The following is a 66,973-nucleotide window of genomic DNA, read 5'->3' as shown; positions in this document are numbered from 1 at the left end:
TTAACTCCAGTCCTGGCACTCTATCTACTGTGCCACCTAGCGGCCCATGTATCATATTGATAAAATGTGTAATTTGGGGGTCTTTGGAGACACTGTCTCTAACAAGGTACTTTGGGGATAGATTTTGAAATCATTGGGGAGGATGTGTGTTTACATTATGGCTGTCAAGTTAACTTCTCTTTCTTTACTGACCCTGATTTGAATTCAACTGGCAATCTTACAATTAGTCGCACACCACTAATGCTGTTTGGAGTCTTTTACTTTATCTGCTACTACACTAATATGTCATGTGATATGGACTGAATGAAGTTGTTCTTGTGTGCACCATTAGGATGGAACAGAAGAGGAGGTGATGGCTTTCAATGGGATATTGTAAGAATGTGATAAGCAGCTTTCATGGACTTGAATTCTCTGTGCAATCCATAGATCCAATATCATCTATTTTTATGGAGATGCTTTCTTTGTCAAAGGAGAGGAGACACTCAGGGTAGGCCTTTTTTCCCTAGCATCTTTAACTTTCATGAAGAATCATCTTTGGTGCTGGTTCCTATAGGGATCTTTGCTCAATGTCCATGACTAGTCTCCTTGTCCTTCAAATGACTTTGTGTTTATCTGCAGTAAATTAGATGGTCTCTGGAAAGAGGGGCTGCTTTTCTGTTGTGTATCTCCTTTACCTAGAGCAGTGCCTTGTATACAACAGTCACTTAGATATTTGCTGACTTGAATTGATATACAATGGGGGTGTTTCTGTCAGAAGAGAGGTTGGCTGAGACATCAAGAATCATACACCAATTATAGGGGTGTATTTCCATGAATGGACTTCAGGAGCCATAATACATAGAGGTTGCTCTCTCAGCCCCAAACACAATGGGAACCTGAGGAAATCCTGACCTACACAAGAACGAGATGGATCCCAGGCAGCATCTAATTATTTTTCTTTCTGCCCTTTTATTCTGTTTCCACAGACTTGATACTTCAGTATCAAGTGACTTCAAAATACTTGGTAACTGGACCAACTTTCCATCTGTGAGTGGGTGTGTAAGTCTAACTAGCTCAAAGTTCAGTGAGAGACTCTGCTACACACTAATTCCTCAACCACCGAATCCTTGTTTACTTGTTCATTTGGATACAGAAGAGGGCAGATCATGGAGATTAAGGTTGAGGACACAAGTGTATGCGAGGATAAAGGGTCAGTCATGTCTACACGACCAGGTCCATCATAATCTACCTATCTACTCACTGATTTGTAGAGGAGTCCTGAACGTGTCAGGGAGTCTGTGGTCATTGAAAGCAGGAAGTGAGAGATAGCAGATGGGACAGAGATTTGGAAAAGAAGTCCCAATGTGCAGGACAGAGTGAAGGCTGAGTTAGGATTCCTCAAGGATAATTAGCCTTTAGTTGAGACTCCAGAGCAAGTATACACAGGAAAGGGCAGGAGACATTAAAGGTAAGCTGAAGAAACAGACAAAACAAGAACAAGATCATAGGGTCACAGAAAGATTTGGAAGGGACTTCAGAGACCATCTAGATGAGTGACACCCCCCCCTTTCATAGATGAGGAAAACTGAGACTCAAGGACTTAAATGACTATCCAGTAACTCTTTTGATTAGAAGTAATAAATAGAAGAAGGGACAGGGCACAAAATGGGAAGGAGCACTGGGGGTTCTTTTTAAGGGGTGAAGACTGATCCAAGTCAGAGAAAAGGGGGTATATGTGTGAAGATAGGAGGGGAATAGCAAACTACTCTCTTTCCTTGATATAACCACCCCAGCTTTCCAGCCTCCTATGAGTAGGCTCACCCTACATATTTCAGGACACTTGGGGCTGAATCCCTCAAGAGAACATGGATGTGCACTTTCTAATACTCTTCACAAGACAGGAAACCAATTACTAGTATGATTTCATCTTGGAGTGGACCCCCTCCCACACACACATTCTTTTGTTCCTAGCAGTAGTAGTTGTCCCAGCTAAAATTTGGTAAGAAACATGGAAACAGTTTGCTTTCTTACTCAGGGACATTATTCTTTCTTTAGTGAAAGTGAAATCTTTGTTCATAAATTAGTGAAATTAAGAAAGCCATTGGACCCACTAACCAGGCACAAATGATGAACATTTTATCCCAGAGGGACTTGGCCTATGGAACAGGACCTATAATCACAGAATATAGCTTAATGGTGGCCAGAATGTCTCTTCTCAGAGTCCATGTCCTGCTCTTGTTGGGAAGAGTGTAACATCAGTAGGCAACTATCCAAGGTCCTGATGCTTGTAGACTCTCTCTCTCTCTCTCTCTCTCTCTCTCTCTCTCTCTCTCTCTCTCTCTCTCTCTCTCTCTCTCTCTCTCTCTCTCTCTCTCTTTCTCTCTCTTTCTCTCTCTCACTTTTCTGTCTTTTCTGTCTTTTCTGTCTTTTTCTGTCTTTCTGACTTTCTTTCTTTCTTTTTCTTTCTTGTCTTTCCCAAAACCTTAAACCCAGTGCACTCTGAAGTCCATAGATTGGACAACAAAAAGTCCCTGCCCACTTAATGGCTGTTTTCTGGACTCTCCTGGCTCCAGGGTGATTATCAGTAGTAACTGTTGATCTTTCCTTCCCATTTTGATTTACTTATATATTTTTCTTTTGCTCATCAAAGGGGCTATTCCCTGATTACTTCTTAAAGAGGCCTATTCACTGAATGGACATCACCTCACTCTAAGTGAGCACTCTAAGTGAGACCTTAGCCAAAAAAAGGCAAGGTCTCCCATTGCATCCTGGGCCATCTCTCATCCTGATGAATATCTGGTCACTGAATCCAGATGGTTCTGGAGAAGAAAGTGAGGTTGGGGACTTTGCACAGCCTTCCCTCACTCAAAACAAAGTCAAGTGCAAGTCATGTCATCATTTCTCTAATGTCATGGTCTTCTTCGAAAATGAAGGACAAACACAAGACTAAATCATCTTATAGCATGCACTAATTAGCCAAAAACCTATTTGATAGTATTTTGTTTAAATTTTTGAGTCAATGTTCATTAATTATATTAATTTGTAGTTTTCCTTTTATGTTTCATCTTTCCCTGGCTTAGGTATTAGGACTTCATATCATAATGAGACTTTATTTCTCAATCTTTTAAGAATAATTTGTGATATATTGCAATTAATTGTCTTTTAAAAGTTTGATGTAATTCTCCTGTGAATCCATAAAAGAGCAAAAGCTTTTTTTTCTTTTGGCAGTTCCTTTATAGTTATATCTATTTCCATATGTGAGATTGGGTTATTTAAGAATACTATTGGGTCTCTGATAGATTGGATATTTCTACATTTTTAAGGTATTCTTCTATTTCTTTGATATTATTGGTTTTGTTAGCATATAGTTCTTCACACATTTCTGGTTATTACTTTTATTTGTTATGGCTTTGCCGTGATTTTATCTTGGTCATTTGCTATTTTGTGGATTTGATTTCTGCTTTTTTCTTTTTGATTAAATTAGGCAAGAGTTTATCAGTTTTCTCAGTCTTTTCAAAGAACCAGCTTTTAGTTTTTATTTATAACTTCCACCTTTTGTTTCAAATTTATTCATTTCCTCTCTAAATTTCAGTATCTGTTTTATGCTTATTTTACATTCATTTAATTGTTTTTCAAATTTAAAAAATACATATTCAGTTCATTAATTTCTTCTCTGTTTTGTTAATGTATGTTTGTAAGGACATAATTTTCCCTCTGAGGACTGTTTTATAGCTTCATCCCACAAATTTTGGCATATTCTTTCATCATTACTTTTTACATAGTTATTCATTGTTTCTATGATTTTTGACCCACTGTTATTTAAGGTATTTTATTGTTAAGTCTCCATTTGGGTTTTTGTCTTTTGTTTTTGTTTCTAATTTTATTGCCTTGTATTCTATAGAGAAAAAAATTAGCTCTTTTTGTCCATTTACATTTGTTTTTATGTCTTTGCTCTAGTACATGGTCAGGTAAAAGTTTCACATGGTGTTCAGGAATATGTATGTTCTTTCATTCTCCCTTTTAGAAGATATCATAAGTGTTTTAACACTAGTTTCTACATCAATTTTTTTAGTTCCATATTTTCTCTCTTGTTTGTCTTTCTGTAAAATTTGTGGAAAACTGAGAGGGACTTTGAAGTTCCTCACTGGTTTTGTATCATTGTATGTCTTGTAACTCAGTTAATTTTTCTTTATACATTGAGTTACTAAGGACATTTGGAGAATATAAGTTTAATATTGCTATTGGTTTATTGACTTCGGTTCCTTTCAGCATAATATAGTTTTCCTTGTTTATCTCTATTTTGAGGGGGTTTTTTGCTTATTTTTTCTGGTTGTATAATTGCAATTCATTCATTTGTTATTCTGTTCTAGTCCCTTTTATAAATTGCTATGATTTTGCTTTTTTACTTTTACTTGTGTTTCACACAGGCAACAATTTGTGGGGTATTCAATATGCCCCACAATCTAATAGAAGAATATTGGATATTTATATCCAATATGCCCACCTACTTATCTAGTAGGAAAACTTTGTTTTAATAGCTTGTTTATTCCATTAATAGTAATGTAATAAAATTATGGCTATATGTTCCTCTGTTTGTCTCTAATATTGTTTATGTTTAAAGATTATTGTTTATCTTCATTCTAACATTACTGTGCTTATTTTGCTTAATCGCTTTTATTAAGATTTAATTTAGCTTAATTGTTTAATCTACTTTAACAGAGGCTATTTGGTATTCATTTCTCTAGTTTTGGAGTTTCGCTTAATTTATTAAATGTCTCTTCTTTCTTACATTTATTTATTTAATCAGTCACTCAACAAGTATTTATTAAGTACCTACTCTGTTCCAGGCACTGTGCTAAGCACTAGGGATACCTAGAAAAACAAAATTCAATCTCTTCCTTTAAGGAACTCACAGTCTAATGGGACAGACAACATAGAAACAACTATATATTATATCCATCTATACATGTAAGCTTGTGACTCTAACCCTAACCCTCTGACTACACACACATACACACACACACACACACACACGTATAAAACTTTACTTTTCCCCAATTACATATTAAAACAATTTTTAAACATTTAAAAAAACTTTTGAGTTCCAAATTCTCTCCCTCCCTCCCCACTTCCCTCCCTGAGATGGTAAGCAATCAGATATAGTTTATACATGTGCAATCATGTAAAACATTTCTGTATTAGTCATTTTGTATGTACAAGATAAATTGGAGATAATCAACAAAGGGATGTCATTAGAATGAAGATACAGAAGAGGAGATTTTTACTGTGACTTGAAGGAATCCAGGCCATAGATATGAGGAGGGAAAGGCATGTGGAACAACCAATGAAAATGCCCAGAGTTTTGAGATAAACTGTCTTGTTTGAGAAATATCAAGAAAGGAGGCCAGAGTCACTGGATTGAAGAGTTTGTGTAAAGTGAAAGAAGACTGGAAAGATGGAGAGACAGGTGGTTATGAAGGGCTTTGAATGACAGGCAGGGGATTCTAAATTTGATACTGTAGGTGATAGGGGACTGCTGAAGTTTATTGAGTAGGGGGATGAAATGGTCTGGCATGACCATCAGGAAATTCACTTTAGCAGCTGAAAGGAAGAGGGATTAGAGTGGGGAGAGTCTTGTGGCAGATAGAACAATCATGAGTCTATTGTAATAGCTTAAGTTTGAAGAAATCCTACACCATGGTGAAGACATTATAAGAGGACATATTCAAGAGATGTGACAAAGGTGAAATCAAAAGACTTTGGCAATAGATTGGATATGGAGGTTGTTGAGAGAGAGTAAGGCATTGAGGATGACACCCAGACTGTGGACTTGGGGGATTGAGAAGATTGTGGTGACCTCAACAGTAATAGGGAAATTGAGAAAGGAAGAAACAGATAATAAGTTCCATTTCAGACATCTTGAATTTAAGACATTTACAGGACATCCAGTTTGAGATGTCTAATAGGCAGTTGGAGATAGAAGACTAGAGGTACCTAGAGAGGTAGACTAGATAATAATCAGCTTAGTGATGATGATTGAATCTATGGGAGCTGATGAGATAGCCAAGTAAAATGAGGGAGTACAGGGAGAAGAGAAAAGGGTTCAGGACAGAATCCTGTGGGATATCCATGGTTAGTGGGTATGATGAAGATCCAGTAAAGGAGAAGGAATGGTTAGATAGGAGGAGGAGAACGTAGTGTCCCAAAAACCTAGATAGAATAGATTATTAAGAAGAGGCCTATCAACAGCATCAGAGGCTTTAGAGAGGTAAAGAACAATGAGGACTGAAAAAATACCATCAGATTTGGCAATTAGGAGATCCTTGGTATCTTTGGAGAGAGCAGTTTTGGTTGAATGAGTTGGTGAGAAGGCAGACTGTAGAGCATTAAGAAGACAGGGACAAAAAAGGAAGTGGATACACCTATTATAGACTGCCTTCTCAAGGAATTTAGCAACAAAAGGCAGGAGAGATATAGGATGATAGTGGGGATGGAAGAATCAAGTTTATTTTTGAGGATGGGGGAGACATGGATAAATTTGTAGGCAGTAGGGAAGTAGCCAGTAGATAGGGAGAGATTAAAGATGAGTGAGAATGTGAGGGTGCTGGAGGTGGCAGTTGTCTGGAGGAATTGGGATGGAATGAGATCACTTGCACAAATTGAAATTCTTTGGTGAGGAGAAAGGACACCACTTCATGAGACATGGTAAAGAAGATAGTAACAGAAGACATCTGAGTAATTAGAGATGAGGAAGAGGGGAGTAAGTGGAACTTTTGGTGAATGACTTCAATTTTTTCCAGCAAATATGAAGCAAGGTTCTTAGTTGAGAGAGTTAGGTTTGGGGGGGGGGGGGGGGATGGACATGAAAGTTTAGAGGAGGAATGAGCAGATTTAGAATAGCTGCTATGGTAAGTGGTATTGTGAATTAAACAGAGAGATGAAAAAGAATTGCCTGGCAGCAGTGAGAGCATAGTCGATGTTATATTACATAAATTTGTACTGGACATAGTCCAGAAGATTGCATGATTTTATCAATCTTCATTTACCATTATATATGTAAAATCAAAGGAAGCATGTGGTGGGAGTGATTCAAGGATGAAGTTTAGCAAGGCACAATTGGAGATGATATGCAATTAAGGGACTCAAAAGAAGACAAGGTAGTGTTTAACTGGCTCAATAATATGTCATTATGGGGAAAGAAAGAGAGTGAGCATACTTATGCAAAGATGATGGTCCAGAGTTGAGGGATTAGAGGTCATCATGTAAATGAAGAATAGGGTTGGATATTGGAAGACAGAGAGGTGGAAATCCAATAGAATGTGATCAAATAAAGACATTTTGGAGTTGAGGAACATGGAAGTGGTGCATTTGCAGGTGCTAGCAAAATCAAAAATCTGACCATCTTTGTGGTGGCTGAAGACAAGAGTTGAAAAGAAAATTTGACTTTCAAACACAAGAATGAAGAGAAGCATGAAAAGGTAAACAGCAAAAAGAAGTCATAAGGGACTTTACTAAAGTTGAACTGTTTACATTCCTACGTGGAAAGACAATATTTGTAACTCTTGAAACTTTTCAGTATCTGGGTAGTTGGTGGGATTACATACACACACACACATACACAGAGCACAGAGTGAATTGAATAGGATTGGATCATATCTTAAAAAATGAAATTAAGTGGTGAGAGAGAAATATATTGGGAGGAGAAAGGGAGAAATGGAATGGGGCAAATTTTCTCTCATAAAAGAGGCAAGCAAAAGACTTTTTAGTGGAGGGAAAAAGAGGGGAGGTAAAAGAAAAACATGAAATTTATTCTCATTACATTCAACACTCATTTTGGTATGAAAACCTATCTTACAATACAGGAAAGTCGGGGAGAAGGAGATAAGCAGGGTGGGGGGGATGATGGAAGGGAAGGCAATGGGAGGAGGGAGCAATTCAACACTCTTGGGGAGGGACAGGATCAAAAGAGAGAACAGAAGCAATGGGGGCAGGATAGGATGGAGGGAAATATAGTTAGTCTTACACAACACGACTATTATGGAAGTCATTTGCAAAACTACACAGATATGGCCTATATTGAATTGCTTGCCTTCCCAAAGGGAATGGGTGGGAGGGAAGGATGAAGAGAAGTTGGAACTCAAAGTTTTAGGAACAACTGCCAAGTACTGTTCTTGCTACTAGGAAATAAGAAATACAGGTAATGAGGTATAGAAAGTTATCTGGCTTTACAGGACAAAAGAGAAGATGGGGACAAGGGAAGGGAGGGATGATAGAAGAGAGGGCACATTGGTGATGGGAGCAATTAGAATGCTTGGTGTTTTGGGGTGGGGGGAGGGAACAAATGGGGAGAAAATTTGGAACCCAAAGTTTTGTGAAAATGGATGTTAAAAGTTAAATAAATAAATTTTTAAAAAAAAGAAAAAAATAATTTCTCTCTCTGAACCAATACAGTCGTGCATTTTGCAGTCCGTTTATTTTCGGGGGAAGGGTCTCTCATTCCCAGTAAGGATGACTGTGTATTTCATGCGTAGCTATTATCATATTCTTTGTCAGTCTCTTTAAGTCTCTCTGTCTGTCACTCTGTCTCCTTGTTGGTCTCCTCCCCACCTTCCCCCTTCTCTCTCTTGCAAAGCCTGTTGTGCTCAGGACCACTGCCTGTTCCCAAGAGAACTTCCCACTTTCTCACAAGTCCGCTGTCTCCCTACTGCCGTCGCCGTCCCACCTTTGTCCCCCGCATCCCTTCCCCTTCTCCTGAGGTCCATTTTTCTCTACTTCAAACACACTCTGCTAGGTTCAAGTGTTTCCTGCCCTCCGCTGGCCCGCTTGATCCCAACGCCGTTCAGCCCCTTGGCATTCTCCGTCTTGTTGTCCCCATTACCATCATAGGCAAGAGCGCTGCCCCCTCCCCACCCCTCACGGCACCACCCAAGTATTCTTCAGGCAAAAATCGCCCTTTTGGACAAAAAAAATACTGGCCACGTCGCAGGGTCGAAATGGGAAATGGCTCGGAGTTCAGGGTACTAGCATGACCCCAACAAGGTGAAGGGGAAGACCGTGTGCCACAAATCAAGCGCGATGGGACAGACAGGCAAGGATTGCCTCAAGAAGCACCCCCCGCCCCGAGAAAGGGCAAAGGGCAGGGACGCCTACAAGGTGGCGCCATCACTTGGATTAATTTCTTGAGTATATCATCTGTGGATGAGGGGGGGCGGGGGAAGGGTTGGGGAGGGTTGGGGGGGAAGCAGCGGATATCAAAGAATCCTGTGATCATGGGTACATGTACCCAGACTATCGTTTTCTTCAGACAGTCCTACCTGGGCTTCTTCCACTCCCGGGCATCACTGCTCACTGCTCCCACCCTCCCACCTCCCAGAGCTCTATCCTGACCTAGAACAAGTCCCGCTGTGACTAGCGCAAGCAAATTCTTGGACACCAGCTCCACGATTCATTCTTTCAAAGCCTCTCTGTCTCTCACAGTCTCTATCTCTCCCTTTCTGTCTATCTGTCTCTGTGTGTTTCCCTCTGTCTTTTCGTCTGTCTCCCTCCCCTCCCCACCCCCCCGCCCCTTTCCCCCCTTACTCCTCTCTTCTAAAGTCTATTTTGCTTATGACCATCGTCGGTCCTCAAGAGACCTTCACTCTTTTTCTTACTTTCCGACTACCAGTAGCTAACGGGAAGACAGAGAGTCACCATTTGAAACTCTAGGAGAAAGCCAAGGACTGCCCCAGGAAGCCCCCTCTGACAGAGGGCAACTCGCTGGGTGCCCCACAAGGTGAAGTTGCTGGGTCATTTTGGGGAAGTCTTCGGGAGACTAAATCCGAAGTTTCTCCTCTCCTGACAAAAGCCAAAGTCTTCCCGTTCCTAGCTACAGGTAATACCCCAAGCAGACTCCGCGAGCCTGCAAATTCACTCTAACCCAACGAACACAGATTTGCCCCTGGATGCTGACTGCTCTGGCTTCCTACATTCCTTCCCCTCCCCAAAATCTGTCGGATCCCCATTGCCCACCTCACCCCCCATTCCATTGTTCCATTTCTTGATGATTGCGTTTAGGGTAATTGGGACAGGCAGGCGAAGAGGATTGAGAAAGAATCCTCTTGCTTTGCATACATGGCCTTCTCCAAGCCCGAACCCTGGACCCCCTAACTCAGGCTAGACAGGAAGGCATACTAGCCACACAGAGTCTCCGTGGGGTTTGTTCCTTCGTGTTCCTTGCGCACCATGACATTGGCGAGATGAGGACATGAATTGGATTTGAGAGAGGGAGGGCGGAGCAAGATCATCAGACTCACTTTGTTCCCCAGAGCCACCTGGGTCGAGAGGCCATATGTCCATCAGGAGGATTTAAGATGGCCCAGGATACCGTGGGAGACCTGGGCCTTTGGGAAGCTAAAGCATTTCCAAGTTATCCCTTAGAATCAGGCAACGCCCACGCAGTGAAGGGCGCTCTTTAAGAAGTGTGTCCAGGAACTGCCCCTTTAATTCAAAAAAAATCAAAGTGGGAGAGAAAGATACTCAGAGCAACTGACCCAAAGATAAATAGTTACTATTAACATTCACTGTCCGCCAGGAGGGGTGATTTAAAGTTCCTCTAAGTCCAAGAAAGGAGTTTAGCAAAAGGCACCTCCGAGATCTAGGAACCAGGAAAGTACTGACTACGGAACAAGAGAAGGAGAGGATCACGGGAGTGAAAAAGAGATCATTCTGATCCCATGAAGTTGAAGAGGTTTTGCACTTCCCATATGCAATATAATCCTCATGACAAGAGGAGCAAGTAATCTTTTGTCTTTGTCGTTCTGGTCACCCACTTCCACCCTCCCTCCCTTCACCCCGATAACAAGCCAAAAGTGGACTTCTTTTTATCTCCTTTTCCCCTATATATTGTGTGTCTTATTTCTTTTCTGCCTTCTGAATGGGGGGGGGGGGGGGGGGGGGAAGGGGAGGAGGGCAAGGATTTAGAACCAAAACGTAAAGTAGAAAGAACAAGTCACTTTTTCTTTTCCGTATCGCGGGTGGAGACTCACAGGGAATTCCCACAGTATCTTAAGAAGCTATAGGAGGACTGGGTTGTGACTTTTGCCCCTCCCCCTTTTTTTCTTTTTAAAGAGTTGGATTTATTTGAAACTTTAATATAAAATTAGAAAAGGAAAAAATAATTGCCATGTACGGAGCAGAACCTAAAGGGTTCTGATTTAGGGTTCACCCTAAATCAATAAATTTCCAGTTCAGGAAAACCTACATATTCAGCAGTACACATTATGTTTAAAGCTGCCCGACTTTTCTTTCCTAACTTGTAGATTTTCCTTTTCCGTTGCTGTGTGCTTTATAGTTTATTTCTCCCCAACCCCAAACCGAGATGCAGCCTCATATTGAGCATGCAGGCAGACATCCAAAGGCACCCATTGCTATCTCTAAAGCTACACATATACACACAGATACACAGAAAACACATCTCTGTAAGACTGCTCTCCCCATTGCAACTTGTCTTCCCTTTCTCTCAAGATAGACAACAGCTTATTTCATTTGTGTGTTTCCACATTTTTCTAAATGAACCAGCTCATCCTTTGCTTCACCACAACAGTATTCCAACCCATTGACAGTCTGTCTGAGAGATTGTCCAGGAAAGATGTTTTGTTTTGTTTTGTTTTGTTTTACCCCCAAGACTCTTGCTCATTTTCAGGGAAAGGCGGCCCTCCACCATGGCCAGACTACTTCTTTTGTGACTCTTGCCCAAACTGTCTGTTCAAGCCCCCCAATCCAACTCAGTGGCATCTGGGCAGTAGGCTGGTGGGGTGTGGGGATTCAGGGCAGCTGTGTCTCTATAGCCGCACCTCTGCTCCTTTTTTAATTGACCTCAATTTCCCAGCAATTGGAAGGTTTACTGACTCAGCTGCTAGCTGCTCTGTCCCAGGAAGGAAGGTGAACTGATGTCCTAAGAAGAAAAAAGAAGAGAGGTGTAGCAAGAGGTTCTGGGGGAAGTTTCCTGAGACTGGGTGCAGGGGGTGTGATGACAGAGGCGCTCCGGAGACTCTGATTTTTCTTCTCCCATCCTGGCCACCACATCTGGAGTCCTGAAGGGATCCTTTATTTTGGAGGTGGTTGACCTTCCCTTTCTCCAGCAGCTGACAACCAAATTCCGACTCCTTTCCTCTGATTTACCTGAGTCCTGTAGAGTTCTGCTCTCCACTTCTGTGGACTCCTCAAAGTTCCACGCCCAGGCCTGCCACAGAAGACCTCTAGGACAGGTTAGGTGTCAGGACATTATGAGAGGCAGAGGCCTATGGAAGTACAAGCTCTGCCAGCTCTGAGCTGGTGCCACACCCCAAGGAACAGGGACCTTGGAACCCACTCCCCTCATCCCTTAGGAGCCATTCCCCAAAAAGCTGACCCAGCCTTGGCAGTCCCAGGTCCTCAGCTCTAACGCCCACTGAGCTAAGTGAGGTGAGACCATCTTAGTGCATTCTAACTGTTTCTAAGCCGAGGGACTGGAAAAGAAGAGGGCCTCGACTGCCCTCCTGTCCTATAACACTCCACCCTCTAGCTTTGGGGCACAGGCACTCAGATTGGAACCATTTCACTGGGAGCTGTTACAGAACAAGGAAGACCCCTATAGGGCGGTAAAGGTGGCAGGTACCTTGAAATGGGTAAGAGCTATCAGGCAAGCACAACACACACAAACCCCTGCCATCCCTTCCTAACAATTTTCTCCTTGCCAGGGTTGGGAGGAGCGCCAAGGCCTCTTCCTCCCCTCCCCTGCCCCTTCTCTGTCCTCCAGCTGAGACCTGGTGGGGGCGGATTGCAGGCAGTATGTGTCTGCATCCCCGAAGCAAATGCTGAGCTGTGTCTTGGTTAGTGGTAGGACAGAAACAAGAAAAGGTAAGGGGTGGGTGGGGGCCGTGAAAGTATCCCATGGGAGAGCCACGGAGGTGCGGGTGTGGATGCACAGCTTTTTTTCTTCTCTCCTATCTTCTTGAAAAAATCCTTCTCAGCAAACAGCCACCCCCTGAAAATGTTTTTAATGCTGATTTGGTTAGACATTTTCCAGCTGTGCTTCCCTTTCTTGCAGAGCCAGACTGTCTCCCAACAAGAAAAGTCCCGATGATTCTCGGAATTTTGAGAACATTTGGTTGATTTTCTCATTCCATTTTGAGTTAGCCCTGGTCTTCCTCCCTCCAAACCTCTCATTGGTTTCCAATATTGTAAATAGAAAGAGACCTATGTGCTGGTATGTGCCTGTATATATATACATAGAATCACATATGTGCATGTATGGGGGAGAGGGAGAGCTCCAAATAGTAAATAAATCCATAGGAGAGGGCTTAATCTGGAGGTGAATGATCTTTTAAATTCCTAAGTCTTTGGCAATCACCCTGAATTTTCCTATTACTCTGAATAGCTTTGTTATTCCCAGGTAGTCTTCCAATGCTATTGCTGTCCTTGTATACTGGGTGAGAGGGATGATTCATTGAAGACCCCTACTGCAACTCTAATCTGTAAGAGTCCGTTCCTAATGATTTTAGAAGGGGTATTGATTGTTAATCATTCTTTGAATCCAGTTCTTGAATGATACATATCTAGTGCTTCCCCTGCTAATCAGCATAAGAGGAAGCAACGTGTTAATCCATCCATTGTCTAGGACCCATAGGAATATAGGTTCTCATCATAACATCTTGTGACCACCTAGTTTTGGCTATTTTCTTTGCTTCACCTGATGACCCTGCTGACATCTCATTTTTGCTTCTTTGAGCTGATGGGCCATAGGCCAACGTATGGAATTATGTATTTTATACAGTTCCCTAGAATATCTAAGCACTGAATCTTCAGATTGTCAAATCAGATGTCCCAGGATCCACCAATAGGACCCTGGGAGGGCAGGGTGCATCTTGAACGAGATTTATCGGGACCGTTCACCCCGAGCCGACAGGTTTACCTGACCAGCAGGGCCTGTTGACCCTGAAGGAGCTCCCTGTGAGTAACGGATGAGGCGGGAGGCAAAGATGTAAGGCAACTCCGTTTATTCAAACTAGCTCAGGCACTTATATAGTATCATGTACGCCTTAGATATGTAAGCAGCACAAGCAAGATTAAACTAGTTTAAGCAAGTTTTGCTACTGCTTTCCAGCCACATTTCAGGAAGTATCTGGTGGTGAACAGGGGCGGAACCCTTCCTCCCAGCGCCATCTTGTTCATGCCTTACCAATCTCCCCTCAGATTACCTGAGCCGTGATTGGTGTACGCCATCCAAGAGAGCTGAGGGTTGGCAATTCCCTTACAATTCCCCCTTTTTGTTTTGATACATCCGATCTTTAAGGATAAGAACACTTTGCTTACTGGAAAGTAGAGCATTATACAAACTATGCAATGCAAACTTAATACACATGGGTATAACAGTGCATCCTAAAAACAATACTATGAAGCCTATAATACTTGGTGCAAACCAATTTTTGACAGATCCCTATGAAACAATATGCTTAAAGAAATCATTTATCTTTGCTGCTGTTTTTTCAGGTACAAAATCAATATTTGCTTCTTCATCAATCTCTTGTTCTAGTTTTATCAATTTTTGAATTTCCAATGTAATATTGTCGGCAACTCACCCGTGTAACTGTGTCCTAATTTCTTCCCATCACATCTGAGGCTCATATTTTTTCTTTATTAGACAAAATGTGTTATATCTGTAATCACACTGTAATTTCTGTTGCAGTTGTATCATTGCAACTTCTTCTCCAATTACCTCAGTTGCCTTTTGTAAAGAATAAAGGGCTTTATAAAACTCATCATCTATCTTTGCTTGTTGTCTAAATCCAGCCGATACATTTTTCATAAGAGCATGTAATTCAGAAGCTTGAACCATTTCATTCTGGGTATTAGAAACTGACATAGCCAATGAAGTAGACGCCAAGATGACTTCAACTAATAAAGTAATTCCAAAAACTACACATGAAACACATCCTTTTAACTCTAATCATCAATTCATCCAATTGTTTGTCCAATGTATATATTACTTCATCATTGGATGTCTTATACCACCCTTTTGCCTTAACTGCTGCTAAAGCATAGTGTGGCCTTGTTAAAATGAATATTCTCCCATCAATCATTGGCCCTATGCATTCTTGCACAGATCAATTCTGACAAGTGAAATTGTAAATTCCTGTCCGATTTCTATGTCTCCAATGTTGATCTATTGTCTCTATCCCAAAGAAATGCATATTTATTCCCTAAACATACTCTCCCTGTCAGTACAATAACATTATTTTTGTTCTTTTTAGAAACTGCAGGCATAGCCTATATAGTCTGTCCTCCCATAGCCATTATAATTTTGTCTACCCCCTGAACTGGTCTTCCTATCAGAGGATACCCCTTGTGGTAGATATACATTTGTCTAGGAAACTCTGGGGCAAATCTTGCATCTGGTGCATATGAAAGATTGTGACATGAATACAACATTTCTGTGTAATTCCCAAATGTTAACTCTGTTTGTTGACATGTATGGGTGTGACAATTCTCAAACAATAAAAAACCTGTATATAGATGCCATAAGGTTACATTTCCTTTTTAAACAAATCACAAAATGGTCTATATCCCATACTCCGAGAAAGTCCTGCAAAGTCTGTATTTGACCAGGTTACCATTGTCCCATTTATTCTCCAGGTGAACAAATAATAAGCATGTTGCCGATCTTTCTCATCTAAAGCATCTCTTCCATCCACTATGGTGGCACACCAAGGATACCTTTCTGTCCCCTTCGCCTGTATGTAATTGAAACTGGACCCATTCCAGATCCCTGAAATATATTTCTGTAGACAGAATGGAAAACCTGAAACTAAGCCTGAAAAATTAAAGTGTCTCTGAAGTATAGTCTCATTAATAGTCTTTGTCTCTGTGTCAACTCCATCATTTCCATACATGTGGGAAATGTTACCATGAAGAATGAATTTTGGTATTGTCTCACTCCATGACATCACTCTCAGCCATGGTGGTTCCATGACGAACGCTCATCTCAGTTGTTCCGTCTGTCCAGAGTCCTTCTCCTGTGTTTGAAGAGAGGGCGCAGAATGGTTGCATAGTAGGAGTGTTGTGAGAAAGATCAGGAGCACCATTATGTTGTAGATGGCTAAAAACCTGACAGTTTCTGTAACTGTCTTTGTTGTCTCTGTCGTGCCCCCTGTGACTTCTTCGTCGTGATTGCTGTCTTCCAACACTCGGATACGTTTCACTGGAACCCACACTTCTTTGTTGTCATCTGTTAAAACACAAACATATCCTTTTCCCCAAGTTAATACTATATGAGGACCAAACCATTGTTTATTCTCATCATGCCACATCACCTTACAGGCTTTGGCATTCAATGCATTTGCTGTAACTGACTTGGTCTTAATAGACTCAGTCTTTGTAAGAGATGTAAAAAATTTCATAGTGGCTGATAAGCCATCATCATCAAATTTCAAATAATTTAATGTGTAAACAGCCAATTGTAATTTGTCATCAACTCCTGGTCCAGCTCCCCCTTTTTGTTTTTGCAAATAAGTTTTCAACGAGCGATTTGCCCACTCTACTATAGCTTGACCAGTAGGATTATGGGAGATTCCAGTAACATGTGATACAGAGAATTCTGCCATGAGCTGTTGAATGGCTTTGCTAGTATAAGCTGGACCATTGTCTGTTTTAATACTTCTTGGCACACCATGATGGGCAAAGCAATGTAAGAGGTGTGCTTTGACATCCTTCCACAACACCTATTGTTGCTGGGGTACAATCTGCTTTTTACTAATTATTCTGATATCCATACGGCCCAAAAATGAAAAGAATGTTTGTGAAGGAGTAAGGCTGTCATAATCTAAGGTTAAGTTGTTCATTGTATATACATCCTGTGCCAATTGTTCCCAAGGGGACCTACCCTTTTTGTTTTTGAAGGTACAGGTTGAGAGTTTTATTCTTCCTTTATACTATTGCCTGACTCATAGAGTTATATGGTATTCCTGAAATATGAATGATTTATAAAAAGAAATTCAATATTAGAACTGAAGCCCAAGTATAGGCACTCAAGCACCACACCCTGTCCCCCTATAAACAAATGAGACCCAACACATTTTGGGATAAGGGATGAAGGTCTCGACTTCTGAAATTGCTTCCTGCTGAAATTGGACGTAGAGCTGATCCTACCTCACAGGGTCCCAACATTGGAGGGGTTGTGTCTTTAACCAATGTGAGGAACTTGACGATTCAGAGGGTGATAGGTGATGGTCTTGGACAAAGAAACCTAGAAAACACAAATCTGGCACAGAGATTAAACAAACAAGAATCAAAAAGGAGTAAGAATAAAATAACTAGAAGTGAGGTGGGTGTGAGAATACTGTCATCCTCACACTCTCTTGACATACTTAGTAACTATCTAGGATAGGAGGGGCTTGGATGATTCACATTTGTCTCCAACCTCCTTATCTGCTTTCTATATATTTTGATCAAGCTTGTATTTAGCTTTCCAAATCTCTAGAACTGATCATTTAGACTGCTTCATATTCCTTTATATTTCTACCATAGACAAGATAGTCCATAAGTTATTACTGTTAACTAGCATAGCTGTATTATCTTAAACAAAAGAGATTTCTAAGTTGAATCTCAAAACTGAATAGATGATCATCGTTGTTTCATCGGCTTGTATATCTTTTTCTGATTATATTCACTCTGGAAGAAAATCTTTAGAAATTAAGTTGTTAATAAGTTCACACATTAATATTAACTTTTGCTTATTAAAACAACAAGATCTGTTCTGCTTTATAGATCATTACATATTAAGTAACAATACATTATCTTGAAAATGAAAATTTTAATAGGCTTTAGCCTTATATAGAAAAATATTTCTTCTAAAAATATTCCTTGTTCTTTTTTAAAAGTTGAAATTTTATCATAATGTTAAGAGAGTTACTAAACTTTTTTTTTTAAAGAAGATTAGGTGAAACCTTTTAAAATGATAGTTGTCTTTTTCACTTTGAAGCAAAAATAAACCTTTTAAAATTAAAACTTATTAAAACTTAGTTGATATAAAAATGTTCTAAGGAATATAAATTCCCAAAGTATTATAACAAACCAAATTCTTAGGTATTTCAAAATTCCTAGATATCACAAAATGTTTTAATAAAAGTGCATAATACAATCTCACATTGGTAACAGTAAGAGACTGATTACAAAAAAAATTACTGCTTTTTAACAATAGGGCTATCTTAAGGAGATTCTTAAGTCATTTACATAAATTTCTGAACATGTTCCAGTTTCAGATAAAAATAATATTAAGTTTTCCAGTAAGATTACACAAAAGGGCTCACATGTTATACTGACGACTTGTAATTGATCACAGAAGTTTGCTATAGAAGGAAAAAATACAGACATGTGATATAGCAAATATGATAGGATAAAACATCTTTGACTCTGTTTGAATTCAGATAGGAGTGAAATTTTCCAATCTTGCAGTATCTGTATTATAGCCAGACTCAGGAATTTTTTCTTTTGTCTCCTGGACGGCTGAAGCGCACGTCGTCCCACGTCCCACCCTTGTCGTGAGGCACCGTCCAAGGAATGAGGGCTACGTCTTTTCTCGAGCTACGAGGTCACGCTTTTGCCCCGGCACTGTCCGCTCCTGTTGCTATCTTGAGACCCTCAAGTCTTCTGTCTTTCGAGTCTCTGATAACCTACGACCGTTACCAACTACTTTCCACCTCCTTTGGTCGCTGAGAATTCTTATCTACCGTCCCGAGTCTGGGCGCCACTTGAACGGGATTTATCGGGGCCGTTCACCCCGAGCCGACAGGTTTACCTGACCAGCAGGGCCTGTTGACCCTGAAGGAGCTCCCTGTGAGTAACGGATGAGGCGGGAGGCAAAGATGTAAGGCAACTCCGTTTATTCAAACTAGCTCAGGCACTTATATAGTATCATGTACGCCTTAGATACGTAAGCAGCACAAGCAAGATTAAACTAGTTTAAGCAAGTTTTGCTACTGCTTTCCAGCCACATTTCAGGAAGTATTTGGTGGTGAACAGGGGCAGAACCCTTCCTCCCAGCGCCATCTTGTTCATGCCTTACCAATCTCCCCTCAAATTACCTGAGCCGTGATTGGTGTACGCTGTCCAAGAGAGCTGAGGGTTGGCAATTCCCTTACAGCATCTCAGATCCTGAGGAAGGTCTGAGGTGCACTTGCTTAGTGAGGACCAGGGTCCCTTTAAGCAATTGCCATTGGATCAGAGCTCTGCCTCCTTCTCTTGAATTCTAGGTTGGACAGTCTTCATCCCTACTGACAGTCTCTTGGCCCTGTTCCTTTCACTATGCCTGCCCTAGAGATTTCATTTCAGTAGCCAAGGACTGAAGTTTCCTATTTTCAGGGGATAGCTCATCTGAAGGGACACAGAAGGTTAGGCTTCCTTATCTCTCTTGTTCATCCAGCCATTCCCCTAATCCTTTCTGAACTGCAGAAGTGAGTAAACTTAAGCCCCGGTTCCTTGTCTCCAGGAGATCAATGCACATACCAGTTGTAAAGGATGCCTTCTGTGTGTGTTCATCCTCCGTTGCTGAAGAAGACCATACCATCACAGAAATAATGGCATGACTTGCACTTGACTTTGTTTTGAGTGAAGGAGGGCTGTGCAGGTCACCAGCCTCACTTCCCCTCCAGAGCCATCTGTGTGTAGGGACTAGACATTCATCAGAACAACTGGAGATGACCCAGAATAAGGCAATTGGGGTTAAGTGACTTGCCCAAGGTCACACAGCTAGTGAGTGTTAAGTGTCTGAGGTGACATTTGAACTCAGGTCCTCCTGATTCCTACACTGGTACTCTATCCACTGTACCACCTAGCTGCCCCAGGTATAAATGATATAAAAACAGCAGATACTATCCATTTTTCCTTGATTCCACAAAAGACTGCAATCTTCTGGGTAGGGTTCATGAGCTGCTCTTCTTGATCTCAGTCTGAATTACTTTTCTTACTCCTCAATGAGATTTAGAAGGCTCTCTGCCCTTGGGGATCACAAATCCTAGTAAGACCTGGGATATATCTCTTCAATGGAGAAAAGAACAAAGTCAAGTGTGGTTCATTGTTCCGAAGTCATCCCAAACCAAACATCCTTTCATGCTTGGCCTTCTGGCTCCCTCCTTATAACAGACGAGTTGGGGAACAGCAGGATAATATAATGTCTAATACTAATCCTTGTGAGTCCCATTACTTGAATTTCTGGATCAAATCCCAGGTCCATATCTTTCTCCCCCTAAGGTCCTTCCTAGGACAAGGTGTCCAAGATCAGATGGCTAAGTCATTTGATCTTTCCCTATTTCACTGGAAAACTCTGACTCTGAAACCTGTCTCTGTCCTCTATCCTGGCCCACACTTAGGGAACTTGACTATGTAACAATGTCCATAATGTTAATAATGGGAAGAAACATTGAAATAGCCTCTATTCCATGTCTCTTGTAAGCCTCTGTGCCCGATATAGTACTATTCTGTTTGGACTTCGTCTGGGTGAACTTTAGCAGAAGCTCAATGTTTCTCCCTTTATTTGTCAACTTGTGTATTTTAGATCCTCTGTCTAGTTAAGACAACAAAGCAACCAATTCCTTTAGAAAACGTAGACCCTTTAAGCCAGGAAATTTCATATCTCTTGTTCTAGAGAGGTTGAGAGGATCTGAAATTATCTAGAGAAACCTTTGGTGGTTTCTAGTCCCCTACTTCCCTGGTTTTCTGGGTTGTAAGAAGTTGATAAGGGCTCCCCCAAACTCAAAATGTAGTTCTTACTGTCCAAGAACATCAACTTAATCTCCTTGATCTCCTTTAATTCCTGACCCAGACTTATCTCTCCAGGAGTTTGATTCCACTTCTGGGACTGAGAGACTCTGAACTGTTCTGATACACTGGGGGATAGTAGTTGTGTTGAGGGAGACCAAGCAAGAATATTATATATGATACCCTCTCGTGGGGGGCTGGAACAAAATGTTTAAGGATTGAGTTCCCACCATTTAACATGAGTCATATTTAATGTTCTAGGTCTTACAACAAGCAAACATGTGAATGCAGGGTCTTTTCCCCACCTTGACAAAAAGTAGGTATTTGTGTGGTGGAAAAAACACAAGAACAAGAGAGTTAGCCAATTCACGTGGTCAAGACCAAGAGACTACATAGCTAGTATATAGTTTCATGACCTGTCCTAGGAGGTCACACCCTGCTGAGGAATTTACACTTGTCTTACAAATTTACCTGTTATCTTTAAATCAAAAATTTGTCAGGTATAAGAGCTATATTGAATGATTATGAATTGATGCCAAGAAGGAAATAGGCTCAGCCCAACTATCTATCTGTCTATCAATCTGTCTGCCTATATATCTGTCTATTTGTCTATCTGTCTGACATCTGTTTATGTATATATCATCTCCAGTCATCCTGATGAATATCTGGTCACTGGATTCAGATGGTTCTGGAGGAGAAGTGAGGCTGGTGACCTGCACAGCCCTCCCTCACTCAAAACAAAGTCAAGTGCAAGTCATGTCATCATTTCTCTGATGGCATGGTCTTCTTCAGCAATGAAGGACGAACACAAAATACAATGCATATATATATATACACACACATACATGTATATATGTATATGTATATTACATATATATGTATAATGTGATGCAAATAGTCATAAGCATGTTTAGGGTGCTAAATATGGGGCAGGGATTGATCCATGAATATCTGGACATTCTGCTACATTTCACATTGTCCTTTCCCCCGAAACTATTTTTTTCCCATTAAAAAATCTTCCTTTCTTCTCCAGAGCCATGTTTTTGCTACAATATGATTTGATACACTGAATCTCTTCATTGTAATTCCTGTAGCAGTTGCAGATGGTCTTTCCCAACAAGAAAATCCCAGCAAGTTCTCGGATTTGGGGGAATATTTGGATGATAATTTCATTCCATTTTGACAGCCCTGGTCTTCCTCTCTCCAAACCTGACATTGGATTACAACATAATATATAGAAACACTTGTGTGTTGGTATGTGCCTGTATATCTACATAGACCCACACATGGGCATATATGAAGGGAGAGGGAGGGGAAGTGAGAGCCATATAGTATGTACTATGTACTATTTTTGCCAGCAGCTAAAAATGAACAATTTAAATATCATGGAGTTACAGTCAGGATTACATAAGATGTAGCAGATTCCAGATTTAAGGATCTAAGGTTTTAAGCTGATATTCCTCTCTTTAAGTTTTCCTTCCATCACTGTCTCATTTCTCCTTCCACTTGTTTTACTGCTTCTTCTCTGTCTCCTTTGCTGGATTTTCATCCAAATCAGGCCTCCTGGTTTCCTCCAGGAATCTGTGCTGGGCCTTCTTCTCTTCTCCCTCTATATTATTTCACTTGGTGATCTCATCAGCTCCCATGGGTTCAATTCTCATGTCTGTACTGATGATTTTCTAATCTATTTGTCCAGCCCTAACCTCTCTCCTGACCTACAGTCTCCCATCTCCAATTGCCTAGAGAACAGTTAGAAATAGATAGCCTGTGGACACCTTAAACTCCACATGTTCAAAACTGAATTAATTAGCTTTATCTTCAAACACTAACCCGTTCCACACCTCCCTGTCCAAGGCACTACCATTCTCAATCCTTTAGGCTCTGAACCTAGATATAAAACCAACCGTTCATAAGCTTTGAAGGTATCTTCCTCAGCTCTCTTTGATAAAATGTTTGGAATAAGGTGGTAACTGCATGGTATCACACATTCTCCATCTTCACCATCTTCTCTGTTCTGGTCCTAAGAGTCCATATTGGATGTTAAGGGTGTCTCTGCCTTTGAGGAGGTCACAAATTAAGGGAGGAGATAATATGTAAACACACACACAGAGTCCACATGCCTATGGGTGCCCAGGTTTAGAGCATTTGACTTAAGTATCCTTGTAGCCCCTTCTCTTGGTTGGCAGGACCCTGAAGGAAGATGAGATCCTTGAATTTAATTTCCCCAGATCTCCATACACAAATGGGTTTTAGAATGGAGCCTGCAGTGTTAACCTGGTCACCCCTCCCACCCTCAGGTCTGCAGCTTCACATCATCATCCTCAGGCACCAATAAGACACCCTCTAAATTTGGTTACTCTTAGGACAAAGCCCTATTGGTCCCACCCTGGTTATGTCTCTGGTTGAGCATCTTCTAGGAAAAATGCCATCCCCAGGCAGCAAGGATAAGGAAAGTGGCCACCCCAGAGATCATTGGAGAGAGAAGACCCCAGTTAGTAAGCCCAGGGTCTCTCAGTTTAGTGACTGTGTAGTCCATGGGTTAACCCATGCATCAGAAAGGAAGCCTCTACTCACCTGGCCTGCTCAGCAAACTCCCTGGCAATACTCTGGAGAAAAACCAGTTCTGATCAAAGGCACATGGCACCTGCTGCCTCAGTCTCCTCCTGTACAGGGGAGCATTAAGTTACCTCTGCACTGTGACATCTCCAGGTTCTGAGGAAGGCAAAAATTGAAGGTAGAAAACTCGGGACTCTAATACAAGGCTTTCTTAGAGGTCAAATAGAATCCATTTGTGAATCTGTGGACACTTTTTTAAAAGTGCAGACGGCATTCTGTGTTTCAGCTTGGATTGGAGCTTGCCCCAGGAGCTTTCAGGCATTCTCCCTTCTTTTGGGGGGGGAGTGAAGGGAAAGGTGCCGCTGCCAGGAGAAGATGCCCAGAAGCCCTCTGACTATAAGGGGCAGGGCTGGAGGGGGAAGTCTCCAGGGGCAATATGTGATGTAGAGACAGCAAGGCAAGACTCACCAAGGGGCTGCCCAGCAGTTTCACATAGTGATTTGAAACATTAAATTATAAGGTCCTTGAGAGCATGAACAGTTTTGATTATTCTTCATATCTCCAGGCTTAGGACAGTTCCTGACACATAGTAGGCAGTTGTTGATTGACAGCTAGGGAGCTGAAGATGATGTCAGTCATATGATTGCTCATTTCCCAGGAGAATTTGAATCTCCCTCTCAAAGGACTAGATCAGCGGTGGGGAACCTGCAGCCTCAAGACCACTTGTAGCCCCCTAGGCCCTCAATTGTGGCCCTTTGACTGAATCTAAATTTCACAGAACAAATCTCCTTCATAAAAGGATTTGTTCTGTGAAGTGTGAAGTTTAGACTCACTTAAAAGGCCACACCAGAGGACCTAGAGGGCCATATGTGGCCTCGAGGCTGCAGGTTCCCCAACCCTGGACTGGACCTTAGCTGAAGGACTGCCCCCTCTGCCCAAAAGCCTTCCTCTGTATCTGTGAAAACCACGTGTAGGAGGGAGGGAAGACAGAGAAGAAAGCATGTTGATTTTCACCAGAGCAGCTGTTGTCCCCATGGAAGTCTGGTCAGATGCCAGTCTCCTTTTCCTTTTCATTGTAGTAAAAGATGCACTGAATCTCTTAGTGAGGAATTCTTTGGGATCACACCAAGGAGGAAAAAAGGGATCTGGGAACCACTTGAGAGAAGGCCAATGAGCTACCAAGTGACAAAATAGTAAGAAAATATGAGAACTCTAGGGGTAGATACAATGGAAGGGTGACCAAGATCATTTCTCTGGAACTGATCTGTAGTTATAGTCACAGGAGTCTTTAACTCAAGCCTAGATTGCCCCCTTATGGCTATACTATACATAGCCATCTGAGGAACTATTCCAGGTACCTCCTCAACTCCCTTCTCCTTCCCACAGCTAGGTCCACTCACTGCCTCTGTGTGTGTAGAACAGCTTAGAGGGCTATAAGACCAGGAACTGGGAGGGCTTCCAGCCCAAATCCCCCATTTTACAGATGAAGAAACTAAAGCAAAGAACTTTTCAGTGTATACCAATCAGAAGTTGATTTCTAACCTAGGTCCTTGAATTATAAATCCAGTGAGTCAACCAGCAATTATCCAGCACCTACTATGTGCCAGGCTCTGTGCTAAGCAGTAGTGATACAAAGAAAGGTCAAAACAGTCCCTGACCTCAGGGAACTCCCAGTCCAATGGAAGGAACAATATGGAATCCACTGTGTGCAGAGTGGGTGTATAGAAGGTAAATGAGAAGTCATCTCAGGAGGCCAGCACAAGTAATGGAGGAGGGGAGAGGCGGGCAAGGTCTCCTGCAGAAGATGGGCTTTGAGCTGTGTCTGAAGGAAGGCAGAAGGGAGGAGGCAGCACATTCCAGACATGGTGGACAGCCAATGAACATGCACAGAGCTGAGAGATGGAATACTGTGAGCAGAAGAGCCAAAAGGCCAGTGTCCCTCCAGCCTAAAGGAAGTGGAAGGGGGCAAAGTGTGGGAAGCCTGTCCAGGGTCGAAGTAGCTGGGTTACCAAGAGCATTAAGGACCAAACAGGATTTTGTATTTGACCTTGGAGGTGACAGGAGACTGGGGTTTATTGAATGGGGGACTAGTTGTGTGCGATAGGGTCAGATCTTTATTTTAGGAAGGTCCCTTTGACAACTGAGTGGAGGCAGGAAGACCTACCATGTGACACCAGGGTGATTGAAGAGAAAGGGACATGTAGCAGAACTGTTGTGAAGGTAAAAATGAGGAACATTGGTGATCTCTCTCCATGAGACCTGTCCCTCTTGCTTCCCACACAAGTTGTGTGGGGGCAATCTGCCTTCATGTCCTTGTACCAAAAATTGTTGTCCCATCAAATGCTTTGACTGGTTAGGTAATGGGCAAGAGTCTTCTAGATTTGAGACAGAAGCAGGCAGATTGTAGCACTTCTCAATTCCTAAACTAGTGCCCGCATGGCAGGGATAAAAGAGATTTCTTGAGACATGATTTAATGCCACCTTCTTACTTTTATAGGTGAGGAGCCCAAGGCTCATGTCTAACAGGTCTCTAACTGTGAGTTAGGGGCTAAAAAGGGACCTTTTCTCCCTTGATACTCATCTATCAATCAATCTGCCATGGCCCTCCCTCTGGTTCTCTTGAGGTGTTGCTAATGTCTACCCATCTGTTATTTCTCCTTAACACTAAGTCTGGTGATGTCCTTCCTGGTCAATATACACACCTAACAAAGGATTTCATGTTACTTCTGGCCTCGTTGTTGGTAGCCCACTACAGGCTCTTGATGCCTAATTGTGGTTTTCTTTTCCTGTTGCTTTGTTACTTTGTTTTTTTACTTGCACTGGATTGTGGTGTTCTAGGACTCATAGGCATGCATGTCATCGGTAGAAACAGACATTAACGAGATCGACAGTTTGTAATTGCTGAAAGCACCACACAATTTCTCCATAGACATACAGTCTATGTTTCTCCTCCTATTCAATGCTGGATCCAGCTCATTGTCCATTTGGTGTTCCTGCCCAAAGGTCTAACAGACAGCCTGAGTGAACTTACTGAACATTGAGGTGCATGTCATCAAGAGTCTGGACAATATTGGGGCTTTCTTCACTATGCTTTTTCATTGTAAGAATAATCTCTTTTATTTATTTATTCATTTTTATTAGTTTACTTTTAATATTCAACGTTTACTTCCTTAAGTTTTTAATTTTCCCTCCCTCCCTTCCCCCTTCCTCCCCAAGTCAGCATGCATCTGATATAGACTCTTGCACCTTGTACCAATGTGATATTCACAGCACCTACAGCAGACATGAAAATTCCAGTGCAATTCTGAATCATGAAATACAAGACTCTCCCTCCACATGGAAGGCAGAACTAAAACATTTATTCAGACCCAAATCCATCACAGCAACAACAATCTATACACAATAACAATGCAGAGGACAACACCAACCCCAAGCCTTCCCTTTGCAGGCTTCCCACAAACCAGCTCCATTATACCAATCATAGGCAGGCTCTCTTAAACAAAATCACAACAAACTCTTTCACATTAGTGAGCAGCCAGCAGCCTTCCTAGCTCTGACTGCTCTCATGACTAACTTCCTCTCAGTTCTGTTCTAGCTCTGCCTCTTCCTTCTCCACCCATTCAGCAAACTCCTCCCACCACAGGCTCCAAGTGTCTCAGACTCATGTGACCCAAGCAGGTCATATGGGCGTATTAATGAGAAAGATCTCCCCATTTTAGATGAACATTACCACTCTACAATACATCCCTATTAAACACATTTTCACATTAGTCATGTTGCATAGAAGAATTATAAAGAATGGGAGAAACCAGAAGAAAAAAAATAAAACAAAAAGAAAATATCCTGCTTTGCTCTGCATTCCAACTCCATAGTTCTTTCTCTGGATGTGAATGGCATTTCCCATCATGAGTCCTTTGAATTGTTTAAGGTCTTGAATTGCTGAGAAGGGCTAAGTCTACCAAGGTCAGTCCTCGCACACTGGCTATTACTCTGTACAATATTGTCCTGCTTCTGTAGAGCAATCCCTTTGATATTGCCATAGGTTTGTTTCCCTTCAGAGGTTCTGTACCATTGATCTGATTTGTGCCATGTCATATGGGAATAGGAGGAATTGGAGAATTGTGCCATTCAGGGAGGGTTATTCTTTTGTTTGGATTCAAGGCATAATCTGTTCCTTGCTCCTGGCAGATCCATGCAGTGGAACATAAATAACATTGGACACCCAATGTTCTGGGTTCTGATCCTGGCATTCTTATTTACCATGACCTTACTTACCGAGAATCAGTTTGCTTCCCTATAAAGGACTGATATAAATGATGCCTCAAACCTCATCTATGTCTGCTTCATGTAACTATGGGTAAATATGTTTCTGTTTTAGATTTCATTTCATGGCAGTGCTGTGCACTTCCTGGAAAATTTCTCCATTGTGTCTATCAAAGAAATTCCCCTCTTTTTAACATATGGTGGGAGATAACTTGTTTGATGAGAACCTTCAAGGGCACATTTACGTCTACTGAGTCAAATGCTTTAAAACAATTATTCACAGTCAATATCATGGTATCTCACATGCTCTACTTTTCAGTCAGCTACCTGACTCAAGAAATGTACCCTGGTACTATTTTGCAACATCCTGCCCATTCTCCATTTGTAATAGACTCTGTCCTCTAGGTGTGCACTATTCTCATAATGGTTTTGCAAAGATGGGATAACAGATTGATGGATGGCTAATAATTACTTCTCTCTTTTTCATTGATTGCCTTTATTTACTTGGCATGGTGGTGGTAAAATATTCAGAACATTTTAATTCTTTGGGAATTTTCCTCTATTTGAAGGAATTTAATAATTGAGGCTACCAGGAAAATGGCACCATAAGAAGTCACAAGAGAGTTCATCCAATGCCACAAAAAATGGTCACCAAAACAGCAAGAAAATGACAAAAGAAGCAAAAATGTCACAAATTCTTAAAAGAGAAAATGTGAGCAAGAAGAGTTCTATCATAATGGGCAACCATTATTCTGGAATCAAAGGAGTTGGGATGCAAGTCCCAAGACCCTTGCTGGTCCAAGTCTGGAGTAGCAGCTACTGGGAAGGCCAAAGCTGGCAGGAGCTCAGGTGGAAGGAGAAGGAGGAGGAGATGGAGGAGGAAGACCCGAGGCACCCAGAACAAGGAGAAACAATGAACTGCAAAGCAATGGCAGTAACCCAAAAAAAGCTAGGAATTTCCCAAGACACACACAAAAATCGCTGGAGGAATTTATGAGAGAAATAGAATTAGGTAAAAAAGAAAAGAACAATTAAAGGCTGGGGAGAGGGGGGGGTCAGGTTGGACCAAACTCACCAGGTGACTTCCACTTCTAGTTCTAGGATAGAGCCTTTGAATAAGGGAGTCACTGAGTCCTAGGATCAAATGAGAAATCTCTGGAAATGAGGAAACTGAGTCATTGAGAAACTAAGGTAGAAAATCATATAAATAAAGTAAATGTAATTTGTATATAAATTATATATATGTATAAAAACATATAGAAAATAAACAAAAAATACAAATGCAGGTGTGATCGATGCCAAGTAGAATGATTTGCTGGAGGGCATACTGGCAGGAGGAATGAGGAAAGTAGAACAATATCATGGTGAAATGATTAAAGAGCCAAAGAAACACGAAGCTGACAAAAGTGACAGATTGTGAGGACAGACCAAAGAGCAAAACATCTAAGAATTACTGTGGGTCATTTCGTTAAAAGTGTGCTGTTTGGGGCAGCTAGGTGGCACAGTGGATAGAGCATCTGCCCTGGAGTCAGGAGGACCTGAGTTCAAATCGCTTACTAGCTGTGTGACCCTAACAGTTAACCCTAAATGCCTCTCTTCCTTGCCCCCCCCCCCCCCGCCCCAAGTAAGCTGTTCACAAGTCTGCATTGTTTCTATGGGATGTCTTCCCAATTTTTTTCATTGAGAAACCCTATAGAGCTTGCCAGGTCAACCAAAATGCCACCAGTTAGTATTTGGTGCCCACACACAGAGGAGTGCGTGAAATGCTCACTAGTGGTCCAGGGTGGAGATCCTGGGGTAGAGGTGTCCAAACAATGTAGCCATCCTTTCTGTCTTAATTGTTCTTCCTGTCCTTGGCTGCTGGGCTTAGGAAGGCATCATGTGTTTCTCTCTTTCAAGACGGAGAAGGTCTGTGTAAGCTCTAAGCTCTATGTATTTCTTTTTCTCATAAAGTTCTGCTAGTATATCCTAGTCAGCCACATAAGCTCCCAGAGTCTCTCTCTTTACATTTTGGGATTCTTGTACCTCATAAGGTCATGGTACAATAATCCTTGTAATCCCTTTCTTAATCAGTAATAGACTTTGTCTTTTAAAAATCAAATTTCAATTTATTTATATTTATTTTTCAATTTTATTTTTAATTCAAATTTTAAAATAAAACATTTCAATTACCAAGAATTTGTTTTTCCCCTCCCACCTTCCCTCACTCATCTCCCCCTACCCCCAATGAATAAAAAAACCCCAAAACCCTGTTAATAAATAGACATAAATCAAGCAAACAAATTGTCCCTATTGGAGATGTCCAAAGAGGTGTCTCATTCTTTAGTCCATCATCTGATATGAGTAGTACTCTGCGTTGCTGGTCTTCTGAAATCTGGACTGGTCATTGTGTTTATCACAATTTGTAAAGTTTTCAAAATTGCTTATTTTTACAACATTGTTCTTGTACAAATTGTTCTCCTGGTTCTGTTTATTTCATTGATTCATAGAAGGCTTCCCGATTTTCTCTGAAACCACCTCCTTCATCATCATTCACACTAAAATATGCTTCTCCAGTCTGAAACCGTGCACACTGCTTTAGCTTCCAGTTCTTTGCCATTAAAAAAGGTGTTAATATATATACATATATGCAGAAACTTTACATATATATGTTATAGCATATGTATATTATGTTATATATAACATAAATATGTTATAGAATATATGTTATATATGTTAAATCTTTTCCTCTTTTTTTTGTACTCTTTGAGGTCAGGACCTAGTAATAAAAATCACTTAGGACACCCAGTGTCAAAGTGCTTTCCACGATGACTGGGTCGCTTCACAGCCTAACCCCCCATGGACCTGTTTCCCTGCAACCCCTCAACATTTTTCTGTTCTGGACAGCCTAGAATTCTTAACACATGAGCCTGGTCCTTCACTCCCCTGAACCCTGTAGATGGCGCCAGAGAGTAGTCTCTCTTGCTTATCCTCAGCTGCTGGAAGTTAGCAGAGAGATTTCTCTAATCTCAATTGCCTCTTTTAGGTTTGCTATTGAGTCTGTCCCTGCCTTTCATTTCCTTAGAGCCACATCAATCAAAATCCCAGGCTTCCTTCCTTAGGCAGTTGTTTTCCAGCTGTTTCAGTGCATGTCAGAAGGCTTTGGTGCTCTCTCTCTTCCTCCCTCTTTCTCCTGGGTGTCTGTCTAGATACAGATCTGTCTACACCTTTTCTCTCTGTCCTTCCCTCTGCCCCCCTCTCTCTGTATCTCTCCCTCACTAACCCTTGTTCTGTCTCTCTCCCTCACCTCCCCCTCTCTGTCTCTCTGTGTCTCTAGATCTATGTGACTCTCTCTGTCTCTCTCCCTATCCCTTTCTCTCTCAGCACTTGCTGGACTCTGTTTCTTAGTGTTTTCTTTTGGGCAGCACCATCTCTAGGGCCCTGGGACCTGCATTCTTTCAGCTAACACAGCTAAGGTCACTGAATTTCACATGCCCTGTACTCAGAAACCTGAAGACTTAACAGTATATTAAAAACTCATATTAAACAAGAGGAATATGCTTGCTTCAGGTCCTAGGTTATTTTGTTATTTTCTCTTTTGTGCTCTCTTCTCTCTCTCTCTCTCTCTCTCTCTCTCTCTCTCTCTCTCTCTCTCTCTCTCTCTCTCTCTCTCTCTCTCTCTCTCTCTCCCTCCCTCCCTCTGTCTCTTTGTTTGTCTCTGCGCCCCCCACCACACTCCTTTCTTCTAAAGTCTGTTTTGCTTATGACCACCACCTTTCCACTTTCTCCCAAGTCCGCTGTGTCCCTCCTCCTGTCGATGCTGCCCCTAGCCTGCAGCACCACATCCTGTGAGTAGAGCAAGCAAAACCTTTGGCATCAATCCCAGGTCCCTTTCTTTCAAAGTCTCTTTGTTTCTTTCATTCTCTATCTCTGTCATTCTGTCTCTCTGTCTGTCTCTGTGTCTCTCTCCCTGATAACAAGCCTAAATTGGACTTTTTTTAGCATTGCTTCCCATTTATACTGGCTATCATTTCTTTTCTGCCTTCTGAATAGGTGGGGAAAGGGGAGGAATAGAGGTAAGGTGAAGATTTAGATCCCAAAAGAAAACTGGAAAGAACAAGTCATGGCCCGAGAGTCACAGGAACTGCCAAAAGTACCCCAAGGAGCTGTAGGACTGAATTGTTTCTGTTAGCTCTTTTTTTCTATTTAAGTTCTTGAATTCATTTAAATTTCAATATAAAATAAGAGAAGGAAAAAATGTACACAGCAGAACATAAACGGTACTCAACTTAAATCAATAAATTTCCATTTCAGGAAACGTATATTAAAGAGTACCCATTGTATTCAAAACTGTCAGGTTTTTCTTTCCTGATTTGTAGGGGTTTTTTTTCCCACTGCTGTGTGCTTTGTTTTATCTCTCCCCTGCCCTGCACCCACATCTTGCCTCAAATTGAGCTCATACATCCATAGGCTCCCATCGGTATACGTATATTATCTATAAACTTACACATATATACACAGGTACATTCGAACACGTCTATATAAGACTACCCTCCATAATGCTACTTGTCTTCAGTTTCTCTGAAGGTAGACAGCATCTTATTTCACCTGTCCAAGTCTTTTCACATCTCTCTAAATCAACCATTTGCTTCATCATAGCAGCATTTCAACCCAAAGACAGTTCATCTGAGAGATTGTCCAGGAAAACTTTTTTCCCCAAGTCTCTCTTGTTTTCAGGGAAAGGTGGCCCTCCACTGAGGCCAGACTACTTCTTTTGTGACCCATACCCAACTCTCTGCTCAAGCCTCTACCCCCATGTCCATGGCATCTGGGAAGGAGGTTTGTGGGATATGGGACTACAGGGTAGATGGTTTCCCCTCTGCTCCTGAAGCCAACTCCCTTGCCTGCTTCTGGCTTGGACTCCGCCCACCCGCTTGCTTCAGGGATCCGATCTCCACCAGCCCAATGGCGATCCCCTTTCAAGCCAATGTTTTGTCACTCGGGACATGAGAAGACACGAAAAGAAATCTCAGAAATCCAACATCCCTCATGCAAGGAAACAGCAACAGCAGTGTACTTGAGGCATGGACTCGAAAGTGTGGAAGCCTAGAATTTGACCACTGAAAGAGAAGTCTTGGTCTCCAAAGGCTCAGAAAAAACTCGATCCCCTCCCCATCTCCTCCTTTCCCCTTTCCCCCTCTCCTTTCCTCCCTCTCTCCCTCCTCCTTCCCTTTTCCCACTATAACTTTGAATGTAACTGAGAAAACCATAATAAAATTCCCCTGGAAACAGTCAAGTATATGAAAGGAAAGAATGAACACAAATGGAAGAGAAGAAGACTGAGCAGTACCAGATCTTAATATGTAGAATAAGGCAGTAATTATCTAAATGACCTGATACTGGTTAAGAAATAGAAAGATAGATCCATGAAATACAGAAGACAAACAATTGAAAGCAGCAAGTCAACACCATAAGCTTGTATTTGGCAAGTTTAAAGACCTAAGATTTGGGGAGAAGAATTCATGATTTGGTTAAAACATTTGTTGGGAAAACTGGATAGCGGTATGGCAATTGTGTCAGTAAGCACCCCAAAATACACAGGGGGTGCTATCACAGGTTCTTAAATATGCATTTATAAAAGGAAAGGCAACTTTTGAGGGGTCAATAATCACTTTAACAGTTGAAACAAATGCTTCCAGATACACCTTTTCACATTCCCAAAGTTACCAAGCCTTTCATCCATTAAACAAACAACCTTTTTATCTTTATCAAAACCAACAGACAGGCCTCTACTGCCTGGATCAGAGCAATATTGCTATACAATTTACATACATTCCTGGATCAGACAGTCTTTACATCTGAGCAGTAGGAGGTCTGAAAATACAAACATTCAGAGTCTGGACCAGGTAATGACAAAATCCTTCTCATAAGCGAATACCCAAAGTAAAATACTAACCTCCCAATATATGTAAAGAAGACTGGGCTCCTGATTGGCTCAGAGTTAGCAGGAATGAAACCCACAGGACTCAGCACAGCTGTGAACCATCAGGGTTCAAAGGGGATTGCACTCTCAGATGCTCACAATCTAGCTTGAGACTGGAAAACAACTCCAAACAAACAAATCCCACTTTCCTTACTGTTATGGGCAGCAAGTGGGCAGAGACCACTATCTTAGACCGTGTACCAAGATAAGGTCCAAATGGAAATGTGGCCTAGATATACAGGGAGAATTTAGAAGAAAGTCAGGAGAACACAAAAGATATTGCCTTTCAGACTTATAAGCAGGCAAACAGTTTAGGAAGAAAAAGGAGATAGAAACCAAAGTTATGTATAAAGGAGATGATTTTCATTGTATGAAATTAAAAAGATTTTGTGACAAAGAGAAGGAGGAAAGAAGAAAATGGAGAAAAAAATTTATAGGCAGTTGATCAGATAAAGGTCTCATATCTAAAAATATACAGAACTTTGTGAAATCTCTAAGAACAGGAGACATTCCCCTATTGATAAATGACCAAAGGATGAGAAGGGGCAGTTTTACGAGGAAGACATTTCTTCGACGCAACGTTTCTAAGATCGAAGTGTGTTTTGCCTGACCTCACAGCGGAACGGGTTCTCTGCATCTGGAAAGGGGAGAGAGAGGATGGCAAACAGGAAAGCATTTGACCCGCGAAATTTCTTTTTACCTCCTCCTGTTTTCGTTTTTCCTCCACCACATGTGCTATTTCTTTTACGTTTTATTTTAGCCCCTTGCGAAGAGATCTTTTAAGTCATTTGTGTGAAGTCCCAGCTTTATTCTTCTCCCTCCCTCGACCCAAACTTTCCTTTCTTCTCCCTGAAGACCCTCAGCGGTTTGACGCAAGTTCCATGTGTGTAACCCAGACTCCCCCAAAAATCCAAAAGTAAAAATATGAGAATTAAGAAAAACAACCAAGAAACAAACCCACGAGGGTGGGGCGGAGGAGAAAGAAAAAGATTGAAAAAAAAATAGAATGCTTTCATGTACATTTGGCTCCCCTACGGTTTTTCTCTGGAAGTGCCTGGAGGTCTGCATTATTCCCCACCGTTTCTTGGAGTTTATTTTCCTCGTTTGTGTTCAGTACCGAATTCTCTGCTTACAGGCTCTTTCTGTCTCCACCTCATGGACCTTATCCTGGAACAATCTGGATGCTATATCATTTGGTCACTACTGCTCTGCAGGTCATTTTGACTGCTGCCGAAGCAGAAGAGAATCTGTTCCTGCATCGTAGGTGATCCCTCCCCACTTTCAGTGTCTCTTTCCGAACCAACACAGTCGTGCATTCTGCAGTCCGTTTGTTTTTTGTTTTTTTTTCTGGGGGTAATGTCTCTCATTCCCAGTGAGGATGGCTGTGTATTTCACTTGGAGCTCTTGTCATATTCTCTCTCTGTTGGCCTCTCACAGTCTCTCTGGCTCTGTCACTCTCTCAGTCTCTCCTCCACCCCCCGCCCCTCACTTCTTTCTCTCTCTTGCAAATTCTGTTGTGCTTACGACCACTGCCTGTCCTCAAGAGACCGTCCCACTTTCTCACAAGTCCGCCATGTCCCTGCTGCCGTCGCAGTCCTCCCTTCATCCCCCTACCACCACCCCACCCCCCCTCCCCGCTTCTGTCCATTCTTCTCCATACACACTCGGCGAGGTTCTAGTGTTTCCTGCCCTCGGCTGTCCCGCTTTTCCCCGCTGCGGTTCAGCCCCTTGGCATTCTCCGTCTTGGTCTCCTCATTGCAAACAGTGTGGAGAGTGCTGCGGCTCCTCTCCCACTATTCTTCAGGCAAAAATCGCCCTTTTGGATCAAAAAAGATACCGGCCAGGTCTCGGGGTCGAAATGGGAAATGGCGTCGAGTTCAGAGTACTCCAGCTAGCAGGACCCCAGCAAGACACCCAACGGGAACGGGAAGTCACCCAACAGTCGTTTCAAGCGCTAGGGGGCAGACAAGGACTGCCCCAGTAGGCCGCCCTGAGAGAGGGTAATGCTCTGGGAGTCCCACGAGGCGGCATTGCTGGGTGGCTTTTTGCGAATCTCTTCCAGAGACTTAATCGGACATTTCTCCTCTCCCAAAAGAAGCCAAGGTCTTCATGTTCCCAGCTACAGGCAACAGCCGGTGCAGAGTCCAAGAGCCTCCAATTCACCGTAAACCAACGTCCACGATTTGCCCCCGGACGCTCATTGGTTGGCTCGAGTCGTGCCCACATTCCTGCCTTTTCCAGAACTTCTCAGGTCACCATAGGCTTCCCATTCCACTATTAAGTTGTTGATGATTGCATTCAGAGGAATTGGGACAGCAAGGCTCAGAGGATTGACAGAGAATCCTTTTGCCTTGTGTATGAGGCTAGACAGGAAGACATAGTAGCCACACAGAGTCTCTGTGAGGTTTGTTCCTTGGTTCTCCTTGTGCACCATGACATCAGGGAGATGAGGGACTTCCAATTGAATTGGATTTGAAGGAGGGAGGGCTGAGCAAGGTCATCAGACTCACTTTGTTCCCTAGAGTCACCTGGGTCCAGAGGCCATGTATCTGTCAGGAGGACTTGAGATGGCCTAGGATGCAGTGGGAGACTTGGGCCTTTTGGAAGCTAAGGTCTTTCCAAGTTCTCCTTTGGAGCCAGGCAATGCCCATGCAGTGAAGAGTCCTTTTTAAGAAGTGAGTCCAGGGATGGCCCCTTTAATTAAAAAAAAAAAAATCAAACCTGGAGGGAAAGACACTGAGGGTAGCTGGTTCAAAGATAAATGGTTGCTATTAACATTCACTCTGAGCCAGGAGGGATGATTTCAGGATCCTCTAAGGCCAGGCAAGGAATTCAGCAAAAGGCAGCCTGTGAGACCTAGGAACAAGGAAAGTGTTGACCACCGAACAAGAAAAAAGAGCATCACAAGAGTGAAAAAGAGACCATTCGGATCCCAAGAAATTGAAGAGGTTTTGCCCGTGGCATACACAATGTAGTCCAGACAAGAACAGAGGGAAGGAATCTTTTGTCTCTCTTGCTCTGGTCAATCTGATTCGCCCTCCCTCCCTCACTCCTGATAACAAACCTAAAGTGGACTTCTGTTTATCTCTTCTTCTCTTGTGTACTGAGTATCTTATTTCTTTTCTACCTTCCGAACAGGGGCAGCAGACAGCAACAGAGGTAGGGCGAGGATTTAGAGCCAAAAAGTAAAGTAGAAAGAACAAGTCACTTTTTCTTTCCGCACTGAGGGTGGTGACTCCCAGGGATTGCCCAAACTATACTGATAAGCTATCCAAGGACTGGCTTGTGTCTTCGTGGCGCTTTCTTTTTCTTTTCAAAGGTTTGAATTTATTTGAATCTTTAATTTAAAATTAGAAGAGGAAAAAATGGACACATACAGAGCAGAACCTAAAGGGTCCTCACCTTAAATCAATGAATTTGCATTTCAAGAAAACCTACATATTCCATAGCACACATCGTATTTAAAGCTGTCCAACTTTTCTAACTTGTAGATTTTCCATTCCCGCTGTTGTGCGTTTTGTACTTTATTTCTCCCCCACCCCATACCTAGAGCAGACCTTCTATTGAGATCGGAGACAGACATCCACAGGCTCTGATTGGTAAGAGTATATATCTCCAAAGCTACACATATATACACAGATACATAGAAAACACATGCATATAAAACGGCTCTCCCTATTGCAACTTGTCTTCTCCCTTTCTCTCAAGGTGGACAGCAGATCATTTCATCTATACAAGTGTTTCCACATCTGTCCAAATGAATTTTGCTTCACCACAGCATTATTCCAAACCATTGACGGTCCGTCTGAGAGACTGCCCAGAAAAGATTTTTTTTTTTTTACTCCCACGGATCTTTCTCGTTTTCAGGGAAAGGTGGTCCTCGACCATGGCCAGACCACTTCCTTTGTGACTCTTATCCAAACTGTCCAAGCCTCCAACCCCAACTCGATGACAGCTGGGCAGTAGGCTGGTGGGGTATGGGGATTCGGGCAGTGCCTCCGCTTCCTGTTTAATTGACCTCAATTCCCGGCAGTTGGAAGGGTTTACAGACTGTCAGCTGCTAGCTGCTCTCTCCCAGGAAGGAAGGTGAACTGATTTGCTAAGAAGAAGAAAAAAACGGCAGTGTGAGAGGGTCTGGGGGAAAGTCCCTGAGATTGCTTGTAGGAGTTGGGGTGGGGCTGGCGCTCCGGGGACTCTGATTTGTCTTCACCCGGCCCGACCACCACGTCTTGCGTCCTGATGGAATTCCTTGTTTTGGAATTGGTTGAACCCCCCAACAGCTGACAACCAAATGCTGCCTCCCTCCTTCGATTTTCTTCAGCCAGGTAGAGCTCGGCTCTCCACTTCTGTGGACTCCTCAAGGTTCTAAGCCCTCTCCCTCCCCTGCAGGATACCTCTAAGTCAGGTCAAGTGTCAGTGTATTTCAAGAGGCAGAGTCCTGTGGAGGGGGCAAACTGCCGGCTCTAAGCTGGTGCCGCACCCCAAGGAACAGGACCACTGGAGCCCATTCCCCTCATCCCTTTGGAGCCACGTCCAAAGAAGCTGAACCAGCCTTGGCAGCCCCAGGTCCTCAGCTCTAAAGCCCGCCGAGCTAAGTTAGAGCACCCTAACTGCTTCCTGGTCTTGAGACTGTGGCTGCACAAAAAGAGGACCTCGGCTGCTCTGCAGTCCTCTAACATTTCACCCCCTGGCTTTGGATCTCCGGCACCCAAACTGGAACCATTTCATCGGGAGTTGTTACAGAACAAGGAAGATCCCAATGGGCTGGCCAAGTTTGCAGGTACCTTGGAATAGGTAAGAGCCGTCAGGCAAACACAACCCCCACACACCCCTGCCAGCCCTTCCTAACAATCCACCCCTTACCAGGGCTGAAAGGGACACCGAGGCCTCTTCCTCTTCTCCCCCGTCTACTCTGTTTCCTCCAGCAAATGCAGAGCTCTGTCTGGCATAGTGGGAGGACAGAAACCTGGAAAGGGCAGGGGTTGATGGGGGCGGTGGAAGCATCCCGTGGTCCTTCTGGGGAGAGACTAGGGGCATGCGGGTGATCCTTTTTTTCTCCCCTCTCCTTCAGAAAACTCAGTCTCCATAAACACATTTTTCCCATCAAACAGCTTTCCGTGCTAATTCGGTTAGACATCTTGCAGCTCTGATATCCTTTTTTTTTTTTTTTGAAGACAATTACTTACATAGTTTATCAAAAAATTTTTCCTAGCATACATAAAATTCTCCTGACATTGGAAATGAAAAACACCAGCATCCAAACACATCCAAAAATTTAAAAAACACAACACAATTGCCTAGGTTTGTTTGTTTTTTTTAACACAACTTAATTGTCCAGGGTATCAACATTTCTGTAAATTTGAGGCTTGTAGTAAGCCTCAAAGGACAGATTAGAGTCAGTGACAGTGTAGGAATCATATACTTTCAAAGTTGTTTTCTAATTCCTACTACAAAATAGCCCAAGATGTAATTAAAATAAATGAAAGTAGGCAAGAGGAGGAGGAGTATGTTACCGTAGTGGCTTTACAATACTGAAGGAAGGACTGTGTTAAATAATTCTGAGGATGCGATTGTGGAAGATATGGAGTTGTGACTGCATCAGTGGGAGAAATTCTAGTCTTAATTTCAGTGACTTCCCTCTTAATTATTTCCTGTCTATCCTGTATATAGCTCGATTTGTATATATTTGTTTGCATGTTGTTTCCCGCATTAGATTGAGAGCTCCTTGGCAGTAAGACCATCCTGTACATCTTCCTGCATCACCAGGGCCCAGCTCAGTGCCTGGAACATAGTAGGCACCCAAGAAATTAGATTGACAATTACCTCTATTGCATATGTTCAATTATCTGTATCAATATATCTGTATCATTATCCAAGAGAGTTGTTTGAGTCACAAGTAGATGTAGTGACTTAGCCATGATCACACAGCCAGAAGCATAATTTGTACCCAGATTTTCCTGACTCCAAGGTTACCCTTCTAACCACTACACTGTATCATTGTTTGTCTAATTTTTGTGCCCTCTAAATGTGAGTGCCATGGGATGAGGCTCTGTTGTGTGGGCTCTAGTTGTGTCCTTAAATGCCATTAAATTTATCAGTCCATTGGATTCAAGAGGAGAAAGTTGTCCTTGTATTCTGTATTTAATTATGCCTAATTTTCTCATTCATAATTTCTCCTTGAGTTGTGCCAGAATTTTTCCTTGTTACTCTTGCTGTTGTTATTTAACATTTTTTGCTTCCCTTTCTTATAGAAGCAGACCATTCCTCTATTTAAAAAAAAAAAAAGCCCTGCAGATTCTAGGAATTTTTAGGACATTTGAATGATTTTTCTTCATTCCATTTTGAGTTTGCACTGGTCTTCCTCCCTTCCAGCATCACATTTGATACTAACATTATATATAGATATGTGTTTGTATTTGCTTGTGTATCTACATATGTTTGCACATGTGCATATATGGAAAGAGAGAGAAAAAGGGGGAGAGAGAGAGAGAGAGAGAGAGAGATCCATATGCTATGTACTTCCATATGTGAGTTCTTAATCTAGAGGTGGATGGTCTTTTTCATTGCTAAGTCTCTGCCAATCGACCTGAATTTTCCTATTATTCTTAATAACTTTGTCATTCCCAGGTGGTCTTCCAATACTATTGCTGTCCCTGTATACAGCATTTGAGAGATGATTCATTGAGGACCCCTTCTCTAACTTGAATCAGTAAGTTGGTTCCTGAAATTTTCAAAGGATATTGATTGTTAGTAATTCTTTGAATCCAATCATTTAGTAATCCATATTAGTCAATAACCTGATAACAGGTACAAGAGGAAGTAATGTGTTTATCCATCCCTTGTCTAGTTCCCATAGTAATCTAGATTTTCATAGGAGGAGCCCATTAATTTTGTGACTATCTAGTCTTGGAGATTTTGCTTGCTTCACCCATCCCTGCTGACATCTCATTTTTCTTTCTTTGAGCTTATGAGCCTTATATCAACCTATGGAATTCTGTATTTTGTACATTGAACTTAGAATATCTGAGTAACCAATCTCTAGATTGTCAAATCAGGTGTCAAACTCTCCACCAGTTGGGCTGTGAGAGGGCAGGGGTTCTCAGAACTAGAGAAAGATCTGAGGTCCACTTCTTTAGTGGGGCTCAGGGACCCATTAAGCAACTGCCGTTATCTCTAAGCTGTGCCTCCTTGTCTCGGATTGTAGGTTGGACAGATTTCATCCCCATCAACATTCTCTTGACCCTATTCCTTTCATTCAACCTGCCCTAGAGATTTCATTTCAATAATGAAGGACTGAAGTTTACTCTTTTCAGGGGTGTGTGTGTGTCCTTCATTGCCAAAGAAGACCATGCCATCAGAGAAATAATGACATGACTTTCATTTGACTTTGTTTTGAGTGAGGGAGAGCTGTGCAGGTCACCAGCCTCACTTCTCTTCCAGAGCCATCTGAATCCAGTGACCAGATATTCATCAGGATGACTGGAGTTGACCCAGTATGAGGCAAGAGGTTAAGTGACTTGCCCAAGGTCACACAGCTAATGAATGTCAAGTATCTGAGGTGAGATTTGAACTCAGGTCCTCCTGACTCCTGCGCCACTGCTCTATCCACTGCATCACCTAACTGCCCCTGTTTTCAAGGGTCAGATCCTCTGGAGGGTCACAGGAGGCTAGGATCCTTTGGGAACTGCAGAATGGTGTAAATGGAGGTGCTGCCTCCCTTTCCCCAAGAAACCAATGCACATACTAGTTGTAAAGGATGCCTCCTAGGAACTGGCTAGATTTGGAACTGTAGATTCCTGATGGTTGTATGCCCTCTTCATTAGAACAGGCTAGACCCAGGCATGGTAACTGAATTTTGGAGGATTGGCATGCCAAAGAAAATTGTTTGTGTATGCCTGCATGGAAGCAGGCAGGCAGGCAGTGGAGCCAAGATGAAGGAACTTAATGTCCTGTTTCATGCCTGCTTTTTCTCTCCCTCTTGCCATTAGGAATCCTTTTCTATTCTGTGTTCATTCATTCTGTCACGATTGTCCCCTCAGGTTACCTCCAGCATCCATCCTCTCATCCCCATTGCTAGAGTAAGCCAAGGAATCCAAAGCCTTTGGTTTCATTGAATTCTTCTTCCTTTTATTTTTCTTCTCTTTCTCCCTTGAACCCCCCCTTTCTCAAAAATTTTAAATTGTGGGCAGAGCCAAGATGGCAGACTAGAAAGATGAATATACTTTAGCACTTCCCCCACAGCTCACAAAATACCTGTAAAAAATGACTCTTTTACAAATTCTAGAGCAGCAGAAGCCACAGAACAATAGAGTGAAAGAGATTTCCAGCCAAAGGTAACCTGGAAGGCCAACAGGGAAGGTCTATCTCACGGGAAGCTGAGGGGTGAGGGAGGAAAATACTGGGAGGAGAAAGGGAGAAATGGAATGGGGCAGGCTGTAACTCATAAAAGAGATAAGAAAAATCCTGTTCAATGGAGGAGAAAAAGGAGAAGGTGAGAGGGGAAAAGTGAAGCTTACTCTCTTCACATTTGGCTTAAGGATGGAATAACATGCTCACTAAATTTGGTATGAAAATCTATCTTACACTACGGGAAAGTAGACGAGAAGGGGACAAGTGGGGTGAGGGGGATGATAGAAGGGAGGGCAAATGGGGGAAGGGAGTAACTAGAAGTAAACACTTTTGGGAAGGGACAAGGTCAAATGAGAGAATAAAAGAAGGGGGGGACAGGGTAGGATAGAGGGCAACATAGTTAGTATTACACAACATGATTATTATGGAAGTCTTTTGCAAAACGACACATATATAGCCTGTATTGCATTGCTTGCCTTCTCATTGGGGATAGGGAGGGAGGAAGGGAGAGAAGATGGAATTCAAAGTATTAGAAACAAATGTTGAGAATTATTATTGTATATAATTGGGAAATAAGAAATACAGGTAATGGGGGTATAGAAATTTATCTTGCCCTACAAGAGAGAAGATGGGGATAAGGGAAGGGCGGGGTGTGATAGAAGGGAGGGTACATTGAGGGAAGGAGTAATTAGAATACAAGGTATTATGAGGTGGGGGGAGGGGAGAGATGGGGAGAAAAATTGGAACTCAAAATGTCAAAATCTAAAAATAAATAAATAAAAATTTTTTAAAAATTTAAAATTTTCTTTTCCTTTTCCCTCATACCATCATGAAGGTACTTAAGGAAATCATTCTGCTGTGCCCTCCAAACACAAAGGCACACACACACACACACACACACACACACACACACACACACACACAGGAGGCATGTAAAAGGTGAGACCTCGGTAACATTTCTGTCCAGAGATGACATCCAGAGGATACCAGGCTTTTCAAGGTTCACCTCTACATCCTCAATTCATTCTTTAACCAAAGATCTCAGATTCCTTTGTGGCATTGAAGTCTTCCCTCTATTTTCCTTTTATCCCCTTCCTCCTTTCTCCTTGTTTCCCTCATCCCATGGTAGATGGTCTGCTTGCCTCCCTGCCTAACTGCCCAGCTACTCTTAGCAGCCACCCAGAGTGAGACAAGTTTTCTTCCTGGCAATGGGAATTGGTCCTTTGCCCCTCGTCTAAACATTCACCAATATCCTTTCCTTTCTGTCTCTAGCTCTTGTACACCACTCCTCATCAGGTCCCAGTCAGGCCTGCCTAGGAGTTCAGTGGGTATGTGGCTGCTTGGTTCCATATTTTGGGGCAAATTCCTGCATAGATGGGTTTTGGAAGCTGGAGAGTAGCCTATCCAACCAAGGCCCATCCCTGTCCTTCAGGACTCTTTCCTCTCCTTCTGCTTTGATCTCCATCCAGAAATCAGTAGCAGCAGCAGGAGGAGCAACAGAAATAAGGCAGCTCTCTATTGCCTATGCTTACTCTGTGTCTTGTGTGTGTGTGTGTGTGTGTGTGTGTATGTGTATGTATGTTTCTGTGGTTGTCTGTAGTTGAGAGGGTATCAATATGTCTGGTGGGTGGGAAAGCCTTTTTCTTCCTTGCCTTCTTTCTTTCCTTCCTTCTTCCTCATTCCTACTGGAATCTCTTTCTCCTTTCCTTTCTCTTTCCTCCTCCCCTTTCCTTCCTGCTGAAGGAGGGCCAGATTAGGTAGGGTACCATTAACTTATTATTCCCTCAGGGGGCTTCTTGACTTTCTGTTAACCTGTGTGTGCCAGTATAATTTGCTATAGTCAGACTAGTCCTGGGAATGTTGGACTAAGTGACTGGTAGGGGAAGAGAGGGCCAGCTATTTGGAAGGAATGGCTAGAAAGAGGGTTGGTTGAGTGACTTTCAGCCTAGAGACAAGGAAGCTGTCAGGACGAGGCTTTGCTTCTCTTTTGAGCTCTGCCTGAACCCTCCCAAGAGAGGGAGCAACAGGCTGCTGGGTTGGGGTGGGGGGCTTGATGCTCTTCTCCTGGCTAGACATCCTCAGGCCCTGGGAGCTGCATGTTTCTGATTGGATGGCAGCAGCCTGTCCTGTAGACACAATTCCAGCTCAGCCCCATGTCCCTGAAGGAAAGGGATGTCCATACTTAGATCTGATTTGATGTCCCCTTGTATAGACCAGGGGCAGTAGTCATAGTGGCTGCAGGACCAGGGGACAGAAAGGAGAGAGGGATTTTGGAGGCTAGAGAAATGAAACAGTCGATTGAACAAGGATCACAGAGAAAGAAGGAATTGTCCTTTTCCTGCTGGGGTTTGTCTGCAATGGGGCTCCCTTAGAAGGAAAGGATGCCTTCCTCATGGAGTCACTCTTGTAAATCAGAACAATCATCAGGCTTCTGACCCAATATGGGAAGTAATTGTATCGACCTTGTGGGGCAGGCCATAGTGGAATGGGGGCTAGTTTGGAGGGACATCAAAGCTCTTGGGGGATTCCCTGAGGCTGAAAGTGGGGAAGGGGAGAAAGCAAGCTGTGGAACTGCAGATCTTCCAAGTAGGGGTCCTCCATCCTCTTTTCTTCCCACTCTCACCCTTGGTACAGATGAGTAGAAGAGAAGAAATCATGAGCACTCCAGACACCAAGGTGGTCACCCCAGTCAATACCTGGTGAACACATGACTATCTCTCTGCTTTCCCACCCTCTTCTTTTGCTCTCCCCTCCATCCCCAAATTGAAGATGGACTATCTCAGTCCTGTGGATTCACTTGAGATCATAAACCATGCACAGTCAAGTGTAGCATGGCCTGGAAACCTCACCCTGCAAATCCAGATTGATGCTGAACTTCAAGGATACCAGGATGTGCCTCATGCCATCTCCACACACAAGAATACTAAATGAATAGGACAGAAAAGAAAGGATCAAAGAGCAGAGAAGACATGAATACATACAAGAAAAGGAGTAGGGTAGGAGGGTTACTCCAAACTTTTTGCATTATTAAGGTAGTCTGAAAGAAAGGTTGGGGCTGAGTTGTGCATGAGGAGGTGTTTCTAAGAAACAAAATGGGTTAGGAAAAAGATAAAAGGGGAAACCATCTCATGAAAAGAGGGCATGAAAGGAAGAACTAATACAGAGGAAGCAGGTGGGAGTGGAGGGCTGCTGCTCATTGGGAACCAACTCTTACTTGGGTTGGAGAGGAAACCATTTATACATCTCAAGAGGTTGAGAGAAACCTCTAAACCTGTATAGATGGGAAAAAACTGGTGAATAGAGTGAGGCAGTGACTTTTAGAAGGTTATCTAGATTAAGATTGTGGGCGGGAGGAGGGAGGGGGCAGTGAATCGATAAGGTAGGGACTTTTAGAGATTTGGCTAAAATTAGGAATTTGTCCCTTGTAAGGGTAGAAGATAAGGTAACCAAATTTAAGTAAACTGAGAATGAAAGTAGTGAGTAAAAGTAAAATGTATTACAATTCAGAAAAAGTAAATATAACATTCAATTTAAATGAGGAAAACCTAATTAAATTCATTTGGAGAAAAAAAAAAAGAGTCAAAGACATGAAAGGAAATAATGAACAAAAATGTAAGGGAAGGAGATTGAACAGTACCAGATCTTAAAGTGTGTGATAAGGCAGTAATTACCCAAAGTATGTGGGATTGTCCAAGAATAGAAAGGCACATTAATGAAAGAGAGAAGACATACAATTGATGACAGCAAGTCAACACCATAAGCCTGTATTTGACAAGTGTAAAGACCTAAGGTTTGGGCAGAAAAATTTATTAATTGGTTTTGAAACATCATATGGCCGAAATTGGTCAGAGAACAATATCCTAGACCATGTACAAATATAAGGTCCAAATGAAATCATGACCTAGACATACAGGGAGAATTTAGAAGAAAATTAGATCACAGAAGATATCCTTATCAGACTTCATGATTGTGTGGGATAAAAAGACTCTTACTCAAAATTTTAAATAAATAAAGAGGCTTCTCAATAAGAACACAAAGAAAAAGATTTATTACAATTCTCGAGAAAGGGACATCCTTCCACCAGGTTGGGAAATCTGATGGAAGGAGGCAACTTACAGAAATTGAAGCACAATTTTTATATCCTAACGCAGAAAATCCCACCTCCCCACTATCCCACCTGTCCATTGGCTGGGGAGCGGGCTCACAACCTAAGCGCAAAATACTAGACAAACCCTGGAAAATCTTCACTTAATCCCAACACAATTACCTCATCTAACATCTAACTTAACTGCTGGTGTGACTTTAGAAAAGAGAGGAAGGGGAGAAGCAGGAACTGGTAGTGCTGATGTGGCAACAGTACAACAAACAAAAGGGAGATTTGAGCAACTTCCAAGTTTCAGCTACAGCCCACAGCACTTTCACAAAGAAAGCTGGTAGCCGGTAAGAGGAGGGGGAGGGGGCAACTGACCGTCCACAAGCCTTGGATACCTGAATTTCAGGTATCCAGGGAGAGAGGCCTTATGGAAGAGAAATTTTATTTAGAAAATCCAATATTCCCCACATTTTTATTATGAAAAGTCTTCACAATCTCCTCATCTCATTCATGATGAACAATTCATGAAGAAACAGGAGATAGAGACCAAAGTTAAGTGTGAAGGGAATAATTTTCATTGCATGATATTAAAATGACTTTGTAAAAAATAAATGTGGCCAAGAGAAGTAGAAAATGGAGAAAAAATTTTATAGGGAGTTGATCAGATTATGATCTTGTATCAAAAACTCTTCAAAATAATTTTTTGGTAGTTTGGTATGGCACCAAATAAGTAAATTAATTCAGATAAAATTCTCATTTTTATTATATTGGCTCAGCCTTCTCACAAGCAATTAATATTTTTCCAGTTGTTCAGATCTGATTTTATCAGTGTGAAAAGTGGTTTGTAATTGTGTTCATATAATTCCTGGGTTTGTCTTGGTAGGTGGACTCCCAAGTATTTTATATTGTCTATGGTTATATTAAAAGAAATTTCTCTTTCTATCTCTTGATACTGAACTTTGTTGGTAATATATAGAAATGCTAATGATTTATGTGGGTTTATTTTATATCCTGAAACTTTGCTAAAGTTGTTCATCATTTCAACTTGCTTTTTAGTTGATTTCCTAGGATTCTTCAAGTATACCATCATATCAGCTGCAAAAAGTGATAGTTTTGTTTCATCATTTTATATACAGAATTTTGTGAAATCTCTAAGAATTTGAGACATTGCTTTATTCATAAATGGCCAAAGGATATGAAGGCGCAGTTTAAGGAGGAAGATGTTTCCCTGAGGCAACTTGACTAAGGTGGAAATATGTTTTGCCTGACCTCACAGGTAGAATGGGTATCCTATTGTCTGCATTTTGGAAAGGGGAGAGAGAGGATGGCAAAAAAGAGAGCACTGAACCTTTTAAAGTTTCTTTGTCATCCTCCTCTTTTCATTTTTTCTCTGCCACATGTGTTATTTATTTCCCATTTTATTTTACCCATTATGTAGAAGAAAACTTTTAACCATCATTAGTTTGAAGTCCCAGCTTCATTCTCTCCCTCCGCAGAACCAACCCTCCGTTTTTGCTCCCTGAAGACTACAAGCAGTATGATGAAAGTTCCATATGTGCAAAAGAGACAAGAAATCCAAAGCAAAACACGAGAATCAAGAACAACAACCAAGACCTTCTGGGGGAAGGGCAGAGTGGTATGAGAAGAAGATTAAGAAAAAGAGTTCACTTCAATGTCCACTTTGCTCCCCAAAGATCTTTCTCTGGAGGTGCAGGACAGTTTTCATCACTTCCCCAGCGTTCCTTGGTATTTTGTTTCTTTGTGTTCAATTTCAAATTCTCTGTTTTCAGGCTCTTTTCTTCTCTACCTCATGGCCCCTTTTCTTCAAGAATTTGGATGCTCTGCCATTTTGTTAGGACTGCTTGCTGGACTTTTTCTTTAGGTTATCTAAGTCTGCTAGTTTAGTGCTGATGGTGGTCAAATATATAATTTATTTTTGAAAAAAGTAAGGTTCTATCCAATGAAGACAAATTATTTCTAACACTCTATAGCTCTTATTTTCTACACAAATGGCAGGGTAAAGATCTTCCATCTTTCTTCATCAACAACTTAATTAAAACTACTTGATTCATTCCCTAGTGTTTATGACAAAATAAAAATCAAATCCGTTCTCCTGTCCCAACTGTTCACTTAAGAAAGCACAAGAATTAACGTCAAATGTTTCAAAAGCATTTAAAATTAGTTGAAACAACTATAGCATATAATTTTAAACTTAAAAAAGTGTTCTTGCACTGCTCTAATAGAAGCAAGCTTCATAAAATTTTGATATTCCACGTGATAAATCCTGGTAAAGGTTCCATCTTTGCCCAGAATACAAATGTTGATATCTGAGGTATCACTTTTATATTTGCCAGTGTGGTACATTTACAATACACACAGATGTTACTGTTATAAATACTGATCAACAGAATATTATCTTTAAGTCTTAAGTAGAGGAATAATGCCAGGAAAAAATGCTCAAAATGGGCTTGTATTTAAAGAGAAAAGAAAATACCACAACTAATAGAGGGAAAACCCACACTAGATAGTTGTTTAAAACTGTTTTACATGAGTAAAATGTAGAACAAGGTTTTTGCATTTAATACTTTTCTGTGTATTCCATTTATTCAGTGAAATAAAAAAGACCCATAAGACAATGTTGTCTCTGTGTAACATACAAAAAACCTAGTCCTGTAAACACAATATACTATTACTCACATAATAGAATATAAGACAACTTGATTTTGCCATGTTTGTGAGAAGATGTTGACTATCTGGAGAGATCTGCTTTCCAAGGAAACATTTCACTTCCTAAGTTTGCTCCCTGGGAAGGTGGCCAGACATTTGGTAACAGCATCCACATGCAGGTAGGCTCCTTGTACAGGTAGTTTTTCTATTGATCGTGATAACCCTTTACAGTCAATATCTAAAGCAATGCTGACAGCAAAGAAAAACATTAAGAAGAATGAATGAGATATGTGTTTAACAAGACTGACTCCTAAAATTTATGATAATTTGTATTCATTGTCACAAACTGGGTAGGTCAAGAACAATATTGACCTCCTACATGGAGGAATGCTCGCCTGGAAGGGATGGGTTTAACATAAAGCATAATTACTGAAGAAAGTTCAAATCTCTTAAATGTAAAATGTCAGCAGAATGCGTGGATGGCTCAGTAGCTACTAGAAGAGTCTGAACCATCAGAAGACAAAAAATGTTTTTCCTTGTTTCATTTCTTCCTCTCACTTTTGTGATGTTTCCCTTTGTTTTGCTTTCTTCTCCCTTTTCTTGCTTCTGGGATTTCTGTTTCTTTTGTTTGGCAGTATCTTCTTCAGTAGAACTAGATGAAGAAGATATTTTTCTTTTTCAATTTAAGTTTCTGGATTTTTTCCTTTTTTTTTTTTTTCTTTTCTTCTTCCTCATTTGCATTTTTCTCTGGTGAAGTTTGTAATTTATTGAGTTCCTCCACCTCTTTCTCACTGTCTTCACTACTTGTGCTGCTGATATTTAAAACTATGTCTCTTTTGGGGTCTACTCAGAAAAGCTTTTGGCATTGAAAGTCAGGTGAAAAGGATTGCCACATTTTCTATTTTATTTTATTTTTTCTTTTTTTAATGTTTATTTTTAGTTTTCAAAATTCATCTCCACAAAATTTGGAGTTCCAAATTTTCTCCCCTTTCCCCACCCCCAAACCACTGTGCATTCTGATTACCCCTTCCCCCAATCTGCCCTCCCTTCTATCACACCCCTCCCTTCCTTTATCTCCATCTTCTCTCTTTCCTTGTAAGGCAAGATAGACTTCTACACCCCATTGCCTGTATTTCTTATTTCCCAGTTGTATTCAAAAACAATTCTCAACATTCTTTCCTCAAACTCTGAGTTCCAACTTCTCTCCCTTCCTCCCTCCCCACCCATCCCCCCTGAGAGGGCAAACAATTCAATATTGGCTATATAGGTGTAGTTTTGCAAAAGACTTCCATAATAGTCATGTTGTGCTGGGGATGGAAGCTCAATTCCAGGTGGACAGTCTCGGGTGGGTAAAGGTGGGAACTTCTAAATCTTAGAGTTCTCACGAGGCCCCCCCCAGGAAACGACTGGGAATCGAGGTGAACCGAGCTATCTCGTGTATTTCCGCCTCTTCCCGTGAGAAACGTGATGGGAGAGAGCTCTCCCCGCCCTCGAGATTGTCCCGGATCTGGGCACACTATTGTTATCTAACAGCACGGTATTCAGATGCAAACTATGCTGCTGGAGAGTTTAAGTAGGATCAGGAAAGCCTGAAAGTTCTCTTGGGCGGAGGGGCGCGGAGCAGACAGGACAGAAGGCTCCGCTTTTCCTCTCTCCTCTCTCCCCTCCCCCTCTCTCCCCACTTATACTTCTACTTCCAATCTCTTATTGTAAGATCTTTGCCTCCTTGGGAGATTCTTCACTCCCTCCTAAGGAAGAATTCCCCTGCACTTGTAACTAGACCCTGAAATAAAGCTCAACCCTTGTTCGACTCTGGAACGTCCTTTCTCTCATGCGAGCATCCGGTTTGGCCAACCGAAGACCTCCGATAGAGGTAAGGGAAGACTCGGGTAGCCCACAGGCCTCTAGGCCTGGCAATGTTGTGTAATACTAACTATATTTCCCTCCATCCTATCCTGCCCCCCCCCATTTATTCTATTCTCTCGTTTGACCTTGTCCATCCCCAAAAGTGTTTACTCCTAATTACTCCCTCATCCTATTTGCCCTCCCTTCTATCATCCCCCCACCCCACTTTCCCCCTTCTCCCCTACTTTCCTGTAGTGTAAGATAGATTTTCATACCAAATTGAGTGTGTATGTTATTCCCTCCTTAAGACAAATGTGATGAAAGTAAGCATCACTTTTTCCCCTCTCACCTTCCCCCTTTTCCCCTCTGTTGAAAACCTTTTTCTTCCCTCTTTTATGAGAGACAATTTGCCCCATTCCATTTCTCCCTTTCTCCTCCCAATATATTCCTCTCCCATCCCTTAATTTTATTTTTTTTAGATATTATCCCTTCCTACTCAACTCACCTTGTGCTGTGTGTGTGTGTGTGTGTGTGTGTATAATCCCACGAACTACCCAAATACTGAGAAAAGCTTCAAGAGTTACAAATATTACCTTTCCATGTAGAAATGTAAACTGTTCAACTTTAGTAAGTCCTTTATGATTTCTCTTTCCTGTTTACCTTTTCATGCTTCTCTTCATTCTTGTGTTTGAAAGGCTAATTTTCTATTTAGCTCTGGTGTTTTCATCAAGAATGCTTGAAAGTCCTCTATTTCATTGAATGACTATTTTTTCCCCTGAAGTATTATACTCAGTTTTGATGGGTAAGTGATTCTTGGTTTTAATCCTAGTTCCTTTGACTTCTGGAATATCATATTCCAAGCCCTACAATCCGTAATGTAGAAGCTGCCAGATCCTGTGTTATCCTGATCGTATTTCCACAATACTCAAATTGTTTCTTTCTGGCTGATTACAATATTTTCTCTTTGACCTCGGAAATCTGGAATTTGACTACAATATACCTAGGAGTTCCTCTTTTTGGATCTCTTTCAGGAGGTGATCAGTGCACTCTTTCAATATTTATTTTTCCCTCTGGTTCTAGAATATCAGGGCAGTTTCCCCTGATAATTTCATGAAAGATGAGTCTAGGCTCTTTTTTTTTATCATAACTTTCAGGTAGTCCCATAATTTTTAAATTGTTTCTCCTGGATCTATTTTCCAGGTCAGTTGTTTTTCCAGTGAGATATTTCACATTGTCTTCTATTTTTTCATTCTTTTGGTTTTGTTTTGTAATTTCTTGGCTTCTCACAAAGTCATTAATTTCCATCTGCTCCATTCTAATTTTTAAAGAAATATTTTCTTCAGTGAGTTTTTAAGCCTCCTTTTTCATTTGGCTAATTCTGCTTTTCAAAGCATTCTTCTCATTGGCTTTTTGGACCTCTTTTGCCAATTGAGTTAGCCTATTTTTCAAGGTGTTATTTTCTTCAGCATTTTTTTGGGTCTCCTTTAGCAAGCTGTTGACTCATTTTTCATGATTTTCTTGCATCTCTCTCATTTCTCTTCCCAATTTTTTCTCCACCTCTCTTACTTGATTTTCAAAATACTTTTTGAGCTCTTCCATGGAGTGAGACCATTGCATATTTGTTTTAGAGGTTTTGGATGCAGGAACATTGACTTTTAGGTCTTCCTCTGATGGTATGAATTTTCCTCATCCAAAAGAATGGAAGAAAATACCTGTTCACCAAGAAAATAGCCTTTTATAATCTTATTTTTTTTCCTTTTTTGGGCATTTTCCCAGCCAGTTACTTGACTCTTGACTTCTTTGTCTGGGGACCTGTAAGTTCTCAGTTTCTCCAAGGTGGCACAATCAAGGGAGAGGAGGTTAGTCCTCTCCTGACCAGCACTCTGGTCTGAGAGAAACCACAAGAGCTCTTTTCTGCCCAGGATCCTCTCCAAAGCGTCCACCAGCTCCACCAGACCATCCAGAGCTCCTCCTCACCCCAGGGCTACCACTCATGGCTGAGATTCAGATCAGCCATACAATTCCCCCAGGGGCTTTAGGCTGAGGGCTCCTAAAATGGACACTGTGCTGCATCAACTGCTGTCACCCTGGGGCCACAGGGGCCAGACCACATTCCCTTCTCACACAGGTGAAAGAACTTTCTTACTGACCTTTGAAGCTGCCTTTGGCATTTGGAAGTTGAGGGATCTGGAAACTGTAACTTCAGTGCCCTGAGGCCTACTCCAGGCCTGTCCCTGCTAAGCAGCCAAGGCTGGGCTGAGCTGTGCTCTGCTCTGTCAGCCTTCCAGGCTGTCTTGGCTCCACCCCTATTGCCACATTTTTTTACATCCAGCTCATATGTTGTCTTTGTTGCCACCTCAGGGGCAATGACATGGCAAGGCCTTGACCTCAGCAGTGGCAGCCTCTGGGCCTCAGCTTCAGTTGTCACCACCAGCACTGCCTTTATGCTGGTCTTTTTGACTGCTGATGAAACAGAAGAGAATCTACTCCAGCATTGTAGCTGGTTCCTCCCACTTTCAAGCGCCTCTCCCTGGACCAACACAGTCGTGCATTCTGTAGTCTGTTTTTTGGGAGGAGGGGGCGTGTCTCTCCTTCCCAGTAAGAATGGCTGTGTATTTCACTCGTAGCTGTTGGTCTCTCTCACTTTCTCAGTTTCCTTCCACAAAGCCCACCCCACCCCACCCCTCCCCGAGTTCTCTCACTTGCAGAGTCTGTTTTACTTACAACTACTGCCTGTCCTTGAGACCTTCACAGTTTCTCACAAGTCTGCTGTCTCCCCGCTGCAGTCATCACCCCCTTGGGCCTCGCGAACCCCCTCTCCCCTCCCCCAGTCCATTCTTCTCTACTTCATATACACTCCGGGATGATCCAGTATTTCCTGCTCTACTCCATCTCCATTCAGCTCCTTGGCATTCTCCAGCTTTGGCTCCCCATTGCCAAAAGTGGCGAGAGTGCTGCCCTTTTCCTTTCCCCTCTCCCCAACCCACTATCCTTCGGGCCAAATTAGCCCTTTTGGACGGGAAAGATTCTTGCCCCATCACCCAGCCAAACTGGGAAATTGCGACGAGTTCGGGGTTACTCGGGGTAGCCTCACCCTTCCAAGATGAACGGGAAAATACTGAGCCACCGTTTCAAGCGCTAGGGGGAATCAAGGATTGCCCCAAAAAGTCACCCAGAGAGCAAGGAAATCCTTAGGTACTAGCCCCTCTTCCAAAGTCTCTCTGTCTCTTTCTCTGTGTGTGTTTCCCTCTCTCTCGTGAACTGTCTGTCCCCCGAATGCCGCATCTTGCCTTCTAAAGTCTGTTTTCCTTATGACCACCGCCTGTCCTCAAGAGATCTTCACTCTTTCCGACTGCAAGCAGCTGAACAAGAACAAATACATCAAACCACCGTTTCAAACGCTAGGGGGCAGCCAAGGACTGCCTCACCATTTCCCACAGAGAGGACGAGCTGCTGGGAGCCCCACAAGACAGCGTAGCTGGGTCGCTTTTTTCGAGTCTCTACCAGATACTAAACCCGACACTTTGCCTCTCCTAACAGAAACCATGGTCTTCATGTTCCCAGACTCATTTCATATTTCGTGCATACCTCAAGAGCCTCCCATTCACCCTAATCCGAAGTCCACCGACTTGCCCCTTTTCGCTCATTGCTGTGGCTTGAGTAGGGTCCACGTTCCTGCCTCTTCCAGAAATTCTTGGGGTCACAACCCCCCTCCCTATCCCACTTTTTCATTGCTTGATGATTTCTTTGGTGGGGATCGGGACGGGAAGGGGCATATGATTGACAAGTAATCCTTTTGCCTAGGATACATGGCACTAGCCCTTAATTCCAGACCAGACTCTCACTAGCCAAGAAGGCATCCTAGCCAGACTGGTATAAAGAGTTCGATGTGGTTTGTTCCTTCGTTGTCGATGTGGGCCGTGACATCAGGGAGATGATGACATGACTTACAATTGAATTGGATTTGAGGGAGGGAGGGCTCAGCAAAGTCAGCGAATTCAGGTTGTCTGCCTGAGACACCAGTTTCTAGAGGCCAGATTTCCATCAGGAAGACCAGATGGCCCAGGATGCAGTGGGAGACCGGGCCGATTTGACACTAAGGTCTTTTTACATTCTCCCTTGGAGTAAGAAAGCATCCACTCAGTGAATAGGTTTCTTTCAGAAGTGAGTCCAGGGATGGCCCCTTTCATTAAAAAAAGAAAAGCCAAACACAGAACTGGGGAGGTCAGACTCTCAGGGTTGCTGACCCAACAGCAAAGTTACTATTTACATTCACTCTGAGCCAGGACGGTTGATTTAAGGGTCTTATAATGACAGGACCTACGAAATCTAGGAATAAGCAAAGTGATAACCATCAAACAAGAAAAAGAGAGGATCATGGGAGGGAAAAGAGATCGTTCTGATTCTATGAAAATTGAGGAGGTTTTTCACTTGCAATGTGCAAGGTAGTCAAAATGAGAAGAAAAACATTTAATCTTTTGTCTTTGTCGTACTGGTCACCCGCCTCTACCCTCCCTCCCCCATCCCTGATGACAAGCCCCATTTTAGTGTAAGGTGAATTTTAGTTTAAGGTGGATTTTAGTGTGTGTAAAGTGAATCTTTGTTATTATTTCTCAGTTCAGTTTCCCAGGATCCATAGCCATAACAATCTCCTGTTCCCAGGTACTAGATAAGAGTTCCTACAGTTATGATTCAAAACATCTCTACCATGCTTGTGCATGCTTATATGATGGTAAATAATATAAACATCCGCTGTGACTGCGCAGAGAGATACAGGGATGGGGTGATGTAAACTTGTGAGGCTGTTGCTGGCAATGTGCCTTCTTTGTCTGTTGGACTATAAAGCAGGTGGTCATTAGACAGTGAATGGGGAACCCTTAGGGTTGAATGCACAAATGTGCCCTCCACTGGCCCCCATTGAGGCTTGGGGGGAACCTGAGGGTTGAGTGCACAAGCTAGAATACTGTGTGTGCCTTAATCAGCTCCCATCAAGGCTTGGGGGGAATCTGTGTTTCCCTCAACCAGCCCCCATGGAGGCTTGAGGGGGTTTAAGGGAAGCACAAGTTGTGCCTGTCTAGATTGACCCCATGAGATGTAGGGGTAGTTGCCCCTCTTCTCATGTGGCTCTGTGAGAAGTGTGATTACAGAATGCTGTAGAAGTTTGTGCTCCTGTTATCAGCAATCCTTTTCTGAGAAAACTAGACCAGAATAAAGTCAGATTATTAACCCCTTCTTAGTGTCTTTCCTGTCTGACCAAATCTAGAGTGAATGTGTGCTAGGAGCCCTCAAGTGTGCTGTATTTATCTGTCTTACACAAGCCTAAGGTGGACTTCTATTTAGTCCAGCTTCCCCTGTATACTGAGTATCTTATTTCTTTTCTGTATTCTGAATAGGTGGGGGTAACCGAGGAATGGAGTGAGAGGGGATTTTGATCCAAAAAGAAAACTAGAAAGAACCCCTCACTTTTTTCCTTTCCTCGTTGGGGGTGTAGACTCACAGGGATTGCCTAAAGTCCCCTGAGGAGCTGGTGGAGGACTGACTTGTGTCTGTTGCCTCTTTTTTTCTTTTGCAGTTTTTTGAATTTATTTGAAACTTTAATATAACAGAAGAATAAAAGGGACATGTTCACAGCAGAACCTAAAGGGCACTCCACTGAAATCAATCCATTTCCATTTTCATTTCTGTTTCTGAAATAGTACACCTTATATTCAAAGCTGTCAGGCTTTTCTTTCCTCACCTGGAGGTTTTCTTTCTTCCTCTGCTTTGCACTTTTTACCTTATTGCTCTCTTTACACCCTGCCCCCATGCCACTCCCCATGGCAACCACACCAGGCATCCTAGTGAACACACACACATACATATACAGGCAACATCAGTATCTGTAGATATTTACAGACCTAAACAAATGTATTCAAACACATCTATGTCAGACTACTCTGCCTATTGTTACTTATCCTCTGTTTCTCTGATGGACAGCATTTACTTCATCTGTCCAAGTCTTTCCAAGACTCTCTAAATAAACTAGCTCATCATTTCCTTCACCCCAGCATATTCCAACCCAATGAAAGTTCATCGGAGAGATTATCCAGGATAATTTCTGAGTTTTTTCCAAATATTTTTCCCCCAAGGGTCTCGTTTGTACTCAGGGTAAGGTGGCCCTCAACCTTGGCGAGACCATTTCTTTTCTCCCCTTGTGCAGTATTCTGCTCCAGCCCCCACTCCCAACTCTGTAGAATCTGGGCAGTAGACTGATGTGTTTCGGGTCTTCAGGGCAGCCCTAGATTCAGGGCTGTGCCTCCCATTCCTCTTTAATTGACTTAAATTCCCTTCAGCTGGAAGGGTTTAAGGATTCTCAGCTGCTAGCAGCTCTTTCCCTGAAAGGAAGGTGAGCTGATTTCCTAGGAAGTAAAGAGAAAAAAGAAGGCATGGTGAGAGGGTCTGAGGACAGGTCCCTGAGACTGCGTGCAGGGGCTGAGGTGGGGATGGCACTCCTGCAACTCTGATTTTTCTTATCCTGACCTGGCCACCACATCTGGAGTTCCGAAGGAATCCCTGGGTTTAGGAATTGGTTGACTGCCCCCCAACAGTTGACAAACAAATTCCGCTTCCTCCTCCCCTTTTTCTGAGCCACGTAGAGTTCAGCTTTTTACTTCTGAGGACTCCTCAATCTTCCACGCCCCGCCCCTTCCCCCCAACAAGTGAACTCTAACTTAGGTCGAGTGTCAGGGTATTTCGAGAGGCAGAAGCATGTGGAGGGGCAAACCCTGCCAGCGCTGAGCCACCGCCACACCCCAAGAAACAGGACCTCTGGAGCTCACTCCCCTCATCCCTTGGGAGCCAAGCACACAGAAACTAAAGCAGCCTTGACAGCCCCAGGTACTCAGCTCCAAAGCCCGCCCAGCTAAGCGAGGTCAGACCGTCTTAGCGCACCCTAAGAGCTTCCTGGCCTTGGGACTGTGGCTGGAGTGGAAGAGGGCCTCGTCTGCCCTGCTGTCCTCTAACACTCAATCCCCTGGCTTTGGGGCACCGGCACCCAGATTGCAACCTTTTCATCCTGAGCTGCATATATATGTATATATACCCATACTTGTATTTATATATGTATGTATGCTTTTGTGTGTATGCACATACATACATAAACATATATACATATATAGCGCTAATTGTCTTTCAAAGAAATTGGTTTCGTTTCTGATGTGTCGTTCATTTTACACTTTTGAAGACGTTATTTGGAGAAGGGGTCTACAAGGCCCGCCTCCCCCAGACGCTGCCAAAGCGTCCGGGTTCATCTCCAGCTCGAGTTGGTTTCATTTCACCAAGAACCTGAGAGCCTACCTTGTCCGAGGGCGACCCAGAGAGGGACATTCCCTCTCCCAAGGTCACACAGGTAATCGGTGGCTGAGATGCCGGGCTCTGTGGGAGAGGGCACAGGGCTGTACATGAAGCTGGACATGGACAGGACCTGGGTTCCAATCCAGACGGTCAGTATTCTGCGTGACCTGGGGCAAATCACTTCCCCTGTCTGGGCCTCAGTTTCTCCCTCTGTAAAAATGAGGGGATCAGACCAGAGGACCAGTCCCAGGCTATGTCTTCGTTTCGCGCTGTGGGCTCCCAGCCTGGGCGGAGGATCTGCGTCCTGCTCGAGGATTCTCCGGTTGCGCTCTGGCGCCCTCTGCGGGCCTCAAAAGGACAAAGCGCTGAGCTCCCAGCCCAGCCGCGCACCTGGAAGAGATTGGAAGGGGCTGCGGCGGGTGGGAGCCGGGATGAGGTCACTGGGGACAAAGGAAATGAGTCACCGCTCCCTGGGAGGCTTCGGGGCGAGGAGGGGGAGCCCGGGCAGCAGGAAGCAGAGACAATGGCGGGAAATGAAAAGAACCCGAGCTGGCGGGAAGAGGCTCGTTGCTAACACCTCCCTCCTGCGGGAAGCCAAGGTCCCTTGGACAGCTCCCGGGCCTGAGGCAGAGAGATGCAGTGCCCTGGGGAGGCAGAGTCAGGAGACGGAGGACCCGGCCTTGCAGCCTTTGTGCCTGCGCCCCAGTCATCTCACCCCTCTTTAAGCCTTGGTTTCCCCATCTGTAAAATGTGGCTAACAGCTGGAGGATGCATTGGATAGAACCCCACTTGGTGTTCCCATCCTACCTCAAAATACTGCCAGCTGGGTGACCCTGAAGAAACCACAGCTTCTATCAGTCTTGATCTCCCCAGCTGCAAAATGGGGAGAATAATAGTACCTCCGTAAAGGACTCCACAAGCCTTACAGAGCCATGTAAATGTGGTTATTATAATAATAGCTAGCTTTTACATGGGTTTAAGGTTTGCTAAGTGCATACGTTAGCTCATTTGATTCTCACAATGGACTGCACAGTACTCTTTATTATTGAGTAATTAGGCATTTAGATAGGAAATGTGAGCCAAATTTTGAGAGAGGACAGAGACAGAAACTCGAGAGAGACTCAGAGCTGGAAAGGACCTTAGTGATCATCTAATCCCAAGCACTCATTCTACAGAGGGGGAAACTGAGGAAGAAGGTGGCCACTCAACTAGTTAAATATGGAACCTGGTTCCCTGTTCTGGAGTCTTTCCTGGGTACAGATCCCCCAAAATGCCCAGAGAATCCTACAACAGGGGAGATTCATGGGACCTCAGGAACTTTCAAGTTCTGTCCCCTTATTTTACAAAAGAAACATAGGCTCAGAGAATCTTAGGACATTAGATATGCCATCTTGAGCTGGAGGGACTCAATTGTTAAATTTTCAGTGTGAAGCTTTACACCTCAGAAATCTGTAAATGCTACAAATCAGGGTTTAATTTATTGTTTTGTTGATTGTCCAGAATTAAGAAAATGATGGAGAAAATGTTAATATTTCACATTAAACTTTAAAATGAGCCATGTGTATATTTTTAAAGGAGAGCTGGTTGTTAAACCACTGTTGCCTAAAAGGGACCCAAAGTACTTATCAAAAACTAATTTTATGGAGGAAGAAACTAAGGCCCAGAGAAATTAATCAACAAGCATTTGTTAAGCACCTAATATATTCCAGATCCTCTTAGGGGAATTCTCTTCTGAATCTATATTGATTTCTGAAGTCCTCCCCACAACCAGGTTTTCCAATCCAATACAGTTGGTAGTCAACTTTCTATCTTTGTCCCATTCATTTTGTGCTTGCAAGAAATTGAAGGGAGTGGGCAAAAAGAATTCAAAGACTAACAACTAAGTAGGGCAGTGGATAGAGCCCCTAGAGTCAGGAAGACCAGAGTCCAAATCCTATCTCAGAAATATTACTAGCTGTGTGACCTTGGGCAAGTCACTTAACTTCTGTTTGCTTCAATTTCCTTGACAGGGAGAATAATGTAAGGATCAACTGAGATAATATTTGCAAAGTACTTACCATAAAGCCTGGCATGGAGTAGGCACTTAGTAAATGTTTGTTCCTATGCCCAAAGGGCTGTAAAACTATGCATATTCTTTAACACAGTAATAGCAATACTAGCCCTATATCCCAGAGCAAATTAAAAAAAGAAAAAGGAAAAGGACATTTATGTACAAAAATATTAATAGTACCTCTTTTTGTGGTGTCAAAGAATCAGAAATTGAGGGGATGCCCATCAATTAGGAAACGACCAAACATGTTGTGGTATATGATTGTGATGGAATGCTATTCTGTTACAAGAAATAACATGAAGGCTGATTTCAGAAAAACCTAGAAAGACTTATATGAACTGATGCAAAATGAAGTGGGCAGAACCAGGACAAGATTGTGCACAGTAACAGCAACATTGTAATGATGATCACCTGTGAATGACTTATCTCTTCTCAGCAATGCAATGATCCAAGAAAATTCAGAAGGACTTAAGATGAAAAATGTTATCCCCCTCCAAAGAAAGAACTGAGAGAGTCAGGATGCAGATCGAAGCATACTATTTTGACTTTACTTTTCTTTATTTTTCGCAACATAATATAGAAATATGTTTTACATAACTGTGCAGGTATAACTCATATCAAATTATTTGCCTTCTCAGTGAGGAGAGTGGGGAGGGAGGGAAAGAACTGGAAACTAGAAACTTTAAAAAACAAATGTTAAAAAGTGGTTTTTACATATAATTGGAAAAAATATATCAATCAATCAATAAATAAACAAATCCATCAATCAATCAATCCTCATCCAATCAGTTGCCAAATCTTGCCAGTTCTGTTGCCAGGCTCTCCCAGGGTCACCATCCTGGTTCAGGAAATTCTTCTCTCTCACCTTGGCTATTAGCTTTCTAATTGGTCTCCTTGTCTCCAGCCTCTCACTTCTTCAATGGACATAAGTGTGAAGTCTGACTATGGTGTTCCCCTGCTCAAGAAACTTCACTGGTGAGGGGCGGAGCCAAGATGGTGGAGTAGAAAGATGCATATACTCTAGCACTTCCCCCAAATACCTGTAAAAAATGACTCTCAAAGAATTCTAGAGCAGCAGAAGCCACAGAACAGAGTGAAAGAGCTTTCCAGCCAAGAGTTACCTGGAAGGCTGACAGGAAAGGTCTTTCTCACAGGACACTAAGCAGAGCAGAACCCAGCCCTGGCCACAAGGGAGGAACAGAACCTGAACAGACCTCCACAGCAGAATTCCCAGCAGGAGGGTCCCAGATCCCTCAACCCACAAGCCACAAAGAAAGCTCCAAAGGTCAGTGTGGGAGGGCTTTCCTAGCTGGGAGAGAGGGGAACAGGGTTCCCACAGCACTGGCCCCAGGTAGTGGCAGAGGTGCCAGCAGCAGCAGGAGGCAATCAGCTACTGTGGCTAAGGAAGCAGCTTGGGTCCTTTGTCCAGGCAGCTTAGCTTAAAGCTTCCAGTGGAATTGAGCAGCTGATCTGAGCCTCAGCCCTCAGTGGCAGTCCTGCCCCCACCCAAGGTCCCTGGAGGAGTTGAGCAGCTGATCTGAATCTCAGCCTTGTACTGGGGAAAGGAGAAGCATTAGGACCCTCCTCTTGACAAAGGATTCAGAAGTCAAGTAACTAGTTGGGAAAATGCCCCCAAAAAGGGGGAAAAAATAAGACCATAGAAGGTTACTTTCTTGGTGAACAGGTGTCTCCTTCCATCCTTTCAGATGAGGCATACTGTCAGAGGAAGTCAAGGTCTCTGCCTCCAGTACCCCCAAAATGAATATGAAATGGGATCAGGCCATAGAAGAGCTTGAAAAGCATGTCAGCAGCCTGCTAAAGGAGAACCAAAAAAATACTGAGGAAAATAACAACTTTGGAAAGAGGTTAACTCAATTAGAAAAAGAGGTCCAAAAAGCCAATGAGGAGAAGAAGGCTTTAGAAAGCAGAATTAGCCAAATGGAAAAGAAGGTTCAAAAGCTCACTGAAGAAAATAGTTCTGTAAAAAAGAGAAACGAGTTCAGGGAAGCTAATTACTATGAGATAAACCAAGCAGTTAGAAAACAAAACCAAAAGTTTGAAAAAATAGAAGATAATGTGAAACATCTCATAGGAAAAACAACTGACCTGGAAAATAGATCCAGGAGAGACAATTTAAAAATTATGGGACTACCTGAAAGCCATGATCAAAAAAAGAGCCTAGACATAATCTTCCATGAAATTATCAAGGAAAACTGCCCTGATATTCTAGAACCAGAGAGTAAAATAAATATTGAAAGAATGCACCAATCACCTCCTGAAAGAGATCTGAAAAGAGAAACTCCTAGGAATATTGTGGCCAAATTTCAGAGTTCCCAGGTCAAGGAGAAAATACTACAAGCAGCTAGAAAGAAGCAATTCGAGTATTGTGGAAATACAATCAGGATAACACAGGATCGGGCAGCTTCTACACTAAGGGATTGAAGGGCTTGGAATAGGATATTCCAGAAGTCAAAGGAACTGGGATTAAAACCAAGAATCACCTACCCAGCAAAACTGAGTAAAATACTTCAAGAGAATAAATGATCATTCAATGATATAGAGGACTTTCAAGCACTCATGATGAAAAGACCAGAACTGAATAGAAAATTTAACTTTCAAACACAAGAATCTAGAGAAGCATGAAAAGATAAACAAGAAAGAGAAATCATAAAAGCCTTTCTAAAACTGAACTGCTTACATTCCTACATGGAAAGATAATATTTGTAACTCTTGAGGCTTTTCTCAGTATTTGGGTAGGTGGAGGGATTATACACATACACATATAGACAGAGAGTACAGGTTGAGTTGAATCAGAAGGGATGATATCCATAAAAAAAGATAAAATAAAAACTAAGGGGTGAGGGAGGAAAATACTGGGAGGAGAAAGGGAGAAATCGAATGGGGCAGATTGTCACTCATAAAAGAGATAAGAAAAATCCTGTTCAATAGAGGAGAAAAGGGAGAAGATGAGAGGGGAAAAGTGAAGCTTACTCTCTTCACATATGGCTTAAAGAGGGAATAAAATACTCACTAAATTTGGTATGAAAATCTATCTTACACTACGGGAAAGTAGATGAGAAGGGGACAAGTGGGGTGAGGGGGATGATACAAGGGAGGGCAAATGGGAGAAGGGAGTAACTAGAAGTAATCACTTTTGGGAAGGGACAAGGCCAAATGAGAGAATAAAAGAAAAAGTGCAGGGGGAGAGACAGGGTAGGATAGAGGACAATATAGTTAGTATTACACAACATGATTATTATGGAAGTCTTTTGCAAAAAGCCAGTATTGAATCACTTGCCTTCTCAGTGGGGATAGGGAGGGAGGGAGAGAAGTTGGAAATCAAAGTATTAGAAATGAATGTTGAGAATTATTTTTGCATATAACAGGAAAAAAAGAAACACAGGTAATGGGGTATAGAAATTTATCTTGCTCCACAAGCAAGAGAGAAGATGGGGATAAGGGAAGGGTGGAGTGAGATAGAAGGGAAGGTACATTGAGGGAAGGAGTAATCAGAATGCAAGGTATTATTGGGAGGTGGGAGGAGAGAGATGGCGAGAGGAATTGGAACTCGGGATTCTATGGAAATGAATGTCAAAATCTAAAAATAAATTAAAAAAGTAACTTCACTGACTCTCTCTAGCCTCTAGAATGAAGCAGAAATTTCTATTTTGCCATTTTAAAAAAAATTAATTTTTGTAGGCAAACACGTAAGTGACTTGCTCAGGAACACACAACTAGTAAGTGTCTGAAGTAGGATTGGAACTCAGGTCTTCTTGACTCCAGGTCTGGTGCTCTATCTACTACTCAGCCCACTACCTCTCTCTTTGTCATTTAAAGCTGGCCTCAGGTTGTCAGACATGCTGACCATTACCCTCCTTCACATACTTGACACTCCAGTAAAAATGACCTACTTGCCATTCCCAGTACATGGCATTTTCGTGCCTCTGTTTCTTTGCATAGACTGTCTCCTCTGCCTGAAATGCACTTCCTCTTCATCACCAACTTGTAGAATTCCTAGCTGGCTTCAAACTTCAAGTTTCAGCTCCTATACAACGCCTGTCCTGATCTCCCCAGATGCTAGTCCTTACCCCCACCAACTACTTTGTCCTTGTCTGTATTTTTATTTACTTTTCCAGGTATGGAGGATGGCAGATTCAGAGCTGGGGGAACTTTAGAGGTTGTTGCACTGGAATTGAAATGTAAGCTTCCTGAGGGCAGGAACTGTTATGTTTCTGTCTTTGTATTCCTAGCACCAAGTCCAGTACCTGGAACAACATTGGTGTTCAATCAGTGTTTGTTTAAAAAAAAAAAGCAAAGAGTAACTAGGAGGGCAACTAGATGGCATAGTACATGAAGTCAGGAGGATTCATCTTTACAAGTTCTAATGCAGCCTCAGACACTAGCTGTGTGATCCTGAGCAAGTCACTTAACCTGCTTGCCTCAGTTTCCTCAACAGTAAAAATGAGCTGGAGAACGAAACAGCAAACCATTCTAGTATCTTTGCCAAAAAACCCCAAATGGGGTCACAAAGAGTTGAACATGACTGAATAACTGAATAGCAGCATCAAAGGAGAGGCTGGATTTCAGGATCAGGAATATGGATGGCAGAAGACATTCCAAGTTGAGGGAATAGTTTGTGGTACAATTTGGCTACCATACAGAATACATGAAAGAAGATTAATGTGAAATAAGGCTGACAAGATAGGTTACACTCTGGTTGGGGGGGACCGAAATGCTCAGCAAAACATTCCATAGCTGATCTTAGAGGCAATGGGGAGCTGGTGCAGGTTTTTAAGCAGAAGAGTAATATGGTCAGGCCTGTCCTCTAGGGAGATTATTTTGGCAGCTGAGTAAAGGATGAATTAGAGAGGGAAGACAGGAGTCAGGGAATTCAACAAGAACCATTTCTTCTCTCAGCCTCCCTCCTGCCCCCCCCCTCGAATAGGGACACAGGCTAAAGTAAAGACTGTGTTCACAACCCACCGCAGCAGCACAGAAGCTATGCAACCTGGGAATTAGAGGCTTGGAATTTTGGTCCTGCTCTTGAACCACTGTCCTGTGATCTCAAGCAACTCTCACCATCTGTCTGGGTCCCATTTTCCATATAGTAACAGAAAATATAAAAATAATTTTATATTACTCCCCCAAAGAGATGTTATGAAAATGAGAGAGTAAGTCACAACTCATTTAACCAGAAATCACTTTTGTGGAGACTCCTGCTAGCTTGCAGACAGGAAAAAAGTGGTGAATTTGAACACCAAGCAGCCGAACACTAAACCTCATGAACTTTGTTCACATGAGATCATCTCAGGCCTTCAGAGCCTATTTGTTCTTATTTTACATATAGTTCTAATGGGCTTGCTTATGTGGTTACTTTTTTTAGTCCAACATGAGCATTTTATTAAATTAAATTGATTTTTTTCAATGAACAAAAATCTATTTTCTCTTTCTTCCACCTCAATTCTCTCCCTCCCCCATTAAGAAAACAATTAAGAAAACAAAAACAAACCCCTAGTAACAAATTCCTACTTTGACCACATCCAAAAAATTAGATGTGTCATTCTGTGCCCTGAGCAGAATATTTTCTAAGACTATAGAAGATGAAAAATGGACAAGATACGATAGAATTGTAGGAGATACATTAGAATTGGTCTAGATTCAAATTCTGTCTGGGACCTTATTAGATGTGTCAGATCAGCAAGTCATTTCATCTTTTTCATTCTCAGTTTCCCCAGCTATAAAATGGGATTAATAAAATTGTTCTTTGTGCATTTCAGAGTTGTTGTGAGGAAAGTGTTTTGTAATTGTGTGTTGTTCAGTCATTTTCAATTGTGTCCAAATCTCTGTGACCCCATTTGGGGTTTTCTTGGCAAAGATCCTTAAGGGGTTTGTCATTTATTTCTCCACCTCATTTGACAGATGAGGAAACTGAGGCACACAGGGTGAAATGGTTTTCCCAGGGTCACCCAGCTAGAAAGTGTCTGAGGCTGAATTTGAACTCATGAAGATGAGTCTTCTTGACTCTAGACCTGGCAGTCTGTGCACTATGGTGCCACCTCGCTGCCTGTTTTGTAACTGTGTGCTATATTAGATGGCTAGACACTGTTCTGGCCCTCAGAAAAGCAGGTACAATTTAGGTAAAGGGAGTTTTAAGGAGCAAGACACCCTAATTACCAAATGTTCTTTGGGTGGGACCAGCTGTCATCTCCCAATTACTTATGCTGCTCTCCTTGACATAATCTAGGCTGACCTCCCTCCTAGTTTTCAAATAATGCCTAACCCTCAAACATTGGTCTCTTGGTGAAAACTGTCTGTTCTTTCTGGGTCTTATTTATACCAGCTACCAGCACAAGGAGGCCCCTATCTCTGTATAGGACAATGACCTGACAGGCACATTGACAGCAACAAGAAAAGATACTTCTCCCTCTGTCATGAAGGGAAGAGTTAGAAGAACTACAAAAAGCAGGCTTGAGAACTATACGAGTGCAACAATCTGGCACCATTCAGTGCGGGCATGAATGGACCTACACAACTCAGTTGCTCTCGGGGACTTGGCTATATTACAGCCCAATATTACTTGTGAATGTTCATGGTGGCCCAGCATGGTGGTCCATACCCTATCATCCCAGCTACTAAGGAGGCTGAGGGTAGTGGATCTCTTGAGCTTGAGAATTCCCAAACTGTAATAGGCTAAGTCATCAAACATCTGCACTGCCTGGCATTGATATGGTGAGCTCCTGGGAACAGGGCACTATCACCTTCCCTAAGAAGAGCAAAACTGGCCTAGATTGGAAGATGGAGCAGGTCAAAGTTCTCATGCCAATAGTTGTGGGAGCTGTACTTTCAGTCTGGGAGAGATAAGGAAACCTAGTCTCAAAAAAAAAAAAAAAAGTTCACAGAGATGACACTGAGTCATTTGGAAGACAGACTGCGTTCTGTAAATCCTGTTTGCTACTGAAGCAGCCACAGTATAGGCATACAGAGTTGATGTCAGAGCCAAGAAGATCTGAGTCCAACTTTTGCCCCATTCTGACTGAATTATCTTGAACAAGTCATTCACCTCAGAACCCTAGGCAACTCCCTCCGAGGAAATACCAATCTATGTAGT

General features: G+C 42.4%; 1 long non-coding RNA gene and 1 pseudogene across 1 annotated transcript; one reads left to right on the top strand and one right to left on the bottom strand.

Moving 5' to 3' along the window:
- The first annotated feature begins 35,564 nt into the window (after window positions 1-35,564).
- Window positions 35,565-42,132, top strand: LOC140527817 (uncharacterized). The gene is made up of 3 exons (XR_011974933.1): window positions 35,565-38,323; window positions 40,157-40,238; window positions 40,970-42,132. It is a non-coding gene; the product is annotated as an uncharacterized lncRNA (long non-coding RNA).
- Window positions 42,133-49,122: 6,990 nt separating this feature from the next.
- LOC140523013 (uncharacterized) lies at window positions 49,123-57,848 on the bottom strand (annotated as a pseudogene).
- Between the last annotated feature and the right edge of the window lie 9,125 nt (window positions 57,849-66,973).

This window comes from Notamacropus eugenii, chromosome 2, assembly GCF_028372415.1.
Source record: "Notamacropus eugenii isolate mMacEug1 chromosome 2, mMacEug1.pri_v2, whole genome shotgun sequence".
NCBI lineage: Eukaryota > Metazoa > Chordata > Mammalia > Diprotodontia > Macropodidae > Notamacropus > Notamacropus eugenii.
The sequence above is the reverse complement of the archived record's forward strand: the minus strand, read 5'-3'. Positions and strand labels throughout refer to the sequence as shown.